Below are 72,089 nucleotides of genomic sequence, written 5' to 3'. Positions count from 1 at the left end.
ATTTTATCCTATGTACTAAAATGGTTTTTCTTTTGCTGTTTTGCAATAAACACAAACTTTAAAAAAAAAAAGTATCTTCACACGGTATGTATTCTGTAAAACCCCAATAAACAAATGTTGCAAAAAAATTCCAGGTGTCACACAAAGAGCAAGTGTAACAAAGGAGCCACTATCATTCAGCAGAAGAGTGGTAAGGGTGTGGTGGGTAGCTGGTGATGCACTTTGAAGCATACTTTTGCAAATATATTGCTGAACCATGGTGTGGTGGCTAGCACACATTCAGTTACAGACAGCACATTTTCTTATGGAATGGCTGCAAAATTTGCATAGACATGCAGTTTTATTGATGAACCTATATTTCGCACAAACACTGATGTGCTGAAATCAGGATTCAGCAAATGTGTATCATTTGCACATCATCAAGTTAAGTGTCTTGATTTGTTTTGATCATACACACTGTCTTATCACCAGAGTGTCCTGTGTACGTTTCTCAGGTTCATCTCACCTGTTTCTATTAATGTAAAGAAGTTCTGTTGCCTATTTCTGCTCTTTATGAGATGTGATTACAGCTTCTGCTCGCTCTATCTCAGAGTCTCACAGGTAGTTGAATATTTCCTCTCTGAATTCTATTGTCTGAACCCAGGAAGAATTAACATATTGATCTTGTTGCACCTTCACCACAATTTTTAAAGCATTTTAAATAATGAGAATACATATATGAATTATTGGTGAATTATACTACTATACTAAACAAATTGGTATATGGTATGTATGTGCAAATAATTCTAAATTTAACATGCTCATAAGTAAAAAATGTACTCTCACTAATAAATTAATATGTGAAATATGTAAAATGCAATGGGGCACATAAGCAAAAAATGTAAAGATTATGTCATGTAGGATAAGCACTGTACATATTGTACGCAATGGGACAGATATGCTAACAATTTGGTATGTGTTTGCCTTACAAAAGTCAAGCAAACAAGAACTAATGGTTGGTTTGGGATTGAAATCCAGTGCAAAAAATTATATTTGTGCTGGAATATAGTCCTAAAGTAATGTAGAGTTAAGATAGTGCTGCTTTGTGTTAAGGAGGTGATTCCCATGCAAAAACTCATCGCTTTTGATGCAAAGCCCTATCTATTAACGTTTGTAGAAAGGGCTTTGCACAAAAAAACAACGCCTCTTTATATTTCTAAACCTTTCCAACTTTGCATGTGTGCGGCATTGTAGAGCACAGATAGCAAATGAGAAAAATTCTTAAACTATGCCTAAGTATAGTGTTTTTTACTGGAACGTTACCATTTCAATATAAAACCCATTCTGGATATCATGCACACACATGCAAGGGAGTGTGCATTGCTTAGTAGATTCAAGGCTATTTTGCTCCTTCCCATTGACACAGCCAAAGTTGTTGCCTTGTGTTGCATGAAATGTTAGTAAATCTGTAGCAAAATATTGTGAGTCCATCTTTGTCTCACAACCACTTGTCTGTGTTTGTGTCCATTACGCCACATCTATGTCATGGAATAATGCCCCATTCTGTAACATTCAAGAAAGTGTTTGGCAGCAGTGGTTCTGCTTTCTTCATGACTAATAAATAAATTAATTAACTAATATATACATAACATACATACAATTATAAATATTATTTTTTTCTGGGAACCTCTATTTTTACTATTTCCTCTTTAGAGAGACGATCATGCATGGCCAGGGAAAGCAGGGTTATTAGTAAGATTTGATAATGAGCTTTTTCCACAGAACGTTGGCTTCCCAGTGTACTAATTGCACATAGGCAGTAGTCAGTACACTCAGATTGTATTGTTCAGATGGGTTCACAGTCTGCCGATCAAGTGGCACCTGGGCTCATGTGTCAGCCAGCACCCCTCATATTCTAACACTACTTCTACTGATCAACTCATGCCAGATTGGAACAAAGAGTGAGTGAGAGCCAACAGGCCCTCAAACAAATAAGATTTGTATGGCTATATTCAACTCCTATTTTTAAAATTTCATGGCAGGGCATGATCTGGCAGTACAGTAGCTCACTGTCTCCCCCATCCCAAGGTTCAGGGATTCCTCTGGGAGAGGAAAGTAATTTATATAACCCCTCCAGCTCAGACAGTGTGGACTCAAGGGATTCAGCCTCCACACTGCACAAGCACATGGCAATGGTGAAAGAATGCCTGGGTGTCTTCTGTTGTCAAGGGTACTTGTGAAACCCAAGGAAACTCATTGTAAAGATTACCTGGGTGTTTGTGTATTTCCCAGTACTGTGGACAGTGTTTACAATGTATTAATCATTAGGATCATGTTCATGATGGCAGTGTTCACCACGTCACACAATTCTCCTACGAGCGCCTATGTACCCTGTATTTGAAGTAATGTACCACCAACATCTGAATGTTGCAAATGGGATGGTGGTGGCTGTGAATATTCCTGGATTGGGCAGCGATTCCGCCAAGGCCTGTATGAGGGCCTAAATATTCAAGTTTCTTCTTTAATTTTAGCATAGTAGCACAATCCCAGAACCTTGCCTTCATCTTCTCTTTAGTCCACAAAGAACCTGATAACTGCAACAGTATCATGCAATTAGAAGTTAAACCCCAGGGAATGACAGTTAACAGTAGAGGACCAGATTTACCTGGTATAAAATAATGTAGAGTTCTCAGTTCTTTGGGGTTTAAGGCATACTGCCTTGAGCAGTTGGTAAATGCATGCAGGCATGTCTATTGGGAGATGGGTATAACGTGGGGTGGGGGTAGGGGGAAAAGGAGATGCTAAGTTCTGGCAGGGAGGAGCATTGCTTCCCCCCCCACCAGAAAACAAAAATGTCAACAACTTTTGGTGCTGCTGGAGGCAAAGTCGCATGCAATTTCTGCTGTGTGAATTGACGTCCTGGTAAAATTGGATCTGGTGCTGAAACCCCAGTTGACTCATAACCAGGAACATTGGAATTCCATGCAGTAATTCTGCTCCACCAGACTCATAATCAGGGCCTAATAGGAAGATCTCAAATCCCACATGGGTAACAGGGTGGCTTTAAGTTACAGGTTAATAATAGAAGCCCATTTATCTGATATGACCCTTTAGATAAACGGATGTCATGGTCATCTAAAATATAGGCCTACATCGGGGTTTTGTAGATAACAAATACATATTAAAGCTTATTTACATCATGGTTTCCCCAACATTAGGAATCCAGAGAATTGTCAATGCAACATCTGATTTAAACAGGTGTCCTTTATATCCGTGATCAAAGCAGTTGCATGTCCTGTTCAGTTATATGTCAGAATATTGTCCTGAAAAATGCTGTGCCACAACAAAATAGTAGCTGAAATGTCGACTACCACTATATTGTAAAGGTGGGCACGTATAGGTTAGTGAAGTTTACTGTCCCTAAATACATGTACCTTGAAGATAAATGCATCATTAAGGTGCATAGTTATATATTTAAGAATTTTTACATCTATAGTTAGCTAATATAATTATCATCCTAATGCAGTGCTAGTCAATATTTTAGAAATTACGGACCAGATGTAGGAAGCCTTTTGCGCCTCGCAAATGGCAAAAAACGCAGTTTGCGAGGCGCAAAAGGCCAAACGCGATGCACAACCGCAAATTGCGAGTCGTACCGACTCGCAATTTGAGGCTATGACTCGCAAATAGGAAGGGGTGTTCCCTTCCTATTTGCGACCGCATCGCCATGCTGAGTTGCTTTGGGACCGCGAATGCGGTCGCAAACCAACTCGCAGTTACCATCCACTTGAAGTGGATGGTAACTCATTCGCAAAAGGGAAGGGGTCCCCATCGGACCCTTTCCCCTTTCTGAATGCCAATAAAAATATTTTTTCAGAGCAGGCAGTGGTCCGATGGACCACTGCCTGCTCTGAAAAAACTGAAACCAAATGGTTTCGGAATTTTTTCTTTTTGCAGCTCGTTTTCCTTTAAGGAAAACGAGCTGCAAAAAGAAAAAAAGAAAACTGCTTTATTCAAAAAGCAGTCACGGACATGGTGGTCTGCTGTCTCCAGCAGGCCACCATCCCTGTGAGTGCCTGGACTCGCTATGGGGTCGCAAACTGCGACCCACCTCATTAATATTCATGAGGTGGGTCTTTGCGACCCCATAGCGAGTCGCAGAAGGTGTCTGAGACACCTTTCTGCATGCACGTTTGCGAGTTGCAATTTGCGAGTCGCTATGACTCGCAAATTGCAAGTCACAAACGAATACTTACCTACATCTGGCCCTACATTTCTGTAGAACAATATTTAAAATATGACATTCTGATAGTTGACCCTTTGGCCGACCCAAGTGTAATTTATTTCATTACTGCTTCTAAGAGGAATTGAAGAAAAGCTTTTTTCAGCCACCTTTTTCACATTGCTGGTATCATATGACACTGCACATTTTGCTGCTGCTGTAGAACCAATATCCTTTCAAGGTAGCACCTATAGATTATTGTTGAAGAACTTGGTTCTAGGGGGCTTCTTAGTCTAAGACATTTGCTAGACCTGTGCAATATCTAACCCCGAAGTGGTCGTGCTGAGCAGTTTCAAGAATTTCTAAAGCTATAGTGACTGTTCTTTTTATGGTCTCTTAAGGAAAATGAAAGATTACCCAAGACTGCATGCCTTGGACTGGTTCTGCCGATGAATCTGAAGTAGAGTTGCTCTATAAGCACCATCATCTCTGTAGATTTTCCTGCTAGTGCTATGAAAAATGCACTATCCAAAAATCTGCAACTAATGATAGCAGTTTTAAATTGGCTTTTTGTGTAAAGCTACCCAAAATGGAGCAATTGCTGTAGCAAAAGTCATTCCCTATCTGCGCTGAAAGTCTTTTGCAAGACAACGCCTCCTTGAAGTCAGGGACATTCCCCTCCCGGCATGACCACCTGTGCGGAACCCAGCCACCCTCTCACAGCCAGCATTAGGAAAGTGGGCGGGCTGGATGACTGCTGGTAGTGGAAAAGTTGGTCTGCTAAAGCAGTGCCAACCTGGGATCTGGGGAACCCAGGGGGTCTGCAGAGCCTCCTTAGGGGGTCGGCGACTGCTTAGAAAATTAAATAATATTAACCAATTTATAATGTTTATATAAATAAAGTGGCTAACTGTACAACTGAAAATGTTAAAACGAACTAAAAATTTTCAGAAACTGGAGGCTAAAAATGTAATTAGTATCCGCATATTGATTTGTGGGAGTAATGCAGATGCATCAAACAGAACATAGGGGGTCATTCTGACTCCCGCCGGGCGCGGTCACCGCGCGCCCGGCGGGAGCCGCCAAAATACCGTACCGCAGTCGGAAGACCGCGGTGGGTATTTTGAGGTTTCCCCTGGGCTGGCGGGCGGCCTCCAAAAGGCCGCCCGCCAGCCCAGGGGAAAACGTCCTTCCCACGATGAAGCCGGCTCGTAATCGAGCCGGCGGAGTAGGAAGGTGCGACGGGTGCTACTGCACCCGTCGCATATTTCACTGTCTGCTAAGCAGACAGTGAAATACAAGCGGGGCCCTCTTACAGGGGCCCCTGCAGTGCCCATGCCATTGGCATGGGCACTGCAGGGGCCCCCAGGGGCCCCGCGACACCCCCTACCGCCATCCTGTTCCTGGCGGTTCAGGATGGCGGTAGGGGGTGTCAGAATCCCCACGGCGGCGCAGCAAGCTGCGCCGCCTTGGAGGATTCCAACGGGCAGTGGTAAACCGGCGGGAGACCGCCGGTTTACCCTTTCTGACCGCGGCTGAACCGCCGCGGTCAGAATGCCCTCGGGAGCACCGCCAGCCTGTTGGCGGTGCTCCCGTGGTCGGTGGCCCTGGCGGCCACCGGCCACCAGGGTCAGAATGACCCCCATAGTGTGGACGACATGTGGCTTCAATTGAATTTAGAAAAGCTCCAGCCTTCCTATTAAAATTATTATTATTTTTAATTTATATTTGTTTGCAAATTAAATAAAATGTGTAATCATTTGTGCATGTGTTTGGTGAATGCTTGTTTCTGTACTTTTTATATTATTTTGTGTTGCAAATCATCAACAATGTTTAGGCTGGGGACATGGGCTTCCAGTAATGACTCAGTGGCGTGTCCATGGATTCCTGTAGTGATTCAAGGGGGAGTACCAGGATCCAGTAATGATAAAGTGGGGGTCCACAGAAGTCAAAAGGTTGGGAACCACTGTGCTAAAGCATCAGAGGTTTTGTAATACAGAAGCACCTCTCAGCCAGCTGCCAGCTTGCCTCAACATTGTGAAGATTTTTCGATCTGTAACTAGAAGATCTTATGGATGTAAATATACTTGTAGAAATGATGTTATAAGTTACACATCAGATTTTCTACGTTAATATACAAATATATAGAATCAGACACCATATTATGTTGGCAGGCTCTCAGGACACCTTATTCCAGTGGAGACAAACAACAATGTATCAACTAGAGAGAAAAGAGATTACCTCTAAAAAAAAAAGGAACATACATTTTAAGGTCATGTCTTTCATTTTTTCTTTTAAGTTAACTTCTTCTCCAATGAGTGAAGAGCAATGATGAAGAATCAACTACATGTAAGACTATAATGAGAAAGATGGACAAGGTGGTGATGAGAAGGTTCAGGCATAGTTCGAGGCTGAAAAGCAGTAGGGATTGAGAGAGATGGAAAAGGTAATGGTTTTCCTAGCGGTCAAGTTAGTCAAAATAATTATCGTAATTTTAATAGAGATTTGAATTGGTCAGTTTTCAACCACCATCAATTGCATTTATTATATTTTTAGGGATAGTTATAGAGCACAAAGTTAGCCCAAAGGGCAACAGAACACAGTGGATATTGATAAATAAACTCTGCCCTTAGGCCAATTGAAGTCTTAAAATGTTTATCAACAAAAGGAAAACAAAAGCTGTTGTGAAAGCAAATTAGCTGCTTGTGATAGTGCAAGGTCATATAATTCAAGTCAATTCTGTACAGCTGGAGATATCAGAGGGGTAGACTGAAGCAATTTGAGGTGAATAGCTTGAATGTATCACAGTGCCCAATGTAGAGCTCCAGGTCACTTAAGCCCAGTATCACTACAAACTTAAGTTTTTTTTTAAAGTACCATTCTTTTTTACCACTCTCCCAGAAGGCCCAGGGTAGCAAGTACAGTTAGGTGTTGCTTGATTCCCAAAGGTTTTAACAGTGCTTGGAGTACGGATGATATGAAGTCAATATCCTTGTCACTGCCTTGCCAAAGAGGGCTCACAAACTGTTGAATGAATAGCAGTTTCTTAGCTACAGTGATAGCATCAGCTTGGGCACACAGGCTGACATAAATCCACTGAGAGAATATGCACACAAAATCCGGATCATACGCATAAAAAACAGAAGAAATTCCTTTATATTAAATCAATTTAAAGATTGACGAAAGGCCCACATAAGGATGGATGAGCAGAAAGGTGTTTTTGACAGCGGTTGAGAGAAGAGGCATGCACCCATCCACAAAAGAGTAAGCCCATTGTATTTCACAACTACACTTCTTTACCTACTACGCCAAAAAGGTCAGAAAATAGTTGTAAATGTACACCAGCTAGTAGCTGGAGTAAGTCCGGCACCACATATGGCTAACTACTGGTCCTGCAACATCCCCATAGAAAGTAAAGGAGGAAGGGACTTTAAATAAAAGCAAATAGGAACTAATGGTCAATTAAATTAACTTATTTTAACTTTTCAAAAGTAAATATTTATTTAACTTAACCCTTTTTCTGCTAGGCTTTTACCCCACCCCGTGCTAAGCCTTTTTTTGGCTATTTGGGTAGCTCGTGTTTGGCCCACATAAGCTATCCATGCCAAATTTGCGTCCTTTTTTTCAAACATCATAGGAAATATAGAAGTACCCAAAGTTGGTGGATTTATGAAATGAAAGGTTTGCAGAGCTAAAATCACCATCTTCACAGCTTATCGGAATATGCAGACTTGATTCAGAAAACCAAACTTTATAACACAGTTTTGGCATTTTGCTGGGGGAGAGCCCGTTTTTCCTATTATTTGTGCTTTGAACCTCTCTCTAATATGTGATGGAAACTGGAGTGAAATCTGTGGTGGATCCTGGAAAGCTATATATTTCTGGAGACTAGACACAATTCTGAATTCAGCAAGTTGTAATTTGTCTAGATACTTTAAGGTTTTCTTGAAGAAACCAAGTGTTGAAATTAAAAAATATAGAAAATTTGTAGGACAAAAGGGCATTTTTTACAACCTTTTTGTTCGTAACACCTCATCATGATGGCCAATTCACAAAAGCTATATACCATTACCTCTGCTAGACCCTTCTGGTTGTTGGGTTATATAGGGTTTGTGAGGTTTTCCAAGAAATCAAGGTACACTGAGCCAATAACTGAGCTGCACCTTGCAGTGGTTTGTCATTGTGTACTGAGTAAATAGCAATTTATATGGTAAAATACAAATAGTAACAAATAGGTATCAAGGAAACCAATGTGTTTCTGTAATGAGCACACGATTTGGAGTTTAGAAGCAGGGGTTATTTGCACATCTCTCAATTTGTGAGCACCCATACTAGCCTGTAAATTAGAGGGTATTTCTCAAAATGATGTCTTTCTTTCACATTGGCTTACATTTGGAAGGTGCAAATGCAGAGAAACACAATTGGTAATAGCACTTGTTCTATTCTGTGTTCCCCTGAGTCTCCCAATAAAAATTGTACCTCACTTGTGTGGGTAGGCCAGGTGCTCGCGACAGGAAATGACCCTAAACGCAGCATGGATACATCACATTTTTCTACACAAAACTGACCTGTTTTTTGCAAAGTGGGTAGCTGTGGTTTGTGGGCCCTCGCTCAACCCTGTGCATTTTTGAAAACTAGACACATAAGGGAATCCTGGATGGGGTGACTTGCATGGCTCTCAACAGGTTGTTTAGCCAGAATCCCTTGCAAACCTCAAACTTAGACTAAAAACTACATTTTCTTCACATTTCTGTGCTGAAAAGTTCTGGAACCTGCACACAGCCACACACTTCCTTCCACCCAGCATTTTCTCCCAAGTCTTCCAATAAAAATGGTACTTCACTTGTGTGGGTAGGTCTAGTGCCAGTGACAGGAAATGGCCCAAACTGCAACACGGACACATAAAATCTTTCAACGCAAACCAGTCCTATCTTATGCAAAGTGGGTAGCTGTGGTTTTTTGGCCATAGCTCAGTTTGCACCTAGCAAAAACTAGTGTACCTGTACATTTTAAATACTAGATACCGAGGAGAATTCAGGATGGGGTGACTTACGTGGCTGTTTCCAGGTTGTGTTACCCAGATTCACTTGCAAACCTCAAATTCTGAAAAAAAAAATTCCTCACATTTCTGTGATGTAATGTTCTGGAACCTGCACAGAGCCACACACTTCCTTCCACCCAGCATTTTCCTACCTTTCCCAATAAAAATGGTACCTCTCTTTGGTGGGTAGGCCTAATGCCCACAACAGGAAATGGCCAAAATGCAACATGAATACATCAAATTTTTCCACACAAAACTGACCTCTTTCTGGAAAGTGAGTAGCTGTGGTTTGTGGGCGCTAGCTCAGCTGGCACCATTTTTTAAAACTAGACACCTAGAGGAATCCATGGTGGGGTGACTTGCATGGATCCCGTGAGGTTTTTTATCCACAATGCCCTGCAAACCTCAAAATTTGCCTGAAATCACACATATTCCTCACATTTCTGAGATTCCAGAATACGCAGAAATCACCCTTGTTACAAAATCCTCCACAGATTAGTTCTTCCCAGGGTTCTTTTCCTACAGTGGTGGCATTCCAAAATTGTGGTAATTGTCTAACTTTTTAAACAGATCTCCATCTCCCTTACTTCTGTTTAATCCATGTCTGATACGTTCTCCAAAACTTCCTGACCCTCCGTACCAAAAAAGAGCATCAACAGGGAGAGCATTATCTCCATATTGGCTGAGCAAGCACAAGCATAATTGAGGAAAGCATTTTTCCTTTTGGCCCACTAACCTGTTGAGTCACTGAGCTAAGACAGAAAGAAAGGAGTTGTACTTGTCGTTTCCAAGAATTGCTCTGTCATACATCAGCATACACCACAAACACAAGCAGATATGTGCAATTAGCCGTACTTAATTAGAGCTGGTGGTTGCACTTATTTCCTGTATCAGATATGTTCTGAGAGCTAGAGAGGGAGAAACACACAGATAGGAAAGATGAAGGAAAAGAAAGACGGCAAAACTGTAACAAAGAGAGAAAGCAGGAACCTGCAGGAGTGAAAAAAAGGATAGGGAGTTCCTGGAAGTAGATTTAATACTACCATCCTTGGAATTCGGTGCACCGATGTCTAATTGCACCAGCCTTCTGCTTCTGAGCAGAGCTGACAGCAAGGGTACTTTTTCCTTTACAAATTAAGCACTGGTCATGAGATAACAGGACTATGGTTGTGCTTGTAACACTGCCTCCAACCCAGTCATAATGTTTACGCTAACCGTATCATCAAAAGCGCTCTGGCTCAGACACCATAAGACCCAGCCAGTTAATTTGTAAATAAAAACGTGCCGGTACTCAAAGCCCTCCTCCTAATCACGGGGCTGCATTTAAATGTGCGAGCAGGGAATACTGAGGCAATGTAATCCTAAAGTCTTTTCAATCCATTTACAGCCACTCCCTGCCACTTCAGCTCAGCCTGGCAGCTTTCTGCTTTCTACCTTTGTGACGCTTTTTTATGTTTCTCTTCCTCCGTCTTTCCCATATGTGTCTTTTGCACGCAGCAAATTTTTGAGGCAGAAGAATAGACACCAGCCCTCAAAAATAAGTGCCAGTGCTCAGCACCGGAAACAACAAGCACAAATTTAGCACTGGACCCAGCTGCAATGCTCCACTCCAGTGCAGAGTCAATACACAGACCCACTCCTTCCTATATCTAGCGAGGCACTGTGTACACTCTCAAACCTCAGCTCTACCTTTCTGGTATCAAAGTCTCAGTATGGCTACATAAAAAGGTAGGTCACATGTGCAGTTTCTGCATTTGTGCCATCACAAGGACTCCACACTGCAGAGGTTTTCTCGATCCCATCCTTGTTGCCAGTTTAAAATGGGGATTCAAAATACAGCCTGGGTTTAAAAGGTACGTTTATTAGGAGGTAAAGATCATCCAAAATGTGCGAAGTAAGCAGCAGCCATCAACTGACAATATTTTCTTAAATATGACCCCACACTCCACAGCCAAGATTCCAGACCAGGGTTCTGCAAAGTCGGTCCTGGAGAGCCGGGTCCATGCCAGATTTTTTAGCATATCCACATTTAGAAAAATGTAGATTTCTGAAACATCTTGTTTCTAAAGCTCTCCAGGACCGACTTTGCAGAACCCTGTTCCAGACCATTGTTAAGCTCTAGGCTTGACCAACCAATGGAGATATCGCAGGGACTTTGATTTCAAAAGTTCATTTGGCCTAGGTGCATTGTTTCTTTTACAGACCAGGTGCATTGTTGCCAGGAAGTGCAGATTCTTGACCGGAGTGGAGAGCTGAACTGGACCAGACTCCACAAAGCAACAACATGCACTGAAGGTAAGAGAGAAGATTCTTCAGGGGGTCTTGGGTGGAGGAAAGCCTGGTGTTTGACTCAGCAAAGAGGACGGACAACATTAGCACTTTTCAAAATATATGAAATGCGAAGTCTGACTGCATTATTTGACTACATAATGTAATTTATTTTAAAAGGAAAAATAATTTTAAAAGGAAAAAGTAATTCAATGTGCAAACAAATAAATAGCAATTCTGCATAATTAACATATTCAATTAACATGTATTGATTTATACTTTTAAAAAACAACCCACTCAATAACATCCCTCAATAAACCAAATAAGCCCAACAAAATTAAAAAGTGCATTCAGTTTAATAACAAATAATAAAAAACTCAATGTCACATTAAAATAATTGAAGGAATAAAAGCATAATACAAAAATCTAAAACACAGTAATAAAATAACATTTTAGCTAACCATATCAATTCTTTTGCCCACAATATTTTAGTTCCTAAGTCGGGGAGCAGCTGTGTGCCATCTGCATTTGTAGAACACAAAGGGGCATATTTATACTTTTTGGTGCAAAACTGCACTAACACAGTGTTGCATCAAAAAGTTTTGCACCGGCTTGCAGCATTCTTGAGTGCCAGCCGGGCTCCATATTTGTGGAATGGTGCAAGCCAGCGCAAAGGGTAGGCTAGCGTAAAAGAAATGACGTTATCCAGATGGGGGTGGCAGTAGGGGAGATGGGGGTATTGCCCCAAAAAATGATGTTAGGCATATTAGAGTAAAAAACAATTACTCTAACCAGCCTAGCTTCTTTTTCTGACGTAAAACCATCCATACCACATGACTCCTGTCTTAGAAAAGACAGGAGTCTTGCTCACCACCTCACTGGCCAGCAGAGGGGACCAGGGTCCCCTGGGCATGGCCTTTACACCCAGTGCCTTGTAGGGGTGCCATTTCAGGGCCCCAAATGGCACTTTAAAAAAAAAATACTTATCTGTACTTTCCTATACTGGCTTCGGATGGGGATCCTCCGCTGTCCCTCCGGTGTGGATGGGGGTGTACCTGGGGAGGGCACCTGTGGACTTGTTCATGGTGTTCCACCATGGAAATAGGCCCACAGGTCCCCTAACGCCTGCCCTCACCCAGGTGTTAAATAATGGTGCAAAGCAAGTTTGCACCTTTATGTGACCCTCCTCCCCCGTGCGTGATTTTAGCACGGGGGATAAATATAGCACTAAGGCCAAGAGTAATTTTTTGCACGGGAACTCCTACCTTGCATCTCATTGATGCATAGTAGGTTTCCACCTACAGGATAGAAAGAAATAATTTACTGAATATAAACTAACATCTTTACAAATGTTTTGTGCTTACTAAATCATTGTGGGAGGATATCCTACACCCAGTATCTCTGATTTATTGTCTACTCTTAAGAAAGCTTAGGCTTTTTAGCACATTTATTTGACATCCAATCATCACCAGGTGCAATTTCACAAAGAGTTACACAGGCTCAACTCTTTTTGTTACATCCATGCCTCTTCAGTTTTTCAGAGGATTATGGAAACCATAGTGGATGGTTTGGAGGGAGCATGTTGTTATCAGGATAAAATGTTGCTTTTTGGCAAGGTTGGGAGGATCATGATGCAGGACTCAGAGAGGCGTTGAGCAGATGTCAAGACAATGATCTAACTTTTCAAGGAGACAAGTATAAATTTGGTAGGGCTGATAACAGTTACCCGAGACGTGACATTTGGAGAGAGGGGGTGCGGTACAAAAAATGATTGGTTAAAACTATTAGTAGGTTGCAATCTCCACAATAAGAGCCATTGTGATTCTTTGATATGGTTGAACACTACAGTAACTTTATGCAAGGTTTGGCACAGAAGTCTAGCCACGTGAGAGCACTATTAAAGAACACCAGATTTGATTAGAATGAAGGAGTGTGAACTGGAGTTTTTGAGTGTCAAAACGGATTTGGAACAGGCAGCTTGTCTGCAGGCATGTGTTCCAGGTAGGCGCACAGTCGTCATTACTGATGCCACATGATAGCATTATTATAGCCTTATAGCCCACCTTAGTGGGCTATACTGGCCATTAAAGGCCCGCTCCAGCGTTAAAGGCCCAAGCCAAAAGCGAGGGCCTTCAACAAGGAAGCGGGACTTTAATGCTGGTGTAGCCCGCTATGTAGTGCTATAAGGCTATTAGAACATTCTGCCACTAGAGGGCAGAATGTTCTTATAAATAAAACAAAGGCCTCACGGAGCTCGAGAGGATTGAAATCCCCTATGGCCCTGTGAGGTTTTTATTCACAGCTACGTAGTGCTATAGGGCTATATGGCCTTAGAGCCATCTGGGATTAAAGGCATTTTTAGCCGATGTCATCAGCTTATTGATGGATTGAAATGTCTTGTTGAGTAAAAAAAGTTCTCAGTGGTCCATGTACAGGTTGAAGCACAAGTGAGATTTTGGTGTCATTGGCAAAGAGGCAGTTGAAGAACCTGAAGGAGGACATAAAGATGTGCATAGCCAGCTGAGGAGAGGTCAATGACAGGGCTTAGGAAGATGAGTGCAGAATTAGTAATGATGGACAAGCTTCACATAATTGCCATAGTATTTTGTGGTTAACGGTTACCCAACTGGCTAAGATTTGAGAACTTTGAGGCTGGAAGAGAAAAGTTGTGATGCTATAGAGTAGGCTTCTCTAACAAGTAGCTCGTGAGCTACTGGTAGCTTTCCAACCATTTATCAGTAGCTTTCCTGTGTGCATCCCAGCCTTCTAACATGTAACCTTTTGTTTAGTTGAATTAACATATGTTAAGACTAGACCAAGATTTAAGTATGTGGATTTTCAGAAGTCATAAGCTGATGTTTTGTGAAAAATGGCTTAATTTCCAAAATGTATTTAAAGCTGATTTTTGAGTGATAAATCATGTGGGGAGAAATCTGATTACCTTTGTACCAGGGGCACTACAGCTGTGGCTGGCATGTATTACCTATGTATATGCGTTCCAAATTGACAAACCCTCATGATGTACTGAGGTGATCACTGCTGGTAATCTTGAATATGGTGGCCACAAATGTGATTCTGTCTGATGTTGTCACCATTACAACACTAATAATATAAGTAACTCACAACAATTTTCGTTGACCATAAGCTCTTCCACAAAAGTTTGGAAACCCATGCTATAGAGTTTATCAAGTGAGAGTCCTAGGTTTCATCAGGCTTGGAGGGAGGCAGATTGCAGAACATTGGTGATGCTAGTGTACAGTGAGAGTTTATTAAACACATATGCAGATATACAATTTTGTAGCAAGACACTGAATCCTGGCTCAATCCAAGAACATGAAGGCGGTAGTGTATTTAATGAATTTATCACCTAGCACATCGGTTGGTTTGGTGGTGGGATCAGCAGTTTTTGGGGCTCAAAGTAGAGAGGGGTGGTTCTATGTTTTTATTGGAAAAAAGAGGCATGATCATACTAGAGGAAGATGAGGACTCATTGAGCCCAGCTGGGGCATGTGTTCTTGGCCATCTCTTTTGAGATGGTAATGAACGTGGATGAAGGGACCAGAGGTGGTAAGAGCGTGGTATTTGCAATGCTTGAAGGCACCATCAATACCACGGCATGGTTAGCAATATGATCTTTAAAAGAAGGATATGAGCTACAGGTCTATCTCAGGAGTAGAGTAGACTTTCCTGGCGAAAGGGTGTTGGGGTCACTTGGTGCACAAGGTGCATTGTACAGTCTTCAACAGGGAGAAGTGAACCAGAGATGAACACATTTTGAGACATGGGGAAGGTAACCAGTCGCAACAGTTGGGGTGTTGGAGTTCCATTGGGTCAAATATTGCTTCACGCAGAAGGTCAGTGGGGGGACTTGGAGGTTGAAGGGTTAGTTGTGAGGAGGTGGAAGAGGTTTTGAGTAGAGGTCTCATAGTATAGAGGTAATAAATATAATAGGCAGTAGCATCACAATTATGTTCACTATCCCTCTATTGCTGCTGTGCTGGGATCCGTAATAGAGGTATTTGCATATTACAATCACCTCGTTGTCTTTAATAAAATCATACATTCCCCCTGCACTAAAGCAAAGATCCAATCGTTATTAAGCCAAACAGTGAACATTTTACTAGCCCCAGGTGTTATGCTTCAAATGTGAGTTTCCATGGTAGGAGATTGGCGAAAAGTTATTATTTTTATTTTATCTTCCATTTCAATAAAAAAAAATTCGTGCAAGTTTTCTTTTATACTGAGAGGTGCATCTGTCCTTGTATTCCCCACCTGTCAAAATACACGGCTCTGGCCAGATTTTGAGAACAAGCTTGGATTTTGCTCACTCTCTAAAACCACATGACTTTATATTCTGGCAATTTACAGGGTTTGCCTTTATTGTTTAATCACTATAACACCATTCTCTCTTAATGAACTTCTTAGTCTGTCCTTGTCGGAAATTATTTTGCAATCAGCGTAGAACACGTTCCGAGAGACAAAGGCAGCCTTGCCGTGGCTTTTCAGACAGGTGTGAACAGAATGAACATAATCAGCGCTCATCCTTTGTGAAAAATATGGCATTATTTGGAGAAAAATACCTTCTTTTATATTTCAAGGTTAATTCGGAATTCATGTAAAAGAAATTGGACTAAAAAAAGACTGGTGCTGTGATCACTTATTCTAGTTAGCACACTCGTATGCACTTATGTATGTGTTGGTGTATTTGTATAGCACAAACCAGGCAGCGCTGTACAGAGCCAGCGGACAAGATTACGACCCAAGGTCTTTTTCCAAGGCCAAGGCGACCGGCCAAGATTACGAGCAAAGGTCTTTTTGTAAGGAGAACGGGGGTGGGGGATACTACTATATTGTACTATTGCATTTGTAGAACACTTCAAGCTCCGTTTTGGGTGCCGGGTACATTTTAGACCCGGGTGCACACTACACCGTGGGGGTGTTTATTTCTAGTAAAACGATCTGGGAAGAATGTTGGTATCATGGGTGGGTGACCAGAGAGATACTGTTATCTAGTCTTGGGACACAGCGCCTACCGGCCTGCTTGCGGAAGAGATGTAACAGATAGTCGCACAAATTATGGTTATAATTAACTGGCAGTTCTAATTTACTCTGCAAGTGCAGTATTATGTTTATGGTTTTCTTCCGACTTTAAAACGAGTTTGGTATGTTGTCTATAGCAGTTGTCTTGACTACACTGCACGTCCTGTGAGTGTGGAAGCTAGTAGAAGGCAAAGAAGGACAAAGAAAAAGGCGGAGATCTACCTAGATGGTGTACATTACAGAAATCGTCCATATGATCAAACTTTAAGAAGATGCCATATACCGATCAAAGGCAATATGATGGTCATAGTAACTTCCTGATGTGTCTGGACGTACTACCTCCTGGACAAGGGCATGGAAGGCTGGATACAGGTTATAACATAACTTGATAAATCAGCTGCAGAACATCTTAAAGAATAAGGGGCATATTTATACTCCGTTTGCGCCGGAATTGCGTCGTTTTTTTTGACGCAATTTCGACGCAAAACTAACTCCATATTTATACTTTGGCGTTAGACGCGTCTAGCGCCAAAGTCCATGGAGTTAGCGTCATTTTTTAGCGTGGACACCTACTTTGCGTTAATTATATGCAAGGTAGGCGTTCCGTCTAAAAAATCGAATCCGAGGCATGTGCGTCGGATTTATACTCCCGGGCAAAATTCACGCCAGGGAGTGGGCGGGTCAAAAAAAATGACGTACGGCCGCTTTTGCGCCGTTTTTTAGCGCCTGCAAAAGGCAGGTGTTAAGGGACCTGTGGGCTCTGAAGGAGCCCAGAGGTGCCCCCCCATGCCCCCAGGGACACTCCCTGTCACCCATGCCCACCCCAGGAGGACACCCCAGGCTGGAGGGACCCATCCCAGGGACATTAAGGTAAGTTCAGGTAAGTGTTTTTTTTTTTTTTTTTTTTTGTGGCATAGGGGGGCCTGATTTGTGCCCCCCTACATGCCACTATGCCCAATGACCATGCCCAGGGGACAGAAGTCCCCTGGGCATGGCCATTGGGCAAGGGGGCATGACTCCTGTCTTTGCTAAGGCAGGAGTCATTTCTATGGGGGTTGGGAGTGAAAAAAAATGGCGCAAATTGGGTTGAGGCGAAAAAATTGCCTCAACCTGACTTGCACCATTTCTTGATGCCCAAGCCCCATATCCCCCTACGCCGGCGCTGCCTGGTGTACGTCGTTTTTTTTAACGCACACCAGACGGCGCCGGCGGCTAACGCCGGCTAACGTCATTCAATAAATACGGCGCCCGCATGGTGCTTCAGAATGGCGTTAGCCGGCGCAAAATTTTTTGACGCAAAACTGCGTTAGTGCAGTTTTGCGTCAAAAAGTATAAATATGGGCCTAAATCACCATTACGTCGTACATACATTTTCTTCATCCACAGTTTTCAGAAAACTCCTGTTGCCACTCTTCATGAAATTTGCAAAGGTTCCTTGATTGCTCGTCTTCACCCATACTCAGTTCAGTTCTTGGCATTTTCCTTCTACTAGAACTGCCAGAAACATATTTTGGATGCAACTGTATGCGTGTTGGGTCAATCTTTTCTTGTGACTTTACCGTAGTTGAAAAATGTTAGCACTGAAACCAGGTATGGGCTCACATTTTCTTGCATAATTACTACAGTTTTATATTGAAATTACCCTGCGAAACCAGAACAGGAAGGTTTTTCATCCAATGATACATTTGTGCAGGCGTTTTTGTTATTTCCACTTGGTTAATTTCTTATTTGCCACAAAACACTACGTTAATGACATAAATAGTGACGTTTAACTCAAGTAATAGAGTGAGGCTCTGTGGCCTGGTGGGACACATCATAGGCACCTCCTTGTCTGTGCATGTGAAATCCATTGTATTAAATATATGTTACAAGGGACTTACATCTTGCCTTCACTTCTTATTGATCCTTCTGCTTGTCACTTTACTTTTCTTCGTTTATATTAGCTGGAGGCATTCTATTTCCTGTTCCTCTTTGTATGTTTCTCTTATCAATTTCCCATAGGCAGAGTACTGTGTTCATCGCTTTGGTAGAACTTCTTTTAATCGTCTCAAGCAACGATTAGGAACAAAAAATAAAACCTAACGTACAAGTTACTTACCTTCAGTAATTAAATATCTGGTAGAGACTTAGGCCCTGATTACAACATTGGCGGTAAAAGCCGCTTACAGCCGTGCAGAAGACCGCCAACACACCACCGCGGAATTCCGCCACAGCTATTATGACCCACATTTCGGAATCCGCCAAAATTCAGACACCCACACAAGTCGCAGGGACACTGTGGCACTACAAGGGGCCCCTTGACACTAGCAGGGACGGTGAACTGCCAACCACCTCCGCCGGCGCTAGTGGACAGGACACCCAGCCACAGGGCCACCACACCAGCACCCCACCCCCTGCAGAGGGAGAACCACCCTGCAAACGGTCCCTGAGATCCAGGACAAAGACAGAGCACAATACCAAGACCCCGCCAAGAAATGAGACCACCCTGATTGTCATCCTACTGTCCCACTTTGTCACCCTGTCCATACTTAAACTGCCCCAGCTCCACTTCCTATGCCCATATGGGTAATGCACCTGTGAGACTAATAGACTGGACTCTGCCATGGGCATTCCTCCACCATCACCCCTCACCATTTCACTACCCCCTCCAATATTGAGCACTTAAATAAACACCCTTGAAGCACAAAACAATCTGGAGTCTGTCTGTGATTTTGAAATTGTGTATTAGCAATTACAGTGACAAAATGCTCTTTCAATTGTAATGTCAACATACCTATGTCACACAGCTCTAGTTCATGAGGAATCTAAGCAGATGTCACACAGTGGGACCCACATCTGTGAAATCGTAAGGGAAAGTGACAACTAAGTGACCATACACTGGGTGAAAACGACAGACCGTTGATAGGTAGTAGTGTTAAGGTACATGTAGTAGGCAGGTCTGTACTCTTACCTGTGTCTCACTGGAAATATTGCTGGATCACTGAGTCCCTGTTGTTCATGTCTTCTTCCTCTGCTTCCTTGTCTTCACTGTCCATAGGCTCCACAGCTGCCACAACACCGCCATCTGGACCATGCTCCTGCAGAAAAGGCACCTGTCGTCGCAAAGCCAAGTTGTGAAGCATACAGCAGGCCACGATGATCTGGCACACCTTCTTTGGTGAGTAGAAAAGGAATCCACCTGTCATATGGAGGCACCTGAACCTGGCCTTCAGGAGGCCAAAGGTCCGCTCGATCACCCTTCTAGTTCGCCCATGGGCCTCATTGTAGCGTCCCTCTGCCCTTGTCCTGGGATTCCTCACGGGGGTCAGTAGCCATGACAGGTTGGGGTAACCAGAGTCACCTGCAAATGGTGATGGACAACTGTTAGACACGCACTAACCTGGAGGGATAGCCCCAGACCCAGCCAACCATTCCCACTGACTTGCTTCCAGGTGCTCACCTAATAGCCACACACAGTGCCTCTGGAGTTGACCCATCACATGAGGGATGCTGTTATTCCGCATGATGTAGACGTCATGCACTGAGCCAGGGAACATGGCATTCACATGGGAGATGTACTGGTCTGCCAAACATACCATCTGTACATTCATCAAATAATAACTCTTCTGGTTTCTGTACACCTGTTCACTCCTGTGGGGGGGGGGAACCAAAGCCACATGGGTCCCATAAATGGCACCTATGATGTTGGGGATATGTCCCAGGGCATAGAAATCACCTTTCACTGTAGGCAAATCCTCCACCTGAGGAAAAACTATGTAGCTCCGCATGTGTTTCAGAAGGGCAGACAACACTCTGGACAATATGTTGGAAAACATAGGCTGGGACATCCCTGATGCTATGGCCACTGTTGTTTGAAAAGACCCACTTGCAAGGAAATGGAGCACTGACAGCACCTGCACTTGAGGGGCAGATTGCTGACATCAGGTCTGGCTCCAACTGGGTACACAGTTCCTGGATTGTGGCACGGTCAAGCCTGTATGTGATAATCACATGTCGCTCCTCCATTGTGGACAGGTCCACCAAAGGTCGGTACACCGGAGGATGCCGCCATCTCCTCACATGTCCCAGCGGACGGTGGCTATGAAGGACAACAGCGAGCACAGAGTCAACCAACTCAGATGTACGTACCTACAGTTTACACAGAACACCATTCATACACAAAAGATGGCCTGTAGAGTCTAGGCCTAGGTATGTGTGACGTAGTTGAAAATGAAGCCATGTGGGCCCCTGAAATGGCGGCTGCCTGACCTGTAAAGTGGGACAATGGGATGTGAGGTAACTGCGCTGCCGTTGTACACCGTCACGGTAGGCGGTCAAAGACCGCAGCACAATGCTGCATTGGTTAACATTGGACCCTATGGGTCCCAGGTGCCAATGACGATGTACGCCGGCGGTGACGGTACGCACCGCCATGGACCTGACTGCCATTTTCTGTCTGTTCAATCACTCGATACCTGATCTTCGACAGGAGAGGACCTACACTGCAAGTGCTGCTGTGACCTCGGTCTGGAAGAGACAATGGCTCGAGTGTCTGGGGAAAGGGCCCCTGCCTTCACATCGGAGGAGTTGGAGAAGCTCGTGGATGGGGTCCTCCCCCAGTACACGCTACTCTACGGTCCTCCAGACAAACAGGTAAGTACACAGGGAGCATGTTGTATGGGCTATGTCTGTGCGGAGAGGGCTGGATGTAAGAAGGAAGGGGGAGAGTGCTGGGTGCATGAAAGACGGTGAATGCATGTGCCACATGGCAAGGGTAGGGATGGGGGCCAATCAGTTTGACGGTGCAGTTGGTAATAACTTCTCTTTTTCCCCTGTACATTTCATGTAGGTCAGTGCCCACCAGAAAAAATATATTTGGCATGCTATCGCCAAGGACGTCCGGACCCTGGGGGTCTACCACAGACGGAGCACCCACTGCCGGAAAAGATGGGAGGACATTCGCCGCTGGAGCAAGAAGACGGCGGAGGCTCAGCTGGGGATGGCCTCCCAATGTGGGAGGGGTGCCCGTCGCACCATGACCCCCATGATGTTCAGGATCCTGGCAGTGGCCTACCCGGAGTTGGATGGGTGCTTGAGGGCATCACAGCAGCCACAAGGGGGTGAGTACACTCTCATTCTGCTGACTTTATGCGCAGTGGAGGTGTCTGGGTGGGGGAGGTGGGATGTGGGTTTTCCTAGGCCAGGGCGAGTTCCGTAGGCAAGACCCCTCCATAAGGCAGGCCACGTGGCACCCCACCCCACCTCTGTAGAGTGCCAAGTACACCTAGTCATGCCCCTGTGTCATCTATGTGTGCAGATGTCGTCCATAACCTTGTATGCCATTTCCCAGAAATTTAACAGGGGACCCCAAGAGCGCGGCGTAGTGCAGGGGGCTGCTGTGTCTGCCAACGGTAGCGGTAATGCATGCACTTAACATGTCTTTCTTCTATCGTCCCCCCCCTTTTTGTGGTCTCCCTGTTCTTGTGTGCATTAGCATCATCAGGCGGAGGAGCAGTGGCACCGGAGCACGAGGGAGCTGCATCCCACATAGCCCTGGAGGGCGAGACTATGGACTCAGAGTTCACCAGTGGAATGGACAGGAGCTGACACCAGCGACACGGACTCGTCCTCTGATGGGAGCTCCCTTGTGGTGGCGGCAACATCTGTGCCCTCCGCATCTACAAGTATAGCCGCCACCCCCCGTACCAGCACCGCCCTCCCAGCAGCCATTCAGCCTTTGCCCCGTGCCCCAGGAGGGTGGGCATCACCTTCGCCCCAGGCACCTAGGGCCCTGCCCCAGTCACCCCTGCTGCTCTCAGTGAGGAGGCCATTGACCTCCTCAGGTCCCTCACTGTTGGGAAGTCTACCATTTTGAATGCCCTCCAGGGTGTAGAGAGGCAGTTGCAACAAACAAATGCATTCCTGGAGGGCATTCATTCTGGTCAGGCGGCCCTTCAGCGAGCTTTTCAGACTCTGGCCTCAGCACTGATGGCAGCCATTGTCCCCGTCTCTAGCCTCCCCTCTCCAACTTCCTCCACCCAGACCCAATCCCCTGTACCTCAGCCTATCCCAAGAACACCTACAGACCAGCATGCACACACGTTAACACACAAGGGAAGCTCTGGCAAACAGAAGCACCACACATCCCACAGGCACTCACGCAAGCATCACACACATGCAGACACACCAACATCCACTGCCTCCACTGTGTCCCCCTCCTCCTCATCTCCCTCCTCCCTCCCAGTCTCATCTACACTCACACCTGCATGCACTACCTCTACAGCCACTACGTCCCTCTCCAGCACACCCACCACCACACCCCGCTCACGTGCAGTCACCACCCCCACTACCATTCACACGTCCCCTGTGTCCTCTCCCAGTGTGTCTGTGACACCCCCTCCCAAGATACACAAACGCAGGCACACACCCACCCAACAGCCATCCACCTCATGACAGCCTCCAGCGCATGCACCTTCATCCAAAGTCACCAAACGTACACCTCCTACAACCACCACCTCTTCCTCCACTCCCAAACCCCCTCCAGCTACCCATCCCAGTGTGTCCAAAAAACTTTTCCTGTCCACCCTTGACCTCTTTCCCACACCTCACCTACCCCGTCCGTCTCCTAGGTCCTGAACTAGCACCTCAGCCACAACATCTCCGGGACCAGTGGTGCCTGTAGTCACAGGAATCTGGAGTGCACCAGCCACCAGGGCAGCCAGTGTGGCACGGAGCCACAGCACAGACAGTCCCCCACCTGTAAAGCATCAGAAGTTGGCCAGTGCCCGGCGGGAGAGGGGGAAGACTCCAGCCACCAAAGCCGCTCCCAGGGGTCCCGGTGGGAGTGTGGAGTCAGCTGTGACACCTTCCAAGGTGGGGAAGGGCCACAAGAAACCCGGCAAGTCTGGGAAGAGCAGCACGGTGGAGAAGACCGCCATCATCCTTGATGTCCCGGAGCCCACCTCCAGCACAAGCCCAGCTGCCCAGGACAGGACCGCCAGCACTAGCCCATCGGCCCAGGAGGCCACCGCCGGCACCAGCCCACCTGCCCAGGAGGCCAGCACCAGCCCACCTGCCCAGGAGGCCACCGCCAGCACCAGCCCACCTGCCCAGGAGGCCACTGCCAGCACCAGCCCACCTGCCCAGGAGGCCACCGCCAGCACTGGCCCCGCTGGGCCATGAAGGACCGCCAGCAAAAGCCCCGCTGGGCCATGAAGGACCGCCAGCACAAGCCCCGATGGGCCATGAAGGACCGCCAGCAAAAGCCCCACTGGGCCATAAAGGACTGCCAGCAAAAGCCCCGCTGGGCCATGAAAGACCGCCAGCAGCTGAGACCCTGCAATGGAGACCGCCATCTCAAGCACTGTTGAACAGGGCACCGCCATCTCAAGCACCACTGCACAGGGCACCGCCATCTCAAGCACCGCTGAACAGGGCACCACCATCTCAAGCACCGCTGAACAGGGTGCCGCCAACTCAAGCACCGCTGAACAGGGCACCGCCGTCTCAAGCACCGCTGAACAGGGCACCACCATCTCAAGCAACGCTGAACAGGGCACCGCGAACTCAAGCACCGCTGAACAGGGCACCGCCGTCTCAAGCACCGCTGAACAGGGCACCGCAATCTCAAGCACCGCTGAACAGGGCACCGCGAACTCAAGCACCGCTGAACAGGGCACCGCCGTCTCAAGCACCGCTGAACAGGGCACCGCAATCTCAAGCACCGCTGAACAGGGCACCGCCGTCTCAAGCACCGCTGAACAGGGCACAGCCGTCTCAAGCAGCGCTGCACAGGGCACCGCCATCTCAAGCACCGCTGAACAGGGCACCACCATCTCAAGCACCACTGCACAGGGCACCGCCATCTCAAGCAACGCTGAAAAGGGCACCGCAAACTCAAGCACAGCTGAACAGGGCACCGACGTCTCAAGCACCGCTGAACAGGGCACCACCATCTCAAGCACCGCTGAACAGGGCACCGCCATCTCAATCACCGCTGAACAGGGCACAGCCGTGTCAAGCACCGCTGCACAGGGCACCGCCATCTCAAGCACCGCTGAACAGGGCACCGCAAACTCAAGCACTGCTGAACAGGGCACCGCCGTCTCAAGCACCGCTGAACAGGGCACCGCCATCTCAAGCAACGCTGAAAAGGGCACCGCGAACTCAAGCACAGCTGAACAGGGCACCGACGTCTCAAGCTCCGCTGAACAGGGCACCACCATCTCAAGCACCGCTGAACAGGGCACCGCCGTCTCAAGCACCGCTGAACAGGGCACAGCCGTCTCAAGCACCGCTGCACAGGGCACCGCCATCTCAAGCGCCGCTGAACAGGGCACCACCATCTCAAGCACCGCTGAACAGGGCACCGGTATCTCAAGCACCGCTGGCCCATGAGCGGCAAGGGCACTGACGCAACTGAGTCCGTCACAGGGTGAATGATGCACTCTGGGCACCATGCCCCCTCCAGAACCAGTGGAGACTGTCATCCACAACCTCTGTCCTTAGCAGGATGAAGTACTCTGGGCACCATGCCCCCTCCAGAACCAGTGGAGACTGTCATCCACTACCTCTGTCCTTAGCAGGATGAAGCACTCTTGGCACCATGCCCCCTCCAGAACCAGTGGAGACTGTCATCCACTACCTCTGTCCTTAGCAGGATGAAGCACTCTGGGCACCATGCCCTCTCCAGAACCAGTGGAGACTGTCATCCACTACCTCTGTCCTTAGCAGGATGAAGCACTCTGGGCACCATGCCCCCTCCAGAACCAGTGGAGACTGTTATCCACTTGTGAGGCTGTGGCTTTGTACTCCCCAGGATTGAACAGTGGGCAAAACACCCACTGTAGAGACTTGAGAGCCTGTGGCTTTGCACTCCCCAGGATTGAACAGTGGGCAACCCACCCCCTGTAGAGACTTGTGAGACTGTGGCTTTGCACTCCCCAGGATATGGCAGTGGGCAACCCACCCACTGTAGAGACTTGAGAGACTGTGGCTTTGCACGCTCCAGGATATGGCAGTGGGCAACCCACCCACTGTAGATGCTTGAGAGACTGTGGCTTTGCACTCCCCAGGTTTGAACAGTGGGCAAACCACCCACTGTAGGGACTTGAGAGACTGTGGCTTTGCACCCCCCAGGATTGAACAGTGGGCAAACAACCCACTGTAGAGACTTGAGAGACTGTGGCTTTGCACTCCCCAGGATTGAACAGTGGGCAACCCACCCACTGTAGAGACTTGAGAGACTGTGACTTTGCACTCCCCAGGATTGAACAGTGGGCAAGTCACCCACTGTAGAGACTTGAGAGACTGTGGCTTTGCACTCCCAGGATTGAACAATGGGCAAACCACCCACTGTCCAGACTTGAGAGACTGTGGCTTTGCACTCCCCAGGATGGAATAGTGGGCATGTGGTCCCCTTGTGGATTTGGCGTTGTGCACTCAAGCGGCTGAAGTGCCCCCCTTTCCCTCCCCCTGAGGTGCCTGTTTAGTTGCTCTCTGATGCCCCTGCAGTGTTCTCTCTGTTATGGTCGGGGATCTTGTGTGGGCCTCGCCCATACCATGTGGTCCCAGTGTTCCATGGACTTTCTTAGAGCACTACCTGGACTAATATGCTTGGTATATATTATGTACATGGTGTATATATATATTTCTGCCTACTTGCTTTTAATATATTACAATGGTTACACTCGTTTTCTATTGTTTTTGCATTCTTCCGGGGGGTTTGGGGGTATAACTGTGATGTATTGATATGCATTAGTGTGTGTGTTGTAGTGGGTGAGGGTGGGGGTGTTGCGTGTGTGTGTCCCTGTTTTTTGCCTCCCCCCTCCCCTGTGTCGTAGGTGCAGTACTCACCGTGGTCTTCACCACCGGCATTCGTGCTCCTGGTAGAGGACCAGGAAGACTATTGCAGGTAGAATTTGGAGTTCCGGGTCCATGGCGTCCTCATGGGGTGTGTAGAGGTGAGTGTTTTTCCTTCAGGATTCCTGTTTCTGCCATGTTTTTATCCGCTGTGAATCCGCCCCGGAAAAGGTGGCGGATTGGCCTGTCATAATAGTGTGGGCGGTACATTGTCTCCCGCCTGTCTGTTGGCGGTGACGGCTGCGCTGTTTGTTTGTACCGCCGTGGCGGTCGGAGTGTTAAAGTGGCTGTCTTTGTTGGCGGTTTCCGCCACGGTCTTAATTGCAGATTTTTTAACCGCCGGCCTGTTGGCGGTCTTACCGCCGCTTTAACACCGACCGCCAGGGTTGTAATGACCACCTTAATCTAGTTGCAGATTCCTTACCTTAGAATTTTCCCCCAGGCGTCAGACTGGATCTGGAGATTTTTCTTCAAGCAATACCCTTGCACGTCTGTAGGTGGCGTTGGTCGAATCCGCAGCCGTCGTAGGCGTCGTGGTCGCTGTGATGACGTCGGGAGTAGTACATAGACGCCGCCCTCATGCAGTGATGTCAGTTTCTTTTAATGACTTTCCACGCCAGAGCGCAGAGCCGCCTAGAACAATGAGATTGGTGCGCCAGAGCTAAGGACCTGAAAGACGGTATCCCTGTCCCTAGAAATCAGTTCACAAGCGGGGAGGATGGATGGGCGGTAAGGAATCTGCAACTAGAATATGTCTCTACCCGATATTTCGTTACCGAAGGTAAGTAACTTGTACATCTAATAGAGACTTCTAGTTGCAGATTCCTTACCTTAGAATAGATACCCAAGCAATGCCATCCTCGGTGGTGGGCTGTGAACCAAGATCAACTAGAAAGTCCTGCAGGACCGAACGACAAAAGTAGCCGTCTCGACTGACCTAACTATCCAGGCAGTAATGCTTAGCAAACGTGTGCAGGGATGCCCAAGTAGCTGCCTGACAGATATCCAGGAGAGGAACTCCGCATGCTAACGCAGTGGAAGCAGCAGTTGCTCTGGTAGAATGAGCATGCAAGCCTTCAGGAGGTTTCTTTTTAGCCAAAGCGTATCACAGTTTGATGCAAATAAGCACCCATCGAGAGATGGTATGCTTTTGCACCGCCTTCCCTTTCTTCGCACCCACATAGCCAACAAAGAGTTGATTGTCCACCTGGAAATCTTTAGTACGATTGAGGTAGAACACCAATGCTCTTTTTTGAGTCCAGACTGTGGAGTCTCTCCCCCTCATGGGAAGGATGTGGGGGTGCATAGAAGGTAGGCAAAGTGATTTACTGGCCTACATGAAATGGTGTAACCACCTTAGGAAGGAAGGAAGCTCTAATGCGTAACACCACTTTGTCAGGGTGTACAGACAAGTAGGGAGGCTTTGAAGAAAGGGCCTGAAGCTCGCTCACCCTGCGAGCAGAGGTGATAGCGACCAGAAAGACAGTTTTGAATGTGAGGAGCCACAAGGGACAATTATGCATTGGCTCAAAGGGGGTACACATCAAGTAAGTAAGTACAAGATTAAGATCCCACTGAGGCATGATAAACGGAGTGGGAGGAAATAAGTGGGTGAGCGCTTTTAAAAACCTACTCACAATAGGAGATTTAAAGAGTGAGGGCTGACCAGGAAGCCTAAGAAAGGCGGAAATGGCAGACAAATACCCTTTAAGGGTGCCCAAAGCAGAGCCCTGCTGGGCTAAAGAAAGAATGAACAGAAGAACCTCTGACAGAGGGGCAGAAAGGGGTTCAACAGATTTGTTGGTACACCATGCCACAAATTTATTCCAACAACAGGTGTATATAGTTTTAGTCGATGGACGCCTGGCTGCCAAGATAACAATGCAGACTTCAGATGGAAGATCAAATGCCGTCAACTGTTGCCGCTCAATTTCCACGCATGAAGGCGGAGGTTCGACAGGTTCGGGTGGAGAACCGTGCCCTGCTGCTGCGACAGAAGATCCGGCCGAAGAGGCAGTCTGAGTGGAGGATCGATGGAGCGAGTGCCGCCTTGAAAACTCCAACGCGCAAAACAGCTGACATTGCGCATTCTTTGCGGAAGTGAACAGATCTAACCAAGGCTCTTGCCCTTGAGAAAGAGACCTTGCGCCACCTCCGGATGGAGACGCCATTCGTGATTGACTGTGCGTTGGCAGCTAAGTTCGTCTGCTCTGGCGTTGAGAGAGCCCGCCAGATGTTGAACCATCAGGGTAATGCTCTGATGTTCCAGCCATGTCCAGAGGCATAGTGCCTCCTGACAAAGGGTCCAGGACCCTACCCCACCTTGTTTGTTAGAGTACCACATGGCGGTAGTGTTGTCCGTGAACACCTGCACCACTTTCCCTTTGAGAGAGGGAAGGAAGGCTTTCAATGCAAGCCTGATCGCCCGGAGCTCCAGCATATTTATGTGGAGTCCCGACTCTGCCAGAGACCAGAGGCCTCTGATCTCTGCTTCCCCCAAGTGGCCGGCCCAACCCAGAAGTGACGCATTTGTCACAATAGAGAGATCCGGATGGGAAAGGGAGAGGGATCTGCTGTTGTGTCCAGAACAGCTCCAATGAAAGGGAGTGTCTGAGAGGGAGTCAGGTGTGACTTTGGCACGTTTATAGTGAATGCCAGCTGGTGCAGGAGGTTCGCCGTAGTCTGAAGGTGGAAGACGACTGTCTGGGGCGAAGGTGCCTTCAACAGCCAGTCGTTGAGGTAGGGAAGACTGAGACCCATAACCTGTGAAGATGAGCTGCAACCACTTCTATCACTTTTGTGAACACCCGAGGGGCGCTGGTAAGGCCGAAAGGGAGCACGGTAAACTAAAAGTGCTTGTGACCTACCACGAATCATAGGTAACATCTGTAGGCAGGCAGGATGGGGATGTGGAAATAAGCGTCCTGCGAGTCTAACGCTACCATCCAGTCTCCTTGGTCCAAGGCAGAAAGAATCTGAGCCAGGGTGAGCATTTTTAATTTCTCCTTCTTGAGGAAGTAGTTCAGGTCCCGAAGGTCTAGGATAGGACTTAAGCCCTTGTCCTTCTTTGGTATCAGAAAGTAGCGGGAATAACAACCACAACCTACTTCTGACACAGGGACCCTTTCTATAGCTCCCTTGGCCAAGAGGGCCGTGACTTCCTGGCGGAGAAGCACCAAATGATTCTCCGGAAGATGATTGAAGGATAGTGGCATGTGTGGTGGTGCAGATTCAAAAGGGAGGGAGTAGCCCTTCCGAATGATTTGCAAAACCCACCTGTCCGTGGTGATATGTTCCCAGTGGGGCAGGTGATGGCGGATCCTGCCATCAACTGGGTGGGAGTGAGGGGACAGACTAGGAGGGTTTGGAGGCTGCAGCAGGGCAGCGGTGGACTGGACAGACCTCTGGTTCCCTGTCCCACGGCCACGTGGGATTCCGCGTCCCTGGCCACGCATAGGCTGTCCAGCGTGCACTGTGGCTGGGTAGAGGACGCAACAGGGCGCCCCTTCCGTGTCCATAAAAGGGACGAAAAACGGACTGTGGTGGGCATGTGATGGAGGAAAGACCAAGGGTCCGAGCCGTAGCCCGAGAATCCTTGAAACTCTCCAAAGCTGAGTCCACTTTGTCTCCGAAGAGACGGGTGCCATCAAAGCGCATGTCCATGAGTGACTGATGGACATCCCCCGAGAAGCCAGAAGTGCGTAACCAGGCGTGGCACCATAAGGCAACTGTTGTCGCAACAGATCTGCCCAGAGAGTCGGTCGTATCCAGCCCACAACGGATAGTGAACTTTGCCACGTCTCTCCCATCTTTTACTGCTTGGGAGACGAGAGCACGGGCCTCCTCCGGTATCTGTGGCAGGACTTTCACAAACATATCCCAGAAGGAGTGGGTATAACGGCCCAAAAGACATGCGGTGTTCACAGACTGCAGTGCGAGGCTGGAGGAAGAAAACAACTTCTTGCCAAATTGTTCCAGTCTTTTGGATTCCCTATATGGGGATGCGGAAGGGAACGTGCCAGAAGAAGAGAAAGCCTGGATTACAAGACTCTCAGGCATAGGGTGTTGGGACAGGAATTTTGGGTCGTTCAGCGGGGGACGATGGCGGCGAGCGTTAATCCTGTTCACAGGAGCCCCTGTGTTGGGTTTGAACCATGTACCCAAAAGGACATCGGTGAGGGCCTCATTGAATGGGAGAAGGGGTTCTGAAGTAGAAGACCCAGGCTGAAGCACCTCTGTCAGGAGATTAGGCCTGACTTCCACAGTAGAAGTACCAAGGCCACTGGCTTCGCCCAAATCCTGTGCCCAGTCCATCCTGGTATTCATAAGGGTCCAGGGACCCCTTCAATTCCTCCCCGTATTCTACCCATGGGAAAAAGGTCGGAATCTGACCTTGGGCGAATAGGGCCCACCGAAGCCGATGGTGGCGTCGGCCGACGCCGCTCCGACTCCGCTCCGACTCCGAGTCGTCGGGGATAAGAATTGGGTCGTCGTCGATAGTGGACACTACCGACGTCGGGACCATCGACAATCGAGCCAGCGCCAGGGAAGGTCTCGAAGGTGCGACCGGCGTCAGTGCGGATCCGTGCACGGATCCGGAGGTGACCTCGGTGGCCAGGGCCGAAGCCGCCGGCGCAGAACCCGAAGGCCCCTCAGCCGAACCCCTTGAGACCGAAGGCGCCGTATCGGGGTGGGCCCGCCTAAAGATGAGGTGCATGGCCTCGAAAAATTCCTTTAGTTGGGCGGGGATCGCTCTGGCTCTGGGAAACTCGGGGAAGCACGGAGTCGACCCAGATGCAGGCTCTGAGGACAGAGGCCTAGTGAGTGGACACTCGTCCTGCGTCGCGTCGGCCGAGCGACGGGGTGAAGTCAGCGAGCGATGGGACTTCTTTGACTTTTTCTTCTTCTTACCTTGACCGGAGGATTTCGAAGAAGACGAGTGGTGATGGCTCCGCGACCGATCTCGAGACCTTCCTCTCGAGCGAGACCGGGACCTACACGGAGTCGAGTGCCGGGTCACCATTAGCTTTAGGGACCGCTCCCTCAAAGCTTTCGAGTGCATGGCCTGACACTTGGAGCACAACTTCGGGTCGTGATCGTGCTCGAGGCATCACAGACAAACGCAATGAGGATCCGTCACTGACATCCTCCAATGGCAGTCCTCACAAGACTTGAACCTGGTCTTCGGGGACATCTTGACGCACCAAAGTTGTACACAAAAAATTTCGACAAAACGGTCAAATTCGGCCCAAAAATATCCAGGGTATCTCTCTCCGGATCAGCGCGTTGCATGGAAAGAAAAGAACTGAAGTCTCTGTGCGAGGGCGTAGTCTATGTAATACTCCCAACGTCATCATGGCGACCACAACACCTACGACGCCTGCGGAGTCGACCGACACCACCTACCGAGCAAGGGTATTGCTCGAAGAAAAATCTCCGGATCCAGTGTGACGCCTGGGGGGAAATACTAAGGTAAGGAATCTGCAACTAGAAGTCTCTATCAGATAAGAGCTACATCCTTGCTTTAAAGTTACAGCACTGCCCAAATGCTGTGGGATCTGCGCGCCGTTATTATCTCGGTAGAGATCCTCTGTGCCTTTTATTCCTTCTCTGCGCTTCGGATGAAGTACACATTATTTAGTGCCCCCAGGGCACAGGCAGGGACCTACCTAAGTGTGTTCATCATTGCATGCAGTCTACCATCCCCCAGTGGGACAAGCAGGGACCCACTTGAGTGCGTTTGTCATTGCATGCACTCTACCATCCCCCAGGTCACAAGCAGGCATCCACTTCAGTACTTGTTTACTAAGTGACTCTGAGCTATACGAACTTCGGGCCCAGTGAGTCTGTACCAGGGCTGAGGCCAGCCGTAATTTCTACGAATGGGACCCATGCTTGTGAGCAAGCTAATGTGGGCGGGCATTGGCTTGTCTCCTAAGGCTTTTCTCTAATAATCAGAGCTGGCTGCTCAGATTGGTCTGCAACTTCCTCCCAAGCCACGCTAACCCTGTAATTTTTGGCCATTATTTACTAGAATGGACTTTGGCTGATTCTTCATGAAGCTTTGGAGCTGTGAAGAATAAGACCGGAGAGCAGCGGGCACAGACATGGGTGTGGGTTTGCCTGCAGATTAAGCATGGCAGATGGGCTTTCTTGCAGTTTCCTGTGTGCTGATTGTTGATTGAGAGGGTGTAATGAGAGAGATGGTGGTGGCACAATGGCCGCTTCCACTTAATTGTGCCTGGTATCTAAACAACCCAATTTTTCTGAATCTTTGGTTTGTGAAATTTTAGGAAGTCAGAGCGCAAGAATAAGTACAAATACAACTGTAAATAGCCATGAATGTAAATCCAACACTAATTGACCCTTCCACCATTAGTGGCACATTTTGCTCTGTGTTTTTTCCATTGAAATTCAATTAATAACATTGCTGGTTAATGCCATATTTTTGTCAGCAATATTAATACAGAGAAGGACATATACCAAATAACTGCTTTAAATTAAGTAATCAACTACTGGTGGTAAAGATTTGCACGTACATATTATTATTTTTTTTATTTTTTTGCTATGCACAAATTTGCATTACTCTCAGGAACATTATAAAAACAGTACCACACATTGTTTTTTCTTTAACCATAACAACTACAGGACTTACGTAAAAATAATTGCAAAAAATGGTTTCTTATCATGAGCAAAAATATGTTTAATTGATTTATCTTTTAAAAGATTCGACATGATTATCCTCTTACAGTGATGGAATAAAATAATGTCTATTGATTCTGGTTTCACTCTGATCTTATCACCACTATCATTGAACTCCAAAGCTATTTCTACAAAAAAAAACAGCAGTCTCCAGGTCAAGATAGTGTACAAGAATTAAAATGTTGTGTGCCGTTACCCCATAGCTTCTTCCTCCAGTCTGAATGTTTCCACACAGTGCCGAACAAGGCAGTTCAACCAAAGCCAATAGGTTTTGCCCAGCGGCGGCTTCTCTGCAATGGCAGAGGAGCGTCGTCTCAATGGCTACGGGCCAGCAGCTGAAAAATAAAACAATCTTTTTTTTATTTTTCAGCTGCTGGCTCAGTTGAGCCAGTGAGTGAAGGAAGGGGCAGGGCTGGTCCATGGGATGGGGGAGGAGGAGTGGAGTGCACTTAAGTGAGCATGTCAGTTTGGCCAGCCATCTTAAGCCAGCCAAACTGACATGCGTACTTAAATTTCTCCAACCCAGCTGTGTTACACTGCCGGGTTGGAGAAACAGCACAGACTCCTATGCAGTGTCTCTGTGGCAGACCAAGCTGCTCAGACCAATCCTGATGCTGCTCTCGTGCTAGGTATAGCGATGCACAGGGAGTCTGTGCTGGTGTCCCAGGGGCTGCTGGGACACCATCAGAAAAGAGGAGCAATGCGGCCGGCAGCACCAGGACAGGTACGTTTATTTTATTTTTTTAATTTTCCACGTCCCGTCCTTCCTCTCCTTCCTCCATCACAGCCTACCCCCTTGAGGTTTGCTGCGGCCACCACTGGTTTTGCTGCTGCAAAATGTATTGTTTTTTCAATGTTTTTTAGACATGTCACACAGCAGCGCTAGGTGCAGTGCAGAAAATCTTAAAGTTAAAAAATAAACTAGTGCTGCTGTGTGACATGTCTAAAAAACATTGACAAAACTAATAGATTTTGTAAAGGGGAAACCTAGTAGCTTTGCTAAAGCTTGTTACGTGTGTGCCTACTAGCAGCTCACTGGACTGTGAGGAATGACAGTGATGTCAGCAGAAGGATTATAATGGTGGGACAATCCTTTTTACCTAGGCCAGTGCTAGGCGTGTACCTCCTGGCCTCTCCGGTTCAAAGTGCTCTGCCAGTCCCTTGCAACTGCGGCTTTCACTTCATTCATGAGGGTCACAAATGTTGTACGTGTGCATACATTACACCCATATAGTAGCATGAGTGTTAGATGTGGGTGCGTGGTAGTTGACTTGGCCTACTCCAATGTGATTTCCAGTATGCAAGTGGCCTACAAAAGAGAGGATTGGAGTGAGCCTGCCAGAATTCACCTGAACATTGCATGCCTCTCCCAAAGCATTCTGGAGGCCTTTGTAGTACAGCAGACTTTATGATGTGGACAGCTGGAGGCTGGGGGTCATCTTTAAAATGCAGGGGAAAACAAATGTCCTTACATGCTCTATTGTACCCTGGAACTGCTGCCCACCACAGGTTAACAGGTAGTTTAGTCTGCTCCTAAAGACTGTCTATATTAGTTATTTGTTTGTTCATAAAGGATGTAAGGGACACTTTCAAGAGGATCCACAGTAATATAAGCATTTCAATTTCAAACTCTAGCTACCCTTACATTAGAATATTTCATATAATAAACATTCAACACAATATATCATTATGAATTTCAAGAAGAACCCCATTTATTGGATGCGTAGCAATTTAATAAATTCCTGTCAGTCCAGGTACAGGCAGTTAGTTTAGTAGGGAAGCATGTCTTTCCTTTTTGCCCTTGTTTGAATTTCCCCTAACATAAGACTCCAAACCCCGGGCCACCTTCCTGCTAGCATCTGCTAGCTTCCTGCTAACAACTAAAAACAAAGCATACGCTTCCCTAAGGCTTAGACATATATATTTACTATTATACCTGAGTTCTATATGTTTCCACCTGCACAAATAAGGGGATGAAGCACCTCCTCCAGAACACTACACCACATTAGACAATAACAATACCCTACACTAGGTACACATACACACACCTGACAACAGCACTACAAAACACCCCCCACACATACCCAGAATCCTTTCCACCCAGAAAGTCCGACATAGCGAGGCAATAGCACATTGATAGAAGGCACTTCACCTAAATAACACAGGCACCATCACACTGAACATGCATCACACAAAATCAAGAGCAACACAACACACATAACACACATATCACCACTGCACACAAACACCACAAACCACACGCACATCCTATCACTCAAACTCACACCAACAAACAGCACCAGCATCCGTGCACATCACACACCTCACAACCCACAACACAACTACCATGGCATCACAAAAAAAACACGATTCACAGACGAGGAGCTGAGGGTCATGGTCAAAGAAACTGTCAAAGTGGAGCCGCAACTGTTTGGAGCACAGGTCCAGCAGACAGCCAGAAAATGTACTTATGGCAGAGGATCGTCGTCAGCGTGAATGCAGTGGGAAACCATCCACGCACAAGGGATGGCACTAGAAAGAGGTGGAATGACCTATGGGTGACGGTACAGGCTATGGCATCACAACACCAAATCGCCGTCATGTAGACTGGTGGTGGGCACCCACCACCTCCCCCAGAATTATCATCGTGGGAGGAGAAGGTATTGGCCAACCTACACCCAGAGTGGCGGACGGGAATACCTATTGGACTGGACACTGGTAAGTCAACTACACTCCCCGGCCAACATGTACCCCTGAACGTCATGTACCCCCACCACCCTCTCACCCTCTCACACCACCCTAACATGCACAAACTCACCATGGACCCAATACCCACCCTTGCATTCCACAGCTCCCTACTAACAGCATTCCCTCACAGGCCCACCTAGTGCATGGGTTCCCCACTTTGCAGCAAGTACTACAACTACCACAATGCAACACATCCTACCCTTGCATGCCTGCTAAATCCACTTTACTTCTGTGCCCCTGCTCGTAAAACCATGTCACCCCTCCTTCACCAACATGTAATTGGAATGCACATCAGTACTTAGCAATGACAGTAGAACGACCAATACCAACTATTGATCAAAATAGGACCATTGCAACATTCTACTGATGCAAACACAAGTAGTAGTCTAGTAACTGTTAATGCCATTACTGCCCTGGAAATCCAGACAATGATAGAATACAACCATGTGTACCACTTGCACAATACCATCATGTGACATAATTCCACAGATCTCCCAAGTACTACCACACAGCAGAGGATGTCAGTGACAGAAAGCCCGGCCCTGGAAGCAGGCCCAATAGAGGAGGAATCCCCTGGATGTCTGAATAGGGATGACATACCTGACCCATCAGGCATGAGTGGTCAGTCCACCACCACCAGCCTCACCCTGTCCACAACTTAAACCACCTCTCCTGTGGCATCCATTGCACAGAAGAGCCCCTTTCCAAAACCTGTGTCCCAAGGTCACATCACACATCAGTGTGCCCCACAGTACAGGGGCATGAGTCAACATTGCAATCCCAAGACAATGACGGTCCTGGTGTCAGTGGGAGGGGGCACACTGCACAAGGGGCACAGGCAGAATGGGCAAGAGCCAGTGGGAAATTGTGGGCCAAACGACGAGGCAGCAACAGGACACGACTGGCCAGGAGGCCGTTTCCAGAGTCCTGGTAGCCTACCTGCAATCCCAGGACAAGATGGGCCAGATACTCACCACTTTGAAGGAGACCCAAAGGCTGCAGGGGGAATACCACCAGGAGGCCAAGCAGCAGTGGCAGGTACTCAATGCCACCATGGTGTCCATGTTAGGGGAGTTCAAAGAACTCAACACCATCCTGCGTACGTCCTCTACCCAAACGGCACGCCGCATCCAGTAGTCACACAATTCCACTGCTCTCTACATCAGCACCTGCTACTGGAATGGAGGCCCAGCAGGAGGACCCACAGGCCACCAGCAGCCCTACCCCTGCAGCTGAGGGACCTCCGTAAAAGTGGCTGGCCATTCAGACATCCTGTAGGACCTGAGGCAAAGAGTAATCCCCCCTCCAGGAAGGGATCCCTCTCCTGAACTGTCACCCTTGTGTCTCACAGTTACACCCTGTTGGCTGTCCAATGCCAAGTTCCCATCATCCCCAGGCTAATGGATACAGGACCTGTGAAACATACACCTTGACCGTCCACTCTGATCGTCACCTAAACCAAGTCCCACTCCTTTGGACTGTGATGTCAAATACTCAATATACACCAATTAGCACAAGTCATGGTGCATGTGTCTTCATTGTTTGAAGTGGCATTTCTATTTACAATAAACAATCAAATACACATATCAGCACTACAAGAATGTCAAAGTGACAGATGTAATAGGAATCTCCAGCAGGCGTGTAAGTACATTAATACTGTGGTAACATCCAGCGGCAAAGGTGCCAACTGGCATATCAGTAATCAGCTTCCAAACAGACATGTGACCTGAAGAGGGAAAATGGCCTGGAATAAGGCTCAGTGTTGTAAGGCATGTAGTCCATATTCACACAGCAGTAGAACACAGACACATGATGATTGCCCCAGCAGCAATGATACCACATATGTAAGGGCCTGCATTGTCACTCACACACATGTGTAAAGTAAAGATTTCACATAGGCGACATCCTCTACCGATCACCTCCTTGTGCAGTCAGAAACAGGTCATTGCCACATAGCAGCTGACAATGCAGCATGATAGGCCTACACAACAGGACAAGACTGATAAGTGTCCCTTACGTTCACCCAAACAGTAGGACTGAGGATCCAAAACCTTTGGTACAACCATAAGGATGTTTTGTTATTGCACCAGCATTTCACACGTCATTGGCAGCGATGCATTTCCACTACCCCTCATGGTAAGTCAGCTACCTTTCAAGGTCGGAAACAAAGATGGAGGGCAGTAGTCTCCACACACACCTTGATGCATGCAAAATCTGAGTACAGACTAGCTTTACCAATACATAGTCCAAGTGCACATAACATCCAAATCACACATACCTGTTTATCATAAAAAATAGTGACGAATCAGGTCAATCCTGTTATCATGTGCCCCATCATCGTCTGCCTCCTCCAAAGTATAAGAGTCACTGGCCCCAACCACTGCTCCAGCATCAATGTCCCTTTCCTCCAACAGTGGGATGTGCCTTCTGAGGGCCAGAATATGGAGTGTGCAGCATGCAACCACGATCTTGCAGACTTTCCCTGGTCGGTATTGTAGGGCACCACCAGACACACGGAGGCAACAAAATCTACCTTTCAAGAGACTGAAAGTCTCCTCAATCACCCACCTTGTCCGGCCATGTGCCTCATTGTACCTGTTCTCCCCTCTTGTAGTTGGTTGTCTAACAGGTGTCAGGAGCCAGGGCAGGTTGGGGTTTCCAGAGTCACATGTTTAGAAAAGGAGATATGACGATAGGTAACAATGCTAGGCATAGTGCAGGCTGTGTAGGGAGGGATGTCAAACATCTGACATAGAGAGCATTACACATACATATGAACCAGGCCCTTTCTCCCTATAGCTGTAAAATCAATGTAGGGACACTGCTGTTCCTCAGGATGTAGGAATCATGTACCGAACCAGGTAACTTTGCTGTTACATGTGTTATGTACTCGTCTGCAAAGTCACACCACTTGTACGTGGAGTGAATATGTACTCTTCTGGTTTCTGCAGAGTTGTTCATTGGCCCTCTGAGGTACCAAGGCGATGTGAGTCCAATCAATAGCTCCTATTTCATGTGGGACATGTGATATATTGTAGAAGGCTGCTTTAACAGTAGGCAATTCAGCATGTTGCGGGAACCTTATGTACCTGTTCACATGCTTGAGTAGGGTATCCAGCACATACTGTAACACCTTACTGAACTTGGGCTGTGACATCCCTGCAGCCAGTCCCACGGTCACCTGAAAAGAGCCACTGGCCAGAAAATGCAAGACTGGCAACACCTGGACTGTTGGAGGGATGGCATGGGGATTTCTCAAAGCTGGCAGAAGGTCTGGCTCCAACTGGGTGACCAATTCCATGATGGACACTCTGTTCTGTCAATAGGTCATGATGATGTTACGCTCTTCCATGGTATCCACGGTAAGCTGGTGCATTTCTCATCACTCCATTTTGGTGTTATCTAGGCAAGGAGACAAACAATAATCTGGGCACATCTCACAATGTTGACTATATTGTTGTGGAATAACACATTACTCCACACTCCATTTCTACCCAGACAATGCCACATAATGCCATACCTGTCACAAGGGACGTGTACAGGACATGTAGTGATGTGTAAACGAAGACTTTCTATGTGTTCTACTATACGGATTGTCAATACATACATATGTAGTAACAAGTGAGGTGATGTCACCTGACACCCACTCACAGATAGAGGTGACCTCATTCCGTCAGCAGAACTCGTTACGGCGGAAGGTGGTCAGAACCACTGTGCAACTCTTCATTGGTTAACATTGACGTCTATGGGAAACTGGGACCAATGACGATCACCGCCGGTGCTGACGCTCATGACCGTGGAGGTCGTGACCGCCATTTTGTACAGGAAAGCTCACTTGACTCCTGGGATTCGGGTAAGGAAGACCTCCACCTCATGTGCTGCTGTGTCCTGAATCTTGGAGCCATGATGGCACACACTGCAGGGGATAGGGCCCCAACCTTCACAGCTGAGGAGCTCAATAAACTGGTGGAAGGGGTCCTATCCCTGTATGGGCGTTTGTATGGGGCTCCAGGGCAACAGGTCAGTACAAAGTCCTTTGTCCCACATTTCGGGTGGTGTTTGACGGTGAATGTGTGTGCACATTGACATGTGATGACTCATTTGGGGTTTTGCATGTACATGATGTGTGTGGTATATTGGCAATGTGCATGGGCCCTGGATGTTGTGTGTTACCAAAGGTTGCAGCTGTATTGGTATCATTTACATCATGTCGTCCATTTTCTCAATGTTTCCCATGCAGGTCAGTGCCCACCAGAAAAAAGGGTTGTGGAGTGCCATCGCCAAGGAAGTGCGGACCCTGGGGGTCAATAGCCAGCGGAGCACCCACTGCAGGAAGCGGTGGGAGAACCTGAGACGCAGGGGCAAGAAGACTGCAGAGGCCCAGATGGGGATGCCTCCCAACGTGGAAGGGGTGCCCTTCAGATCCTGACCCCCCCTAGTGGCCTAAATACTGGTGGTGGCCTACCCATAGTTGGATAGGCACTTGAGGGCAGCACAGCAGCCACAAGGGGGTAAGTGTAGACTGTTAGGTGACTTCTGCATGGTTGTCTACTGTGACCCTCACTGGACTTGGGATTCAAGTGGGCAGATGAAATTTGGGGAGTGTACAGTCCTAGCTGTCACACCAATCATGTTTGAGTGTGATATGTTACCTATGTAAAGCCATGCAGGAACAGAAGTGGTGCTACTGTAACACTCATTCTACTGTTCATATGAGTTACTCAAATGTTCAGGCATTTTACTGGCTTCACACTCCATCTCTGCGTATACTGTAGTTGTCCAACGTGATCTTCTTGGCACTGTATTTGAGTATTGACAGGTATATTTAGTTTACGTTGCAATTGATTTAATTGGAATATCAATGGACATCTGTACCAAATGTAACCCACACATACCTGTCATTGTTTGTGTGCACAGTTCCTCTGAGGTCAGATTTGTTTCATCCTGTCATGACTTATATGTAGCTGGGTATGTTCATGGATTAAATTGTTGGATTAGTCAGTTAGCCAGTTGACAGGCATGTAGGAGTTTTCAATCAGGTGTCTAGGCTGCAGGGATGAAGCAATCAGTGATAAGTTAGGATATAGCTTGCAGGACTCTATTGTTCATGATTGCAATATGGGCTCTTTTTTTCCAAACAGGGGCAAATGTGTGTATTGTTTGTATGTGAAGTGGATGTGTAGGTTTTTACCATTTCCTCCCTTTCATTTGCTCCCACCCTCCTTCTATGTCCACCTCTGTCTATGTGTGCATTAGCATCATCTGGCGAAGTCAGAAGGGCACCGGCAAGTGGGGATGCAGCAGCCTATGGGACCCAGGATGCTGGCACCAGCGAAGCCTAGGGGACTGGTGGGACGGAGGGCAAGGGGAGCACCACAGGGAGACTGGAGCTACCATGACATCTGATTCAGATTCCTCCTCTGATGGCAGCTCCCTGGTGGTGGGGGACACATCTAGGACCACCCCAGCACCAGCCTTGTCCACCACCCCCTTACAAACATCGCCCTCCCTGTAGCTCTCCACCCAGTTACCTGTGCCCGCTCACCAAGGAGGGTGGATGCTTCCTTCACCCCAGGCACCTCTGTCCCTACCCCAGTCAGCTCTACTGCCCTCAGTAAGGAAGCTATTGACCTCCTGAGATCCATCTCTGTGGGGTAGACAACCATCGTGAATGCCACCCAGGGACTGGCATCCAAGATGCAGCAGTCCAATGCCTACTGGAAGGCAGTCATGGTGTCTTGTCTGACCTACAGAGATCTCTTCAGGCTCTGGCCTCCTCATTGACAGTGTCCCTTCATCTTCCGTCACCACTCCAGCTCCCTGTTCCCAATCCACAACCCCTCTCCCTTCACCCATTCAGGGCACACCTAAGGTGTGCAAAGACAAACGTAAGCTCCACAAATGAACCCACAGGCATGCACACACACAACACACATCTGCATACACAACAGACACTTCCCACACTGTCTCCCTTCCAGTCACATCACCACTCACACCTGCCAGCACTGCATCATCATACTCTGGTCCTGCTAGCATTCTTGTCATACCCTCAATCACCATAACAGAACACTCACAGACACCCACCCCACACACCACATCTGCACTCACCACGACCACCTTCTCTGCCACCTGTAGCACATCCACCTCACTTGCACGCACCACCCTGAAATTCACTCGAACGTCTTCCATTCCCTCTCCCTGCATCTCTCCCCCTCCTCCCAAGACATACATATGCACCCACTCACCCACCCAACATACACCCACCACACACATGTACACATTGCACACACTAGCATCCACGTACAGCACACCAACACATCACAGAAGCACTCTCTCAACCTCCATTCCCATCCCTCATTCATGTGACCGCCCCTGTGTCCCTAAAACAGTCTTCCGTGCTGCCCTTAACCTCTTCTATAATCCTGCCCCTAAACGTCATGTCCCCCTGCCCCTCCCAGGCCCTTCCACCTCCCATTCCTCTAGTGCCCTGTAAGGAAATGCCTCCTTGGCATGGTTACCCTCTGACTTTTTGCCTTTTGCTGATGCCAAGTTATGATTGAAAGTGTGTTGGGACCCTGCTAACCAGGCCCCAGCACCAGTGTTCTTTCCCTAAACTGTACCTTTGCTTCCGCAATTGGCACAGCCCAGGCACTCAGATAAGTCCCTTGCAAATGGTCCCCCTGGCACCAAGGGCCCTGATGCCAGGGAAGGTCTCTAGGGGCTGCAGCATGTCTTATGCCACCCTGGGGACCCCTTACTCAGCACATGCATACTGCCTCACAGCTTGTGTGTGCTGGTGGGGAGAAAATGACTAAGTCGACATGGCACTCCCCTGAGAGCCCCATGACAACCTCACACTGCCTGTGGCATAGGTAAGTCACCCCTCTAGCAGGCCTTACAGCCCTAAGGCAGGGTGCACTATACCACAGGTGAGGACATATGTGCATGAGCACTATGTCCCTACAGTGTCTAAGCAAAACCTTAGACATTGTGAGTGCAGGGTAGCCATAAGAGTATATAGTCTGGGAGTTTGTCAAACACAAACTCCACACTTCCTTAATGGCTACATTGAAATCTGGGAAGTTTGGTATCAAACTTCTGAGCACAATAAATGCACACTGATGCCATTGTGGAATTTATTGTAAAATGCACCCATAGGGCATCTTAGAGATGCCACCTGAATACCAATCTGACTTCTAGTGTTAGGCTGACCAGTTTCTGCCAGCCTGCCACAACCAGACGAGTTGCTGGCCACATGGGGAGAGTGCCTTTGTCACTTTGTGGCCTGGAACAAAGCCTGTACTGGGTGGAGGTGCTTCTCACCTCCCCTTGCAGGAACTGTAACACCTGGCGGTGAGCCTCAAAGGCTCACCCCTTTTGTCACAGCGCCACAGGGCATCCCAGCTAGTGGAGATGCCCGCCCCTCCGGCCACTGCCCCCACTTTTAGTGGCAAGGCTGGAGGAGATAATTAGAAAAACAAGGAGGAGTCATCCATCAGTCAGGACAGCCCCTAAGGTGCTCTGAGCTGAGGTGACCCCTGCCTTTAGAAATCCTCCATCTTCATTTTGGAGGATTCCCCAAATAGGATTAGGGATGTGCCCCCCTCCCCTCAGGGAGGAGTCACAAAGAGGGTGTAGCCACCCTCCAGGGCAGTAGCCATTGGCTACTGCCCTCCCAGACCTAAACACACCCCTAAATTTAGTATTTAGGGGCACCCAAGAGCCCAGGAAATCAGATTCCTGCAACCTGAAACAAGAAGGACTGCTGACCTGCAAGCCCTGCAGAGACGCTGAGGGTGTGTTTTGTGTGCCTTCTTGTGTCCCCCCAGTGCTCTACAAAACCCCTGTGGTCTGCCCCCTCGAGAACATGGGTACTTACCTGCTGGCAGACTGGAACCGGAGAACCCCCGTTCTCCATAGGCGCCTATGTGTTTTGGGCAACTCTTTGACCTCTGCACCTGACCAGCCCTGAGCTGCTGGTGTGGTAACTTTGGGGTTGCCTTGAACCCCCAACGGTGGGCTGCCTATGCCCAGGAACTAAGACTTGTAAGTGTCTTACTTACCTCACAACCTAACCAATACTTACCTCCTCCAGGAACTGTTGATTTTTGCACTGTCTACTTTTAAAATAGCTTATTGTCATTTTAACAAAAACTGTATATGTTATTGCTCTAATTCAAAGTTCCTAACTTACCTGTCTGGAGTGCCTTGCATTTTATGTATTTGCTTCAAATCTTGAACTTGTGGTTCTAAAAATAAATTAAGAAAAGTTATTTTTCTATAAAAAAAACTATCGGCCTGGAGTTAAGTCTTTGAGTGCGTGTTCCTCATTTATTGCCTGTGTGTGTACAACAAATGCTTAACACTACCCTCTGATAAGCCTACTGCTCGACCACACTACCACAAAATAGAGCATTAGAATGATCTAATTTTGCCACTATCTTACCTCTAAGGGGAACCCTTGGACTCTGTGCACACTATCTCTCACTTTGAGATAGTATATACAGAGACAACTTCCTAAATGCCCCTTCTGGTGTTTCCCCTGCTCCTCCACCTAGCAAAAAGTCCACCCCTACCAGGGCCCAAGTCCCCCCTCCCAAGTCAAAACATATACACCCCCCTTCCAAATCCAAGCCACCACCACCCCCAAACCCCTGAGGTGCCTGCATGTCCAATTGATGCCCCTGTGATGTGGAGGCCTATTTGCTTTCAGTTTGGAGCCATGATATGTGGACTATGTGTCATGTGCAGTTCTGCACGTTGGACATGCCATTTGGCACCCTCTGTATATAGTTCATATTTAATGTTATTTTTCTATTACATCTACCCATATTGCTGTGGTTGGCAAGTTGAAATGCTTGTCCTGGTTTCCTTCTACATGGTGGTGTGACATCTGTGTGCCACGGTGTGTGAGGTCTCTGTATGGGTTGTGTCTGTGTTGTTGCATGTGCTGGGTAGATGGGTTGTGCCATGTGCATGTTGTAATGTGTCTGACTGCTTGATTGTGGGATTGTATGGGTTGTTGTGTGCGTCCGTGTGTATGGTGCCTCATCTGTGGATTTCTTTGTATGATCGTTGTATGTGACATGTCACCTGTGTCACTGTTTGGATTTGTGTTCACTGATATTGATTGTGTGTCATTGCTTCATACAGCTTTTTGTGTGTGTTTATGACTGCATTGAAGTTTGTGGTCTAGTTGTCATTGTGTGATTATGGGGTGTTGTGTATGGATGTGTATGACTTTGTTGGTGGTGTTTGTGTGCGTTGTGCTGTGTGTTTGGCACATATCTGCTTGGCTTTGTGTATGTATTGGGTACTTGGCTTTTTCATATTCTGTGTGTGTATGTGTGCTGATACGGTGCGTTTGTGTGTGGCCTTCGCTGTTCATGATGGGCATGTGGGTTATGTGTGGGTGTGTATCACTGTCTTCGTCGTTGCCGCTGGCCCTGAAGATGTATGGCGAGATACAATGCTGGGAGGACTTGTTTGTTTGCCATTGCGGCCGCAGACGCATTTGTGTATCTGGAGGTGAGTGTCTCCTTTTGTACTTTCTGTTTCCGCCAAGATTTTGATCGCGGTCCACCCATCCTGGTTATCCTGGCGGTCTGGGAACTCATAATATGGTGGACGGGACATTGGTTCCCTGAAGTTGGCTACCGCCACCGGGTGCTGTTCATTGGTGGTGGTGGTACTAGCTGCAAGTTCACTGTGTTGCGTTGGGTTCACTGCCTTACTTGTTATATGGCGGTCTGCACCTCCACCCTGGCAGCAGTCTCACCGCCACCACCAGCATGGTGGTCCAGTTACTGCCAAACTCGGAATGACCACCATGGTGTGAAGAAGTTTGCTTTTAATGACAAGAGAATCTGTTCACCCCACTTATGTATTTGCTTCCCAAAGTGTACGAAAGTTTGAGAAATCACCTGCAGGCTGATAGTGCCTTTAGTTGGAAGCCTACATGAAAAGTCTGCAGTTTATTATAAAATGTTGCTGCCCTTTGTCCTTCATGTCGCTTCATATTGTAAGGACAACTCTGACTTTTTATAAATAATTGTAGAGATACACTGGCAAACTTTTTTTCTGAATCATCCTTGATGTGAAATCATTGTACACTTGTGCATCCTTTGTCAGGGCACCCAAGCACATACACATTTTTTCTACAGTCGGCCACTGCATTATTAAAACCACATCCTTCTTGATATGATTGAAGTCTGCCACCACTATAACAGATTTTTAGTGGACAATCAGTATTACAGACAGGTCTCTTGAGCGGGAATGAGCACCTGCTCCCACTCAAGCTATGCCAATTTGTTCATGGGTTGGTTGGAGGAATAAGTCCACCAAAAATGCGAAATACATAAATCATGTGATGATGTGGTTGAAGTACATCAGTATTCTGTTTGCCGTCTTTGAAGAGCAGAAATGTGTGGTAGAGGAGTTCATAAGATTATTGGAGAATAATGAATTCAATCTTAAATTCATGACCTAGATCAGTGACAATGAAATGTGTTTCCTAGATGTCCATGTGAGAGTGAATGGGGACGTCTGAATACAAAGCTGTTCCTTAAGGAGACTGTGGGTAATATACTTCTTCGTTTCAGGAGTCAATACCTAATGGGGATAAAATGAAGCATACTACATGGGGAGCTCATCAAGGTAACAGGGAATTGTACAACACAGGTATCTTTTGTAGCAGAATATTAGAACATGGGACATGAGTAGAAAGTCCCTACTATACAATGTGCAACATATAGCAGATTCTAATCAAGGCTAAGATTTAATATGATCTTCAACAAAGATCGAGGGATGTCAGTAGACATAGCTAAACAAGGGGGGATTCTAAAAAATAACAACATAACTGTGAGAACCTTGAGTAGAACAAGTATATGGTGGGTGCCCTGGGTAGACACCAAGGCACCCACCTTTTAGAAATGCAGGCTGTGGGGAATGTGGTCCCGAGGGACAATAACAGCTCCAGGGAAAGGGGGCTACACTGCCTAAAGGTTTAGCTTTGTCCACAACTAGAGGGGTAGAGCAAGAAGATTTTAGGAGGCTATCCAGAACTTTGTGCTTTGGTAGCAATGCAGTTGAGAAAACAGGAAGAACTCTGCCTTCTGGAATTTAATTTAAGATGGTATAGCAACACCCATGAGGTGAGGTTCACAAGAGGTTTTGAGAGGCATTTAATTATCCGTGGGAGGAGAGATTCTTGGATATAGTTGGGTGTCATCTGGATAGAGATGAAAAGTGGTTGTTTTCCAGGAGAAAGCTGAGGGATTACTTATGGGTTTCCCCATGCAATTTCCTTTACACAGCGCTACAGTCCAAACAGCTTAACAGACTTCCACTGAATTCGGCAAAAAAGTCGATCTTTATACAGAAAGCATGCGTTTTTCTGGTTTGGTGTAAATCCGGCCAGTAGTTTTCGAGAAATTAAGGTTCAGACTTTATTGATATCTGGGTGGTTGGGTACGCGGGACTCCTGCGTGTGTTCTGCAGGGATAAAACTTCAACCAATGGAGTAATCTGATTAGTCAAGAGTGTCTTTTTTTCCGTTAGCCCACACAGTGCTCAAGGAGTGACGGGCTTCCTCGAATTCCGTGGGAGCTTATGCTTTGATCTGCAACTTGAAGAGAAGAGTTGTGGTTGTCATTACAGGACACAAAGACTCCTGTGTCCTGAAAATGAAAACAATTTAAAGTATAAGGTGGCAAGGTAGGGCTACTCTGAGTGGGGTCCCAGATGGATACACCAAGCCCTAGGTCCGGATAAAAAAAAACAAAATTGGCCAAGTTGTGATCTCAGAAGACTTTTGCAGTAGCCACTGCAACCTCCTGCAAGAGTCCCACTGGATCAGAAAACGATTTTAAAAAGGAAGGGGGGAGTGAGTGTCTGTGGTGGGCAGGCCATGTAAGGGTGGTTGTTATGTGGCTAACCCATGATGCGCACAGTGTAAGGCTGTGCATGACGGAAGGGCCACCTGCAGGGGAGTGGAGACAAGGCCCGGCCTCAAGTAAGGGCCTGTGGCTAACAACACACTCCACACAGACTTTGACCTTATGTTGCAAGGATTTGCTGCTCTTGGGGTGTTTGGAGCAGCACCAAGCCCATGCCATACACGACCCTCAGTCGTGCTCAGCAGGAGGTTGGCTTCTCATGAAGTTTAGGTGCCCAGGGGGGATTGGGTGCAGGACTCTCCCTGGCCAGGGATTGAGCACATGGCTGGCTGCCGTCCAGGCCCTGCGGCCAACCTCACACTGTGCATATCAAAAGCCATGAGCACTGGAGGGGTTGATGCCTGCAGGGGTTTGAACACCAACAATGTGCCATACACAGCATTCAGCTGTGTACAGCAGTGGGTTGTTATAGTTATGCAAGATAATAAAATATTAATTTACGCTTAAAAAAACATGAGCTTTAGGTGACATGATAGGTGAAAATGTCAGCTTTAATGTAACATTTTAAACTAAAAGAAAACACTGAAATTCACCAGTTATAGTTTACTGATAGAATTTTAACTCACTCCCTTGCCATGCACTGCTTGTGACCTAACATATTACATCATTCATGACATATTCTGTGACATTATAGATAATAATAATGCAACATCTGAAATGACATTATTTAAGACAACACTGCATGGTGGAGGAGTGAGGTATATTTACTTCCCTGTTTAATTCACTGGTGATTTTTTTTATTTTACTATGTTATGTTAAACTCATATTTTCACTTAACTATAAAATTACTTTAATCCGTGTTTTTTTCAGTGAATATATTTCTTTATCTAGATAGATAGATAGATAGATAGATAGATAGATAGATAGATAGATAGATAGATAGATAGATAGATAGATCTTAACTATATTTCCTGTAGGGTATTAGTTTAATTTACTTTAATTACCTTCCTCCATTGTTTTCTATGAGAATGGCTGGCCTTGTATGGTACTGGCCTTAAGTACATAAGATTGGATTTTGCAGTACATGAAGAGTGCCACAGAAGTACTACAAATGGAGATTATGTATTAGGTACAAATACTATGGCTGGACCAGTTTGAGAGAAATTAGTAAAAGGCTACAACTGCCCAAATCCACTTGCAGAGCAGGACCTTTGGAATACATAAAATGTGCAGTACTACTGCTTGAAGCCAGCCCCACTGCCTCCTACTGTGACAGACATCCCTATCCACAAAGGCTGTGTCTGGAGTCGAACCTGGAAATGGTATGTGACTAAGAATGAACCCAAACTGATTCTCATGCCCTAGATAGTGGACTCACATCCCCTATCTTGGAAATGTGTTTAAAAGAGGGACACAAACCACCCCACTCTGTTCCAGTTCCAATTTTTTTATGGCCAATAAAATGAGTACCTCACAGAGTACTCAATGGACTTCTGTTTGCTTGGGCTGGTGTCTTCATGACAACCAGTCTCCCAGAGATGAGAGAACATCACGTGAAGTCTGCAGAAAATTGCTGCAAAAGCTTAAGGTCTTCCTGGCAGCTAGAAGCTGGTCTGCCTACTCAAAGAGGGAAGGAGAGTGTCTGGCCCTGAAGTATGTAAGCTTCTTCAGGAAGAGAAGCCATCTTGTGTGCCAAGAAATGTCTGACAGCCTTTGGAATCAAAGCTGACCCATGTCATGAGTGTTCTCCCAACACGACCCCTATAGCAGATTGCATATAAAGATTAAGCCAAGAAGTAAACAAATCCAATCTGGCGTTTTTGCAAGGCTCTAATAACTTGCCACTGCTGCTGCTGACCTCTTAGTGCTTCTCAAGGAGGAGATGACATCACCACTGAATTAGGAGTCAATCCCAGGCCTTGAGGCCACAATTGCATGAAGAACCATAACCCCAGTGTGAACCCATATTACAGGCCGCAACTGTACAGCAAGCACCCAACATATCTCAGCCTGGAGGCTATATCTGCCTAGATGAGAACCCACTGAGCAGTCCTGCGGTGCTGTTCCCTTTCCATGGTTCCAGTCATAAGAATAACCACCACTGTCATTCTGGGCAGCAGAGGCACCTTTAAGAGTGCCACAATGAGTCTCACCCACTAGTGCTGGCCAACTACAACAGTGTCAGTACGTAGCACAACACACAAGAGACTATAGCAGATGTTCTGACCATGTTCTTCAGTTGGAATAGTCACTGTTGTTTAGCAATGAGAGTAAAACATTTCAAGCCCTGCACAGACTGTGGAAAGCTACTGGCAGTGATGTCACCTAGGAGGTTCTGCAGAGGTTAAAGTAGGGTTTAGTTAGTTAGAACGGCAGATCCATTTTACGTGTTAGTGGACCCCTAGAGACTTGGAGAGGTATAGACCACTTTTCCTTTGGTTTGGCTGAATGTGGCTTTATGCTATGCACACCTCTCTTGCAGAACGTCTGCTCAGGTGTCTGTGATGCTGACACTTTTGGTTAATTGTCTGTTTCCTTAATTTGGAGAATTCTTAGGGTTCCCTCAGCTTTACTTAGAGCAGTTAGATTATTTTGATTCAAGAGAATTGCAATCTGGACTCTGACCATAAATTGGTTTTTCCCATCTTGTGTATTGCTTCTTCTGAAACATTGGCATACCTTATGCTTGTACGATTTAATCTGAGTAGACACTTTTATTTGCCTTTGGTGATTCTGTACTTATATAATATTCTTATGAGGCTCATACACATAAGTTTGGCTTTGAATTTGTAATAAAACTCTTGAACTCTCTTTCCCGCCTCCGAGATTCAATTGTGACAAGATGGGTTAAACTGTAAATTGATGGTAGTATTGATAGGTTTCTCCTTACCACTCAGAACGCGTAAAATGATTAATCAGATCCAGAAAATCCAGAAATTGGTAAAAATATGTTTCGATGAGCACTCACCAACATACTTGACACAAGGCCGGAGAGCCAAACAGTGTTGGATGGTCTGGGTCCAACTTAGCACACCTCCTCCTGGTGAGCCATTCAGGACATGCATACCACTGGGAGCCATGCAGTCATGTCTGTAAGCAACAATATTCACCCTACACTACAAAGACTAAGGTACAGTGCAAAACAATATCAGTAAAGGAACTGTGACTGGAGAAACTGATACTTGTTATCACGATCCTAGCCATATTTCTTTTTTGAAGGGAGAACCCAGAAATAGGGGACGGGAAGACGCCTACCCACTAGTTTTTTGATAGGGCAATGAGCCATCATACACTGCTATAGCATGGACAATAGCATGTGCTAGTACTCACTTGTTCCCTCAGAAAAGTAATTGTCCCTTTAACAGAATACCACTTGTTATGCTGCCCACTAATATTTTATGTACAATGTTTGTTAAGTGACTAAAGCAAAAGTATGTTTCCCCTTGAATAAAATCACTTCCTGGACATTCATTTATAGATTGCTAGTAGATATTTCATTCACTTCTGAGTGTTTCCGCACACCACCTCCTTTAATAAGCCTTGGACTGCTCACCTTTGTTAACTTCAGGGTCAAATGCTAAATGGATTTACTTAGTGCTCAGTTCTGGGTTCAATAGTAAGGTGCAGAACCAGGATACCAGTGGTAAACAGCTTTGTTTTTACAATTCTAGCCCATAACCCTTGTTTACCGTGGGATTTCTAAAAATCTTCAATTTTGATGTCCTGTCATCCATCGCCTTCTTTGGATTTCATTTTTGTCTCTATATTTCTGTCTTCTTTTCTTTGATTCTCACACCATGTTTTATTTGTGGGTATAATCTTGCTGAGAACATTTTCACTTTTTTCAGTTTTTAGGTTGAACACGCAAGCACTTTGACCTATTGTAAGCATTGTGGGCTTTAAACCACGCCCACCTCACGCCCATCACTTTCACTCGTTCGTGGGATTGCCTTTCAAAAATCCTTTGATATCATTGGTAAATGCTTTACATTTGTCCTGCCTTGGGGATGTTTTGTTACTGCCTTGCAGACTGACTCTGTTGCATGGATAATTGCACAATTGCCAATATGTTTGACTGTGAGCGAACTTCTTTTTCCTTTTGTGTTACTTCTTCGCACTCATGCTCATTGCGGCCATGGCACTTTGAATTGGCTCGTTTATGGCAACTAATGTTTTACTTTTCATTTTCTGGTTGAGAAAGCTGTGCTAGAGTTATTACCACTTTATGCCTCACCACTGAAGTCTGTCCTTGTCTGTAGACTAGTAGACGTCCGTGTCGTCACAAAGTATGTTTAATCCCCGAGGGGCCTGGTTAGCAGCTGACCGACCACTTGGTGTCACACGTTACAGTCCTTGGCTTTACTAGAGCAAACCATTTTTTTTCAGATTCCCTAGTCCTGTTAAATCAAAACGACACCTCCCATAGTGATTTGGGTAGTTGAACGAAATCCTATCAGTAGCTTAGGTAGTCCCCAGTGACATTGAGGTATGGTATGGTCGTGCAGTGGAATATCTGTTATGCTACAGCTTCCTGCCCCTCCCCTTCCTTGGGAGAGTCAACAGCTGTCCGAGGGTTCAAAGAAGGGCCTCTCTGCTGAGGTACATATTTTTTTCACTTTGTCGGGTCATGCACTTTGGGACTCTTAACTTTTTCTAGAATGCCGCATACAGCTGGTGTTCACTAGTGAACTTTAGTGTCTTTGAACTAATGAATCAGTAAGAGGTCAGCAGCTCCCGCACCAACCCAAACCAGTTGAGCCACCATAGGGACAACTTATATTTTTTTTCAATTAAGCACCAAACGCCGGCAGCCCCTCTTTGGAATCTCATGTACTGTCTTCTTTTCTTCTGTTCTATCTGTCTCACCACAGCTTCTGTCTGGCCTCAAGAGCCAGGGTCTTTGTGGCTACAAGGCCGTTACTGGAGCTGACAGGGGAGGCCATGGAGTCAGCCTCTCCTTCTCACTTCCCGTGGTTCAGAGCTCTGCGAATGTAACTTGTGTGGGGTTCTTCCTTCTCAAAGGTATGGTCCTGAATGCGTGCGAGTTAAGTTCCTCTCTCACAGCTGCTGTGTTATTTTTAGTTTTTGTTAAAACTACATATAAATCGTGCTACTCGACTAAAATCGCTTCAATGCCTCGTCAGGGGTAGTAAGCGCTATATAAATACAAATAAAGTGGTAGGTACTTTGCACATTTGTTGTATCTTGATGTCACTCTTGCCTCAGTTAGGACGCTTTCACATTTCTCTTCAACAAAGCAAGTTTTGTTTATTACTGAGCTTTATAGTGTTGTTCTTGTATTTTATGTAGTTACCTCAGCGTTTAAGGTGAGGAACAGAGCAGTGTCCAAAAACAGACATACATGAATACGGGAGAAATGTGGTTGATGTTCTGTGATCATAGCCCCAAAAGTTGATGTTCTATAACAGTGCACTTGTTAGGAAAAGTCTGTTAGAAAGTTCCATTTTTTAGAGTGCCTGGTTACCTTTTTGTGTCAGTGACTTCCCAGCACAGGCACAGAATGAGACGCAGCAGAGCAAGCTTTCATCAGATACACAGAACAACAATGGCAGTAGGAATAGCAGTCTAAGCTTCTGTTGCACACGCAGAAAGGTTGCTACATGGCAAGCTTCATACTGTAACACACAAACTGAAGCAACACCACAGGGAATCATAGTAGAAGCTTCCCACACACAGGCGTGCAACATTTACATACACATAGCTTCAGTGCAAGATTACCTCGTCCTTTATCTTTGAGTTATGCCGCAAGAGAGACTTTGGAGTAGTGCAGTACTGTAACTGTAGAATTATAGAGTTTGGAAAAATTTCGGAAGATACTGAAACATACTTATTGATTACTCTCTGCTTGCGGTGGGACACAGGGTTCTTGTCTTAGCCCCTGAACACCACTTTCTCAGATAGTGTTTATAGTGTTTCAGTATAATAAATCACATCAACTCATTTTGCAGAAACAACCTCTCTGGTGACATAGATTCAACTTGGGGGCGGATAGGAGCCAAGTTATTAGGGTTCATGGGTCTTAGGCCTCAGCAATATTTTGTTATGGCCAGGACCTTTCACATTGTTTTTTCCAGGCTCACCTCCAGGGTTTCAAAGGACCGGGGCCACCTCCTCCATTAGGGCGGAGAAGCGTTGCCTCTCCACCAGCAGCGGCAGCTGCAAACCTCTACAAGGAAATGACAATAAACAGTGTTTATCATTGTTTCCTTATAAAGGTGCGGAGCCTAGGGGGTGACGAGGAGTAAGGGGCAGTGCACAACACTCCCCCTCAGAACGCATGTGTGTTTGACTGGCCGACTGGGGCCAGCCAAACACACATGCGCAGTAGGCTCTTAAGGGCTCCCAGTCTGCCTGGGAGAGCCCTGGCTGGGTGCACCCAACCAATCCTGATGCTGCTCTGAGTCTGACCGCAGGGCAGGGTGGGAGCCTGTGCCTGCCTGCATCAACAGAGGAGAGGTGCGGCGTTACGGAGGAGGTGTTTGTTTATTTATTATTTTTTTTAATTTGATTTTTATGCCCACTGGAAACACCCTCCCGCACCCCACCCGCTTCTGCGTGAGCCGTGACTGCAAAGGACCAAGTGTGAAATACAGTGATTGTCAGTTTAAAGGGGCTGGAGACGTGAAAGCACACAGAAGACTGCAATAGCAAGTACTTTCTCGTTTTTCAGAATGTCTGTACTGCATCATTATGATCATAATTCAGGCTAACTTAACATCCTTATTACACCATGACTGTTTGAACACTTGATATGTTTAGATGACCCTTCTAGTTTGTTTCTCCTCTGTGGATGTTTTGTGTCTTTTTGGGGAGAATTGTGCCAGCAAGGCAGCAACTCTGATTATGGGGTGGTAAAAGTGGTATCCTATTGGAATTAGCATGGCAGATTTAAATTAGGATGCTAAATGGCAACATTTTCATTTTTTGCCGCAGATAGAGGAAGAAAGTAAATGGTATGCTTTAGTTGTATGCAAAGCCACTGGAATTATACGGCAGAAAAAGACAAAATTATGAGGCAGTATTGACCAATTTATATGGCAAGAAAAGTCCAGTTATGAATTTACAATGCCAATAGCTCTAACTCAAGCAAGTGTGAGACCCATTGCTTTGCAAATGCTTGTTTTGCATGTATTTATGTCTGGCTAGTATTTCATTGTACCGTTCCAGCAACCAAAACCAAGCAAATCTCCTGAAAGTATTTTAAGCCGGGAGAGGGATGGGGGGCGGGGTATTTCCTCATCATTAGTGACATCTGTCAGAGACACTGATGTGCAAGTTTTAGTGTGACTGTGAACTACAATGCGTCTTCCGAAGCATCCTGCGGTCGACATAGTACACCTCTAAATGTGTACTCAAAGTGAGTAGTTGCGCCATTCTTGCAAATAGTTTAGGATCAGCCATGTTTGGGAAAATCCTTGAGGAATACTTGACTAATGTGAGACCCCGAAAATGAATATCGTGACCCATGGGGTGTGAGTGGATGGAGACAAAGGGCCTGATTTTCCAATTTGTTCCTACAGGATTTATATTTAGGCAGACAGATATCCATCACCATTGTGATGGAGTAACACGTCCAATGAAATTTAAATCAGGCCCAAAGCTCTGACGAAAGTGCATTAATGGAAAAGCCATAAAGGTGGGGTCCTGCCTCTATAGTCTGTGTAAGAGAGAGACCAAAATGGCCACTAGGTTCTGGCAGATAGCTGGTGGATTATGCCAAATAGGGTTGTCAGTTTCAGTGTCAGACCATCTCATTTCAACCCACCATGAAATTATAATTTGTGATTTCCCAGTGCCAGTTGGACTTGAGAGGACAAGGAACGTGTGCATTAAATATGATGGATGCTGTTTTCTGTGGGCCCACTTGAGATAAAGTATATCAGGAATAGTGGCACAGAATGTTTAAATATGCACATTTTGTGTCGGTGATTGATGAAAATGATATAGATGTAAGGAGGTTCTGCTAACCTAATAGTTGTATGAATTGTTAACTAAGGAAACTTACCTGCAATTGGGATGAAGAATGTCTCTATCTTTTTTTATTTTTGGACACTTTTCTTCACCCCATTTTATAACCTGAAATGTAGAAGATTCAGGGGCACTGGGCCTAATCTACCTGTCACCTTGAAGGTATTCCCCATGCCAGAGAAAGACATAGGAAGGCTGGAGGGCCTATAGTAGCAGCTACGTTTAGAGGTCTGCTCATATTATACTGTAAGATGGAGCCTGCTTTTGCTCAGGCATTAATATCTTACTCTGTTTGCTCGTTCCAGGGGAAGTCAATGATGATGTAGGAGTGGTTGGAGCCACTATCATTCATTACTGCTTTCACTTTAGCTCCATACTAGCTGCTCGAGCAAATATAGGGCACAGATAATTGCATACAAAGTGTGAGGGAGTGTGTCTTATGGTGCATGAGACCATGCGCTCCAGCAACCACAAGTGCAGGCCTGGTTCATGGTAAACCTGAAAGATATGAAATAATGCTCCCACCGGTGTTAGGAGATTCACCAGCATTTGTGCAGAACTAAGGTGATCTGTGGTCAGCTTGTGAACTAATACACCCCACCTCCCCAGCATAGGATATGTTGGTGAGCCTCCACCTGATATCCAGGAGATGTCCGGTCATCTTCCCCCAAAATAAGCACCACTGGTAGATAGCCAAACTACTAACACTAACATGGGATCAGCCAAGATTGAGGGCAAGCTTCACACTTCCATATGTGGAAATGAAAAGGACTCATAACAGCACTCCTTACATCATAATAATAGCCTATTTAGGAGATTTGTACATGGATTTGGTGCTCATAGGCCTGAGCAGCTTTCACACTCTAGGGATTGGTCAAAGTTACTGGTAGTCTTCTTGGAAAAAGGAGGACATGGATGTATAGACCTGGGACCAAGGTCTCACTTAGAGGGATCTATCACGGGGTGAAGTTGTGTCGCTGTCCATTCCCTCTTTTTTTTAATTCAAGGCCGCTATGTGCTCATTTATCTAATGTCCACTCTGATCTCTGTCATGTCTGTGCACAGTGCGTTCAGCTGAAACATAGGAAATAGAAAGAAAGAGATAGAGAGAGAAGGAAAAATAAAGACAATGACAGAAGATAGATAGATAGTCAGACAGAGACAGACAGATAGGTAGAAGTGAAAAGCAAATGAGTGATTCAAGAAAGCAAAATTGTGTTTTGCAATTATTCACACATATTAATACCACCTGTCCTCCATATTTTCTCACATCTCATTGCTTGTTGAATTGTTACTTAAAGGATAATATGTCCTCCACATTGTTCCTATACAAAAGGAAGACAAGGAGCTATTGTGATTTTAAAGAATGCTTTAAATGTGCTACATTGTCTCTAGGCTCTTTGTCTATAGCTAAAATACCACCTGTTAAAGTGTTGCTTACAAACATAGTCAATGTGTTTATCATCTGTCATTCACCAAGCTTTTATTGAACTCACTGAATTTTGTTCTTACATGTCAATTGCCTATATGTGTAATACTGTTTACATGGCTTTAACATTCCTGACTATTGTTCCATGCATAGTATGCTGAATAATATTTTGGAAACCTTAACACTGAAATTTTGGGTTGTATGCAAACTGTTGCTTCCCTCACCCTTCAGCAAGGTAGCATAGTAGACTTTATTATAGATCACCCTAAGACTCTTTCAACACTTGATCTGGTGACTTTGACTGGTCTGGCCATCTTTGTTATTTCTTATTGGTTACAAACAGACTTTCAAAACAGGCCAAACTAAAACAGACGAAAAGCCGGTCTCAAATCTAAAAAAACTTTACCCTTTCCTCTTTTGATGAGAAACCTTCTTCCATTGAAGTTTCAACTTCCAGATTACATGTTGATTCTATTGAATTGGGTTATTATGATGTGGTGTTCTCCTTTATTGTAGCTCTTTTGCAGCTGAAAAGACTGTCTTTGAAGAAAATTGGACTTTGGTATAATATGGTGATCAAAAGTACACCTTGCATTTGAATAGATGAAGAGGAGTGATGTGAGTTTTCTGCCCATCAAAGCTCAAGATACATACATGTGAATGCAAAGGCATGCTTAATAGAGCCAGGTCCAGACACTCTAGCCAGCAGATTACCTCTATGAGCAAGTGTTTCAAAAGGTAATTTCGCCCAGTCCACCCTTTTCTTGAACCTTTTCCTCTGTAGCAATAATTTCACTTTACGGATGTTTATAAATTTAATTAACTAAGGTATTTTCAATGATTAATGATAAATGAATATGGTCATTTCAAAATGAGTTGCAATCCCATAATACGCTCACACATCTTCTCTAAATATTCCTCATGAGTTTCTGAATTATGAAAACTGTTGCAATTACAACATTGGATTTCCCTCCCTTCCTCAAGTATCTCAAACCGTCTGCTATGCTGATGATGTTTATCAAGGCATCAGTTTGTTTCTAAAGTTTCTGCTGATTCCCCCATATTTTGAATAGTAAAGTCTTCTTTGGTTTGAGGCATTTCCAACTGTTCTGAAAACTAGAATTATTTAGCACCTTCAGAAGAAACATGCAGTGAAGGGGAATTGACCCTCGTCCAATTCTAACTAATAATCTATTTGTTGGTAAAATTACGAAAAATATTTTGTGGCTTACTAACTACAAATTCACATGGAAAAGCCAGTCTGTTAAATCTTATCAATCTCCAATTCCTAATATCAAGAGAGCTAGTCTGCAGGTGATTGAGGACATATTGATGGCAATAGAGGGTCAAGACATATACCTCCTCATGCTGTTGGGGCTCTCAGCAGCTATTGATACAGTGGACCATGGTCACTTCTGACCATTCTTTCATCGTGCATGGGTATGAATAGGAAGGTCCTGGATTTCTCACAGGAAATGGGTAACTCTAGGTCCCACCACCCATCTTCCAGTCCATTGTCTGTCTATCAATAACTTTATTCATCCATATATAGAGCGTTGGCAAGACCATGCAGTAGAGTATGTTGTGTTCATCCATCAGCCTATCAATGACATCCAATTCTATCTATTGTAGTCATTTTAGCATGATCGTCTTAACTACCCAATCTGTCTCTCTGTAATTGAAATCTAGATGTCTGAGGCAAGTTTAAAATTCATCCCCCAAGCAACACTGAATGTGTGCTGTTTTTTCTCTAGCATAGATACAACTTTATTCCAGTCGTGTGTATCCATTCTGGCAAAAAAAACGATTTGTATTGGTCGACTATGCGAGTTTATTAGGATTTTTCCTGGATTCAAAATAGGGCATGAAAGCACTTGTTGATAAGTAAGAACAAATCGTCCACTTTCATCTCTCTCTTCTCAGACATGTTAAACATTTTCTCCCTGTACTTACATTTAACACCACAGTATATTCTCTTGTGACCTTTCCAAATGGCGGTGGCTGTGCACTGTTGATCTTCCATTTAGAGCCACACAGCACTCATATGCCTCATTCTTCATGGGTGTTAGTACATTCTACCATATTTTGCCCATGATCAGATCTCTGCAGTAGAGGTGCATTCAGTTTAAGACCGCCTGCCAAACATACAATTTTAATGCGGCAGTAACCACCCTATGTAGAAGCAGATTACTTAAGCTACTCACAGTAAATATTTTGCCTGCATGCCATTCCTTGTATTGACATTTCTCGGACTACCAATGAAACATTTTCACTAATTGCCCCATGACTTTGAAACTTTTCCTTCTTCTCTTAGACTTCCTCCAAAACCTTCAAACTACGGAAACGAGTTATTTGCATTAACACTTTTTCTTTTCACGGTTGTACTGTATATTTCCAGCACCTAGAGGGTAAGGCTACACAAACACAAAACTGATGCAAAACCCTTTCTAAATCAGGGCATTAGAATTTTGCATTGATTGCACAATCTTCTCATATCACTTACATAATTACGTGTTATTTAAAAATAGTGCTCCTAAACCACCATACACTTTTTGAGAGCAATTGACTTGATTGCTTTTTCGATTGTTAGAGGGTGGAGTTGGTCATGATTTTAACCTTCATTTTTTGCCTCATGTGACTTTTTAGCCTCGTGAGAGTGTCGATGCCTTGAGCCTGTAGACCTCAGAATGCATTTAAACAATTACTTTTCATTGAAATTATTTTTCACTTTTGTGTACATAAAATGATTTCTCCCGTTGCAATACGCACAGACCAAGTACCACAATGTTATTAGCAGCTTTCTTTGAGGTTTGTGTAGTTCCCCTAATGAAGGACATCATCAAAATGGCAAACTAGGGCGGACAAATATTTAACCAATCATGAAAGCAAGGCTGAATAACCACCATATACAGGTGTCATATTGGATGTTGTGTACTGTTCAAGAGATTGCAACACGAGTGTGTCCAGTTCCGAAGCCCTTGTTTGAATTACTGTCCCGTTTTGGAGGCTGCGCCGCTGTATTTTGTCAGTTTAAAACCGCCCCCTCAAGCAAGTTAGATCGAGTTATGTGAGCAATGTCTGCAATGTCTATATAGTATTGTTGGAATTTCTGGATGGTGTCTTTGTCATACTGAATGAAGTACTGGAGGTCACATCTGGAGTATTATATTTAGCTCAAGAGGCCAGGTCTGGGGTATTGTGCCCAGTTCTAGATACCTCATCCAAAGTGTTGTTCACAGGTGCGGCTGCTGGCAGGAAGGGTTGGTGAGGCAGTGCATGGATCGGGGTTTGTGGGGAGGGGAGGTCATAATACAAATAAAAAATAAATAAATAGCACTTACCTGCTGCGCCGCTTTGCCTCCGCTGCTCCCACCGCCTCCTTGGTTCTGCCTTGCTACCCTCCCCAACCAATTCAGACGCTTCTCTCATACTGCTACACAGCATGAAAGACGCACCAGGATTGGCCTGAGTGGGCTGAAATGCTGCTCAGTGATTGAGTGGGAGCCTGGGCTTAATCTCCACCCTGCTGTGAAACACAACCGGGTGGAATGTTCTAAATTCGCATGTAGGTATTGCTGGTCTCAGATGGCCGGCCAAACTGACATGTGCACTCATTAGAATGTACCTAGCACTCTTCCCTCACCCCCTGCTCAAGTGGAGGGTGCTGGCCCCACCCTGCCCTACCTAAGTGGAAAAATAAAATGATAATAAAATGCTTTTGTTATAATTTTATTTTTCTGATTCCTGTTTCCTTTCAGCAGAGGGACGACGCTCCTCTGCCAAAGCAGAGGGGCTGCCTCTGGTTGTCCAACCTAGGAAACCGTGTTTGTTAGTACTGTGCCCCACTCCACAGCCTGGCATTTTGTGTTCAGTTCTGGAGGCCACTCTTGGTGTTTTCTGTTCCATTGTGAAAAACATAGTTGAAGGAGTGTGGGAAAATGTGTGGTCATTAATCAATGAGCTCATGTGGTGTTTCTATATGTGTTTGTGTACCTCTGTTTGTATGTGTTTCACTCTATGAATGAGTTAATTAGTGAGTGGATTGGCAAGTGAGTTAAAATGGGGCAAGGGGATGAATGGGTAGAGAAGTGCATGGATGGGTTTGAGGAATGAATAGGTGTGTCTAGGATGAGTGATGGGGAAAGGTGTAGGTGGATGGATTAATAGATGGGTGGATGGTTAAAGGTGGGTGAATGTATAGGAGGGTGGGCAAAAGGGAGGAAAGTGGAAAAGATGAATGAATCAACAGTGAATGACTGGGCGATGAGTGGGAGGAAGGATAATGGTAAATGCGTGGTTGATGGACGGAACATGGATGAATCAAGAATAGTGATTGAATGTATGGTTGGAGATGGCAAATGCAAAGATGGTTAACCAATGGGTAATGAGTGGATGGATGGCTGAGGGGTGGATGATATAAGTATGACTGAGTTGATGGTGGCTCATGAATAATGGTTGGTTACCAGTGGGTTTAAAAAAAAGGTGAATGGATATTTTGTGAATGATGAATTAGTTGAATGTTGGTGCAGAGATGGATACTGGTGAATGGATGATTAAAAACGGTGAATGAATGGTGGAAGAATGGTAAATAGTAAGAGAATAGAGCAAGATGAATGATTATTGTTGAATGAATAGATTGTGAATGAGTGAATGAAGAATGTTGTTTGTTGGGAAATGACTTGATGAAAACTGGGAGGTGGATGGATGGAGAATGATGAATGGTGGATAGTGAATAAAGAATAGCTGGATTTGCAATGAATTGATGATTGGTGAAATGTTAGTGAAAGGATGGAGAATGTAAGGATGTGCAATGGGTAAATGGTAAACAATGGAAAGTAGATGGATGGTGTGTGTCTGTGAAACATGAAAGGGAAAATGGATGTATGGAAGGACAGCATCTGTGTGTGTGTCCACACGGATTTTGTGTGTTGGTGGACTGATAACAGAGGGGGTCATTATGAACATGCCGGTAAACACCGTCGGCCGCCGTGGCAACGGTGAACAGAATATCGCCACTGGCGGTGAACAGAAGCCCGCCATATAAAGATGCCAAAAACAGAATCCGACAACATTTCTGCTACCACCAGCCACCGCCAGGGCCTTGTCGGCAGAAAGGCTGCACATCCCACCCCACCACCGCCAAGCACACAAATCCCTCACCCTCCAAATATTGATGCACAAACCACTGCGGCAGTTAGTGGATGCTGAATGACTATTGGCAGTACAGACCGCCACGGCCAGCAATGGGACCCAACAACAAGAAAAACACACATTAGCAAGTTTGAAACCCACACACCTGACACACATCCACAACACTATAAAACACGCACAGACACACCCCACAATCCGTTGCATCGACAATAGGATAAGCCAGACTGACAACACTACACGCAGACACTGAACGCAACATCACACAACTCACACACCCAACCACACAACAGCACCCTTACCAATATCCACACAATACACCACCCACAACACACACCATGGCACCCCCTAAGCACCCACACTTCACAGAAAAGGAGCTAAGAACAATGGGGGGTGAGATACTCAATGTCAAGCCACAAATCTTCGGGGCACAGGTCCAGCACACACCCATCGCTGGAAGATGAAGTTATGGCAGACTATAGTGAACAAGGTCAATGCAGTGGGAAACCATCCACACACAAGGGATGACATCTGCAAGAGATGAAACGGCCTGCATGGGAAGGTGGGGTCAATGGCATCGAGGCACAACATTGCCGGCCGGAAGACTGGGGGAGGACCCCGACCTACACCCTCCGAATACACCAACTGGGAGGAAAAGGTACTGGCCATCCTGCACCCTAAGGGGCTCACTGGAGGAATGGACTTGGGTAAGTCATCTACAATTACCCCATATCCACCACACCTGTAATGCTTGCACAAGCTCACCCCTCCAACTACCACCAGGATAACACCCCACCCTGGCCTCAATCACCACATCTAGGCACCTTGCATGCCCACAAAAACACCAACAGGCCCACATCCCTCCCCCTGTGCACAGCCACCTACCCCTGCAAGGTATCACAATGGCACTACACCATCCACAATGCACCACCACATCCCATCCAAAATACAATGGTAACCCCACAAAAGCTCCCTGCATGGCCCAACAGGAGAAAAAACTGTACAAAACAGGTGGAGCTGTGCATCCTCATCCGAATTAGTAAATGTAACATACATGTCCGTTCCCCCCCACAGGCACCACCACCCATGCCACCCTGACGGAAAGGCCAAGGAGTGCCAGCACTCCACATGGAGACAGAGGCACCACTCAGGACACTGGAGAGGGAACTGTGGACAGTGAGGAATACCCTGGTCTGTCACACAGTCCTGGACTGTCACCCTCCAGCAGCCCCACCCAGGACACCACTGACACCCCTACCACCCAGCCACCAACATCTGCACATGCCAAACGACCCCACACCAGTGTATCCAGTCCACAGACTGGTAGAACATAAGTACAGAGGCCACAGTCGCCAGCTACCAACAGGCAGGATGATGATGGCCAAGTACAAGTGGTACTGCCTGACCTATGCAGGGGATACAGGCACAGGGGTCTAGGCCCAGCGGGAGGGTATCAGCGGCATAGGGGGGAGGCCAAAGGATGTATGCTGCAGCCCAGGAGGTGATCTCTGAGGTCCTGGGAGCATTCCACCATACCCAAGACAGGATGGGCCAGATCCTGGCCACCCTGGAGCAGAGTGAAAGGCTGCAGATATTCCAAAATCAAGAGACCATGGAGCAGTGGAAACAACTCAATGCCACCATGGCCACTATTGCAGGGGTGCTGCAGCACCACCACCCAACCCAGCCTGAGACCCCCACAAACCAGGATGCCCCTACCACTGACCACAACACAGACTAGCCATCAACCTCAGCAGCAGCAACTGGACTGGTGTCACTGTCTAAGGACACACAGGAGACCAACACCCCTACCCGTATAGCCCAGCACTAGACACTCAAACGGTCCCTCAGATACAGATATGGCACTGGAACACCTGCCAAGACTAAGGCACCCTCAAAGAAGTGACTTTGACATGAACTGTCTCACAAGTGTGCCACTGTGCTACCATACTCACCGGCCAATCTCAACTCAACAACTTGCAAGGTACAGATGGACATATACCCACTGCCACCATTGACATCCACCATCAGCCTACTCCCTATCACTGCAATGCGTACCAATGCAATCCTGACACGTACACCAATTCCTATGTCCCCTGTCATTATGTTGAATCAATTGTAAGTGTGAATGCATTTGCCAGTTAAATTCAATAATCAGACCTTTATTGCAGGATTGGAACCCCACGCACAACACTGTGTGGAGTAACCAGAAATGTCCGCCATGTTGGTTATCATGGCACATGGCGCTCAAATTCATGTAACAGTGTCAATGACTACAGACCCCACATCCCCATAGTGAATAAGTCAGACAGACATTATGCAGTGCAGACAACATCATCAGTGAACAGTACCTCATTATCATTGGAAGTATAGTTGGATCAGTTGATTCCTGGAGTGAACATCTTCCCCCTCTTCATCATCACCATCACTCTCATCCCCTCTAAGAGGAAGCAGGTCTGGATATACATCACCCTCCTCCTCCAGTAGGGGGATAGATTTCCTCACAGCCACGGTGTGCAGCATGCAGCAAGCCACCACTATTCTACACACCTTCTCAGGGCCATAGCACAGGGATCCCCCAGACAAAATGGAAGCAACGGAATCTAGCCTTCGGGAGACCTATAGTGCACTCTATCACCCTCCTAGTACCTCCATGGGCCTCATTGTAATTCCTCTTTGTATCTGTCCTAGGATTCCTCACTGGTGTCAGGAGCCAATGCATGTTGGGGTAGCCAGAATCACCTGCAAAAGTGGGCGAAAGAGGACTGTAACAAACTACCATCACTTGCAGACAGCCTGGCTGTCAGCTATGTACCGAAAAAGTGTCAAACGCACTCACCTATGAGCCATCCTTTGTCCCCTTGTAGTTGTTCCATCATGTGTGGCACACTGCTCTTCCTCAGGACAAATGAATCATGGACTGATCCAGGGAACATGGCATTCACATGTGAAATGTACTGGTCTGCAGTACACACCAATTGTATGTTCATTGAGTGGAAGTTCTTCCTATTTCTGTTCACATCTTCAATTACTCTTGGGGGGATGAGAGCTATGTGGGTGTCATCAACGGCACCTATCACATTGGGAATGTTGGCAAAGGCATAAAAGTCTGACTTGGGGAACTTGCAGTGGAGAACACATGTGAGGGACACACATTAATTTGCACAACCTGTTGTGTATAAAACACTGCTGTACAACATGTAGGTTGCACACAAGCATTGTAGGACATACAAGTGACATGTTTGAACTGATACGTCTGGACTGTTGTGGGCAGTAAATAGTCATTTGGGCATGTGAATGAGGGCTGGAGTCCATAGGGCCTGCATGGGGTCCATGACCAGGAAATATCTGCGTACTACTTGCAAAATGGCAGCCCCCGCCATTCAGATATGTAGCAGAGGAAGTGACCTCATTCCACTAGCAGTTGTTGTAATGGCGTAAGGCCGTGCACCCATTCATTGGTTAACATGGTTGTCAATGGTGAAGATGGGCCTATCATGATCGCCTCCGGCGGTGATGGTGCACACCTCCGTGGAGCGTATGCCATTTTGTCACCCCAGGTTCACTTGACTCTGTCAGAGTCTCCAGATCCTCGGGGTCTGCGCACAATCCCATCACGTCCACCACAAGACAGCTCCAATACTCTGATTAGAATGTCACAGAGTCTAGGAGAGTCCAAGTGGGGGAAGATTAGGAAGGGAACAGCGGGGAAGGAGACCTGTGGGAAGCAAAAGATTAAACAACACAACATCAGATTCAAAACCACATTTAGATTCATAAAAACTCTCTGTTGAATCTAGGGTTCAATGATACTTGGAACATGAAATAACACTCTACTGAGTCCAGAGTTCTATGACACTCGGAACATGAAATAACACTCTGTTGAATCTAGAGTTCAGAGGTACTCAGAACATGAAATAACACTCTGTTGAGTCTAGAGTTCAGTGATACTCGGAACATGAAATAACACTCTGTTGAGCCCAGAGTTCAGTGATACTCGGAACATGAAATAACACTGTTGAATCTAGAGTTCAGAGATACTCAGAACATGAACTAACACTCTGTTGAGCCTAGAGTTCAGTGATACTCGGAACATGAAATAACACTGTTGAATCTAGAGTTCAGAGATACTCAGAACATGAACTAACACTCTGTTGAGTCTAGAGTTCAGTGATACTCGGAATATGAAAAAACACTCTGTTGAGCCTAGAGTTCAGTGATACTCGGAACATGAAATAACACTCTGTTGAATCTAGAGTTCAGAGATACTCAGAACATGAAATAACACTCTGTTGAGTCTAGAGTTCAGTGATACTCAGAACATGAAATAACACTCTGTTGAGCCTAGAGTTCAGTGATACTCGGAACATGAGATAACACACTGTTGAGTCTAGAGTTCAGTGATACTTGAAACATGAAATAATACCTAAAACTAAGGAAACATGAATGGCCTTGAACTAGACTCTAATTAGGCCTCACTAAATCTAGGTACCTGGAAAAGAATCAAAAATGGTTAGTACAATGTTTCATATGGAATTTTCATGAATTGAAACATACTGTTCCAGGAATACAAGAACCTTCCAGAACAATGTCCCAGAACAAACTCGGCCTCATTACATGAGGATAAAGGCCATCCAAACATTCCTTGGAAAACAATAGGAATTGTACTAAAGACCTTACATGCACATAGAATATAACATCCAGAATTCTAGCACTTTAGATTCTTAGAATGCAAGAACATGAATTGCGCACATTGCTTTATTCCACAAGAGTTTGTAAATGCCATGAAATAGTTGCACACAATGAATAACATGAATTAAGCATAAGAAATGAATCGCGCGTCTTGCCGATTCGAATGTTACCGTGTGAATGCCATAAAATGGTAGCGCACACTGAATATCATGAATTAAGCACAGGAAATGAATCGCGCGTCTTGCCGATTCAAATACCACCATGTGAATGCCATGAAATGATAACGCACAATGAATATCACGAATTAGACACAAGAAACGAATCGCACTTCTTGCCAATTCGAAGGCCACCATGTGAATGCCAAGAAATGGTAGCGCACACTGAATATCATGAATTTAGTACAAGAAATGTATCGAGCGTCTTGCCGATTCGAAGGCTACCTTGTAAATGCCATAAAATGGTAGCGCACAATGAATATCAAGATTTGTACTCGAGAAAAGAATTGCGTGCCTTGCCGATTCGAATGCAACCTTGTAAATGCCATAAAATGGTTGCGCACAATGAATAGCTAGATTTGTACTCAAGTAAAGAATCGCGCGTCTTGACGATTCTAATACCAGCATGTAAATGCCATTAAACATCAAGCACACTTTCACACGCACAAGAGCAAATTCTTTTATGATGCAAATTGGGCCCAAGAACTCGAAATCCTTCGAGAATGGGATCGGGGGCCCAGCCCGACCTCCGTCTTACCGCCCTGATCAAGAATCACCAAGCAAAAAGAAAGGGCGAGGCCTGGAAGATCAAAGTAGGCCTCTGGAACAGGAGTTCAGGAAGTTGCTGCTGCTCTGCACTGGGACCTCTGAATAGTGAGCAGTGGAGCTGGGCTGGCTCCCTTATATAGAGTCTTGGCCCAGCCCACAAACCACACCCAGGCATGCTGCAGGGAAAGCTTCTAGAAGGCCCTGGAAAGGGACCACACCCTGACACACTCTGAAAGCCTGCAGCAATACATTGCAAATGAACAGTATTTAAAAGCACCTTGAAGATAAGTCTTCAGGATTAAACTCTGAAATGCAAAAGTTTTTTTTTTCTTTTTTTTTAAAAATCTGTTTATTAAACTTAATACAAAACAAGGCACAAAAGTAGCACTACATTACGTATGATTTGGTGAGAAAACACCTAGTTTCTCTCCATATGCTTTTCTTAACATTTGTACATTACACTGCACAACACTGCTGTATTTTAGTGTACTGGCTTTCCATAAACCTTATATAACTAGTAACACTTGACATGGTGGTTATTATTCGTAAATATATATGTTGGCGTCAATTATTATAGTGGGAGCATATATCTGTACAGGTCCTAAGGGCTACATTTCTGTGTGTGCGCTTTGGTGTGGAGGGATAACAGTATCATGGAGCGGCTGATGGGTAGATATATTATGGGCTAGGCCTGGTGGTACAATAGAATGGATCTGTTTTCGGCAAACTCAATTGTTATGAATAGTTTTAGTAATAGCGTATCCCAAGAATGTTGAAGGGACTAACTCATGGTGGGGATTTGTCATCTCTGGATTCAATTCTAACTACGAAAAGGTCCCAGCTTTCGGTCCCGCCTTGTATCTGACCTCTATGTTGTGATTGCCTCAGGGTTTGAGACTCCGCCAATGTGTAATCATGTAGGTCTCGTAGCCAGAGGGAGTAAGGAGGGGCATTTGGGGCCTTCCAATGTGTAGCTATCAGGCGTTTATATGTCACGAATGCTAAATCTACAAACTTGTGAACGTGTTTATCTCCTTTTGTACGGTGTCGTATATTAAGCAGGCAGGATTCTGGAGTAGGAGTTAGCAGCTGGTCTATCAGGTCTGCGGTTGTAGCAACGACTTGGTTCCAGCCATTGTTGATCACGTGACATTCCCAGACCATATGGTAGAAAGTTGCTGCAGGGGTAGCGCATCTTGGACATATGGAGTTAGCGCCTGGGTATATTTTATGAATACGAGCTGGGGAGAGATATGCATGATGCACATAATTAAATTGCGTGTATCTTAGTCTGGAGTTGCGAGATACGGACTTGATCGAAGTGAGGGCTGTGTCCCAGGATTTTTGTGCAATTGGTGCGGGAAGGACGGAGTCCCAGCGATGCTTGACCTGGGTTAGGGCTTTGCAGCTTCTTATTAGGAGTATTTTGTATAGTTTAGTAACAGCGCGTTTTGCCTCGCCCATAGAGAGTTTTGCAGTAAGTAGGAGGGATTCGTTTGGTTAGTTGTGACCGCAGCCCCATATGTTACGTAGGAGATTAGTTATGGCGTTGAATGTCAGAAAGGCTCGTGGTTGCATTACCTCCACAGCCACCAGATCTGCAAACTTGATTGCTCTGGAGTCATAATATAAGTCTGTGTTCAGAGTATTAACCGCCCGTACGTCATGATGAGAGGATAGGGCGTGAATGCCCGGCAGCTGTGGTACTGGGATTAGGGGAGAGTAGGGGAGGGGCTGCATTTTGCCCTGCACATATCTTTTCCATCAGTGTCTGGCCGAGTCCAGTAAGGGAGTATTATGTAGTAAATGAGGGAGACCCGTTAATAACCATGTCAATATCGTTGTTGGGGTTATATAAGCCATTATTGCTGTAGACTCTGCATTGGACGGCTCGTTGAGCCATTTAGTGACCCATTGAAGTTGGGCTGCTGCATAATATAGCTCAAAGTTCGGCATGCCCAGGCCACCCTCCTCTTGTGGATATTGCGTGGTAGTTAGGGCTACTCTACATCTGTCTCTGCCCCAGAGCAAGTCAGTTAGTAGGGAATGCACTTTGTGGAAAAACGAGCGTGGCAAGGTCAACGGGAGTGCAGAGAAATAGTACAAGAATCTCGGTAATATTAGCATCTTGACTATTGCTATCCGGCCCATAGGCGATAAAGACAAGGAACTCCAAAATGTCAAGGAGCCTCGGGTGGAGCGAAGCAGCTTATCTAAGTTACCTTCCCTTAGGTCTGACATAGAGTGATATACTTGAACACCTAGATATTTGAAGGTCTGGTGTGACCATGGTAGTTGATGCATGGGGAGAGACGCTCGTTGTTCAGGGGGCAGACAAGTAAGAGGGAAGATACAGGATTTAGACCAATTCACATGCAAGCCAGAGACAAGAGCAAACCTATTCAGTATACGCATTATCTCAGGCAGGAAGGCAGAGTAATTACGCAAATATACCAGGGCGTAATCTGCGTACAAGGATATTATGTGATATGCGTCAAACTCCTTTATGCCCCATTTATGTGCACATCCCCTGAACTTAATTGCGAGTGGTTCTATAGCTATTGCGAACAGCAATGGTGAGAGCGGGCAGCCCTGCCTGGTTCCTCTGTTCACAGGAAAGGCCTTCGACACTACCTGTCCGGTTTTAACTCGGGCTGTTGGTTTGGAATATAGTGTAGTAATCCAATTAATAAAGCCACTCCGGAATCCAAACGCCTTGAGGGTGCGGAATAGATATTCCCAACCCAGCGTGTCAAACGCCTTCTCTATATCTAGTGACACGGTCACACTCTCTGGGTCAGTAGTATTATGCATGATACGGATTAGGCGCCTTATATTAAAAAAGGTGTTTCTACCCGGGATAAATCCCGGCTGGTCGGGATGTATTAAGTGTGGCAAGTGGGGGAGCAATCTATTTGCTAGGATTTTCCCTAGAAGTTTGCAATCAGTGTTCAATAGAGAGAGTGGTCTATATGATCTGACATCCAGTTGATCACGCCCTGGTTTTGGCAGGACCACTATTAATGCTTCCCTCATAGAGTCTGGCAATTGTTTTCTATTTCGCGCTTCATTAAACACCTCTAGCAAGGGTTGCAACAAGTGGGTGCTTTGTGAGTTGTAATATTCTGGTGGCAGACCATCTGTGCCAGGGGTCTTGCCACGTGCCATCTGAGAGAGGGCCAAGCGAAGCTCCTCAATAGTAATGGGGCCGTCTAGGATATCGGCATTGTTGACGATGTTCGAGTTTTGGGGAATCTGAACTAGAAATTCAGCCAGTTGTTGTTCTGTAGGGGGGGTAGAGGACTGGTATAGCGTGTGATAATACATGTAGAAGGCCTTATTGATGTCAGCTTGAGTGTTAACCTCAATTCCTGTTTGTAATTTGATAGCTCCTGTCGGCGATGATTGCGTTGATTGACACACCAACCACGCCAGCAATTTGCCCGATCTGTCTCCTTCAGCATGTTGTCTCGTTTTAGAGTGTCTATAGTCGTGTCTGCTAAGACTGTCACCCGTTTCTCTGTATTTTGCTTTCAGTGATATTAGTGTTTGTGGAGGGGTATTATTTGTTGAGACTTCAATCTCCGCTCTGTGTATTTTGGCTTTCAATTTTAATAACTCTGTGGTCAGCATTTTCTTAATGCCCACAGATGCTGCCAGACAGTGTCCTCTAATTACTCCTTTATGGGCATCCCACTCAGTGGCTCGGGTTGATGTTGTGTTTTTATTTAAAGAGAAATAGGTCGACAGGCATGTGGCCAATTCAGTATTAAAAGGGGGGTCAGTCAGGGCGTCTGGCTGCAGGCGCCATGTTGGAATACGGGCATGTATGTAGCCCCAAAGCAATATGGAATAGTGTGGGTTATGGTCTAATATAGTACGGGCTAGGTAGCCAGATGTAGTTACCTTTGGGATTATGCTAGGTGTAGCGAAGAACATATCCAACCTAGTGTAAAGTTTGTGCACTGGTGAGTAGAACGAATACTCACGTAGTGTGGGATGGGAAGTTCTCCAAATTTCGCTTAGCCCATTATTAGAAGCCCAATCTACCAGGTCGAGCGATGCTCGTTTAGCCGGGGTGTGAGCTAGTAGAGGGGTAGAACGGTCTTTCAAGATATCTAGAACACAGTTAAAGTCCCCGCCCCATATGGCATCTGTTGTGGGGTCGCTGAGCATGCTACTGCCCAATGTCCAGAGGAGTTGGTTTGTATTAGGAGTGTATAATGTTATCAGGGCTAAGGGGCCTCCGTCTAAAGTACCCTCCAGTATCACGTACCGCCTGTTTGGGTCACATTGTTTGCGGGACATAGTGTATGGAACCCCGGGGGCT

The sequence above is a fragment of the Pleurodeles waltl genome, chromosome 7 (genome assembly GCF_031143425.1).
Source record: "Pleurodeles waltl isolate 20211129_DDA chromosome 7, aPleWal1.hap1.20221129, whole genome shotgun sequence".
Lineage (NCBI taxonomy): Eukaryota > Metazoa > Chordata > Amphibia > Caudata > Salamandridae > Pleurodeles > Pleurodeles waltl.
The sequence above is the reverse complement of the archived record's forward strand: the minus strand, read 5'-3'. Positions refer to the sequence as shown.